The sequence below is a fragment of the Odontesthes bonariensis genome, chromosome 10 (assembly GCF_027942865.1).
Source record: "Odontesthes bonariensis isolate fOdoBon6 chromosome 10, fOdoBon6.hap1, whole genome shotgun sequence".
NCBI classification, from domain to species: Eukaryota; Metazoa; Chordata; class Actinopteri; order Atheriniformes; family Atherinopsidae; genus Odontesthes; species Odontesthes bonariensis.
In genome coordinates, this window is record NC_134515.1 from 12,295,480 (window position 1) to 12,367,568 (window position 72,089).

General features: G+C 40.9%; 2 protein-coding genes and 1 long non-coding RNA gene across 3 annotated transcripts in view; all 3 read right to left on the minus strand.

Annotated features, from left to right (window-relative positions):
- Positions 1–19,679: 19,679 nt before the first annotated feature.
- On the minus strand, positions 19,680–29,241 carry LOC142390097 (uncharacterized). Its single transcript, XM_075475465.1, has 3 exons — positions 25,959–29,241; positions 20,027–21,360; positions 19,680–19,694 (listed from the first exon to the last, which is right to left on the minus strand). The coding sequence occupies exons 1-3, from the start codon at positions 29,239–29,241 to the stop codon at positions 19,680–19,682; spliced, it is 4,632 nt and encodes a 1,543-aa protein (XP_075331580.1).
- Positions 29,242–31,432: 2,191 nt separating this feature from the next.
- On the minus strand, positions 31,433–33,457 carry LOC142390677 (uncharacterized). The gene is made up of 3 exons (XR_012770493.1): positions 33,285–33,457; positions 32,615–32,677; positions 31,433–32,196 (listed from the first exon to the last, which is right to left on the minus strand). It is a non-coding gene; the product is annotated as an uncharacterized LOC142390677 (long non-coding RNA).
- Positions 33,458–67,678: 34,221 nt separating this feature from the next.
- Positions 67,679–72,089, minus strand: part of LOC142390098 (uncharacterized) — a 4,964-nt gene continuing 553 nt past the window's right edge. Inside the window, exons 1-2 of the mRNA XM_075475466.1 lie at positions 68,026–72,089; positions 67,679–67,693 (exon numbers count right to left, since the gene is read on the minus strand). The exon at positions 68,026–72,089 is cut by the window's right edge and continues 553 nt beyond it. Coding sequence (XP_075331581.1) covers positions 67,679–67,693; positions 68,026–72,089 — 4,079 coding nt within the window. The remainder of the gene's footprint in view (positions 67,694–68,025) is intronic.

The window sequence follows — 72,089 nt, forward strand, 5'->3', positions numbered from 1 at the left end:
AAGTCCTCATAATAAGGCAAAAACAGCTGCAGCAATGAATGGAAGTACATTTCTGGATTTTTTGTGTGTGAAAACCTGGGATACCTCACAACAGCAGACTGTGTTCTGGTCCTTTTTCTGATAAAGCCACAGTTGTTGTTGAGTTGTATTATGTCCTGTGATTCTCTTTGTGGTGAAACCTCAGACTTTGAAAGAACTCTGTACTGAGAGCAAAAGCTGGCAAGGCATAACTCCTCCATTTCTGCTGATCTGGGTCTACTTTTGTATCTTTCCACCACATTAGTCATCCAAATGCTACTGTCATCAGACTGTTGGAGCTGAGCTCTAGCTTGGAGCACATGCAAAGGCAAACTCATTCTAACAGGATTTTCGCCAACAGGAATAAACTGTACATCACGAGAACATTCCTTCAAGTGCATACGTGTCAAACGATACACTGCCTCTTGAGCTGAAACTTCTCTGTTGTGCAGGTAGACGCTGCCGAGCTGTTTGAACGCAGCTTTTGCATCAAGATTGCCATTCATCGCCTCCTTCTGTGCACGCTGTAACAGCAAACCCATTTCTTGCTCTGCTTTTGTGATGTATGACAGTATATAGACCACAACAGAAAAGGCGTCGGTGATATACTGAATGTCCATGTTTCCTTGCCAAGCACGCAGTAAGTCTTTATTGTACTGGTTCACCCAAATATCAGACGGATTCCGCTTATGGACAATGCTTTTCTTTTTGGAACATATGCTGTATGCCCTCTCAAACAGGCCTTGATGTATCCCAAGAGACTCAAAAAAAGCATCACCTGTATCAAAACTCAGGTCAGGATTGGCCAGCGCTGTTTTCACCTTCTTTATGATTGCATTGGCATTGGTATTTTCATCTTTTCCATTCAGGTCCTCTGAGTTCCCAGCTCTTGTAATGAAAGTACGGCTTGATGGAGGTCGTGGGAAATTGAATCGGCACACTGTATTTTTCTTACGGCACGTTTTTGAGTGTTTTGTGCTATGTTTTTGTACGCTGCTCACAACCTCATGAAGCTCTGCATCAGACTCTGGTGGAATATCACAGGAAATGTATCTGTCTATGAAACTTACCACATCAGCATCACTGTCTTTATCAATCTTTGGTGCATCTTCCACCCAAAACAAACAGTGAACATGAGGAGAACCACGCTGTTGGAATTCAACTCGATAGAAGTAGTCCTTTATTTTGCCTATGGGTTCAGCTGGTGACAGGATTACGTCACGAAGAAAACAATGCCATCGATAGTCAAACATTCTTGCTGCAGTAACTGGATTTCTTCCAATCAGCCCACATTTTTGAGACCAGTCAAGATCCTCCACAGGTGTTTCTTTTCCTTCCAACCTCAAAAGAGAAGCAAGCATTTCAGGCCATCTCAGATCAGCACTTGACATGCTTATGAAAAACGTTGGAATTGACAGTTGTCGAATCATACTGAACAAATCTTTCTGTACTGCCATCCAGTAAGGTGGGGTTCCACGAATTCCTCGCAAAAACTTGTACCCTTCATCATTTCGGAATATTTTACTTAGTGAATCCGAGTTCAACAACATGTCTGATGCTTCTTTCAGAGATGATTTGCCACCACCTTTGCGCATTGCCACCGATACACCAGATATGACTTGATGCACTTCTGATATGTACTGTGCATAAAATATGTAGTCTGTGTTGCGACCAAAACGTCCATCAGCGTTGAGAATGCGACAGTTCAGGTAACGTGACAGAGTTATTTTTGATTCCCTTTCATCGTGGAATGTAGGTCCACCCAATGGAAACAGAGCAGGAAAGCATTTGGCCTCGTTGGTTTTATCAGATAGTAAACGAACTGGACTGTTGCCTTCAGCTGGTGCCACGCTCAGTACATCTTGGAAATTCTGATCAATGATCTCTGAACCCAGATTGACAGGTTGCAATGATGTGTCTGACAAGAGGCCACTCTGGTCTTTAATGTAGGTCAGTTCCTCCTCTGCTTGCTCTGGCTCATGTTTACTTTCATCATCACTGTTATTTTCATCATCACTGTTAGCTGGCAGCTGTTGGGTGTCCGCATTTTCCTCACATTGATCACTTCCATTCAGAGTGTTTACCCATTCATCATTAAAAATGACATCATCATACCACTTATTGTTTGCCATCAAATACCTCAGTGCATTCCTTACACGATCAGTGTGGACATACATGTACTCATAATGACCTTTGTATGTCAACTTGCGTTTGAGTTTGACTCTTATCATTTTGTCATCACACTCATTCCTTGGAAGAATGTTTGTCACGCTACTGTTATCAACAGGTACAGAGACACATGGACCATGGCAAGCTCTTTGGCGGCCTCGTGGCAAACACAGCAGCTTCATGAAGGGAATGTGACGAGCAATGAGATGTTGCTCCAAAGAATTCAGACATTTCAGCTCAGGTGGAATTTCATCCAAATGCATGTTGTTGGTGACACTCTCTTCTGGTAGTTTTCCTCCAAGCATTTTCCGATGACAGGAATGGCAAACCCATAATTTGCTACAAGGACTATCAGCCAAATGACATTCTTGCCCACATTCAGTATCACAAACATGTAAATATTGCAATGTTATACACCTCTTAGCCAGTGCAGCAACCTCTGGTCTTCTGTTTTCATAATGAGATCTTTTACACTCAATCACTTGTTTCCTGAAAAGTAAGCGATGACAAACAGAGCATACGTATTCAGGACCACGGCTTACGTCTTGACGAAACTGACTGATGACAAAATCAATGTTTTGTTGCTTCTTTTTCATATTTGCATAAGTATCACTGCTACTCTTCATTTTATTTTCACGAATTTCATCACATTGATGATATTTCTTCTTGCTATTCTCGTTGACCTTATTTTGAAACACGATGTTGCTCTTATACTTCTTATGACTATAATCACGGACTTTATTTTGAAACACGATGTTGCTCTTATACTTCTTATGACTATAATCACGGACTTTATTTTGAAACACGATGTTGCTCTTATACTTCTTATGACTATAATCACGGACTTTATTTTGAAACACGATGTTGCTCTTATACTTCTTATGACTATAATCACGGACTTTATGTTGAAACACAATGTTTGTCTTATAAGTGTTTTTTGAGGATTCACACATTGATTCTTTAAAATTTGGATCAGAATCATATTTATCTTTACGACGTGCAAGTTTCCGTGCCTTGAACTGCACATCGGTTCCATAGTTTGTCTTGAAATAATCACATTTCTTTTTCCGAAACTCAAAATTTTTGTTGTTCTTATGAAAATGTTTAAGAGAAGTCTCACGTTTGGCACTCCTAATGCACTCATATTCGTTATATTGTTTCTTTTCATTCTCAGTTTTTCGCTTCTTCACATTGATGTCACTGCATCTTAGACGTTCTTTTTCTGCTTTCGTTTCTGACTCTGTGAACTTTCTTTTCCGCTGGGGTCTTAACGTTCCCTCACCAATAGACTGGCATGTTCCGGCACAAGGACTCTGCGCATTTCGATTTTTGACACATGTTACAACCTCATAATGATTGGCGGTGTGATTTAAATATATACAGTTCTGAATACATGGACGTACAGTAGGTCTGTGCATGTTCCATCTCCCATCATTTAAGGTGAAGATAGTAGTTTGGAATAAATCGGCAGCAACAAATATGTCGATCTCTTTTGCCCAGGTACCACTGTAGTATATCCTTGATTTGGTTACATAGTCCTGTACAGATGTATATTCATCTCTCAAATAAGTCTCAAACTTATTGCTGTATTTCTGGAGGTGTTTCGTTATAGCCCGTCTAATTTTCAAGTGCTTCTCTTCATTATGACAAATGCTAAAGGCAAGACTACGGAAAAAGCAATTCCCATCTGGCTTAATGGTTTGTATCTTACAAGGACAGCCCATATCATCAACACTGGTTGCTGCTTTTAACTCAACATTTTCATTAGAAAGTCCAGTTTTGCAAAGTGTATCCTGATCACTGCGAGTTAAAGGTTTAAATGCCTGCTTTGGGACATGTGCGTCAGTGATAATTACGTCATCGCTGTGTGTTTTACAAGTCGTCTCGTGCAGTTCAAAATCGCCTTTTGTTTGAGCACGTTTAGTGTTTTTTGCAGAAGTGTCTTTTCGATTTACCTTGTTTTGTCCAGTACCATTACGTGCAGCCTCCGATCGATCGATTGTAGCCGTCAGCTTGGTGTCATCTTTACCCAACAGAGTTTCAGGAACACATTCAGGCTTTGCAGGCTTCTGTGAAACATTACTTACAACACGTCTCAAAACATCGCTGTACAAAGGTTTGGTATTCGGGTTCGATTCACTCTTTGTGGGCGCAGTTTGGTTGTTTACATTACCTGGAACAGTAGTTGACGTTACTGAGCAACTTGTAGCCGTCTGATGTTTGTGCAAACCTTTGGGGCCTGTTACCGCATCGCTGTACAGCTGACGTACCTTTGCATGTTTCAACGTAGTCGTGCTACTATGGGATGTGTCGTTCTGTGATCGCCGTTCATTGCCAGTTGTGGTTACCACAGCACTAATTCCTGTTACCTCAAACCGTGGGTTGCTTACTCCAAACGATTGTGCAAAATCATACACAAAGCTGACCAGTGACTGTGCAGAGCTAAAGTATGTAACGCAACTTACCCTCTGACCTTTGTGATTAACCCAGGTGTTTGCATGTGAATTAACAAAGGCAAATCTGGTCTCTCCATTCACGATGGCCCAAGTATTTCCACAAATAGTCAACAAGCAAGCATCATGAGTGAACAGTGCGCGCTGCAGTGCTTCATCAAAAGGCAAAGCCACATCACATAAAGCAGGATCGTAATTGTCAACACAAACAAACCCAGTGTAAGAATCCCCAAAGCTTAATGTAAAATTGCAATTCCACACACTGTGTTGCCGAGGCAATTCTGACACAGCGATGTAACCTCTTCCTTCAACATGGTCTCTGATTTGATCATGTGCACTCATGGACTTATACAAAAGAGTTCCCTTTATCAAAACATCATCCAGATCGCCAGTTTCCCAGGTCCAAATGTTCTTTACCTTGGATTTCAGAACAGCTGTCAGACTTATGGCACCGCACTGCTTGTTGCCCACGTTACCAAATCGCACATCACCTTGATGAAAGGAGCCCGTCAGGAAAGACCTCTCTGGAAAATTGTCAGGCTGGGTCAAAGTAACACACTCATTAGTAACATTGGGTTCATTCATGCAAGAAACATTATTTGAGGATAGCTTGATAGCACAGTCAAGAGAGAGAGAGCTTGGAGATTCAGTTTGGAAAGAAGTTTGAGAGTTTGAGATATTTTTGCCAAGTTTTGTCAAGCAAGGTATTTCAGCAAGTTTTGTAAAGCAAGGTATTTCAGCAAGTTTTGTAAAGTAAGGTATTTCAGCAAGTTTCTTGTGAGCCTTTGCAGGCACTTTTTGAGGTATATTTGGCACCTTTTCTCCAAAAGGTATATTGCAAGCCTTTTCAGTAATATTTGGCACCTTTTCTCCAAAAGGTATATTTTGCACCTTTTCAGGCATATTTGGCACCTTTTCTCCAAAAGGTTTATTAGGCACCTTTTCAGGTAGTATATTTGGCACCTTTTCTCCAAAAGGTATATTGCAAGCCTTTTCAGTGTATGTTTGGGCTTTATAGGTGCAAGGACGCCCAACCTTGCTTCCAGGAGACCCTAAGTCACCCTGGGTGCCTCTCGCTGCTCTTTTGGTGGAACACACCTGCAACACACAAATTCAATAATGTCATTTACACCTAATTCTTGCTCTTTTTTAAGCACATAATACATCACTTCCTCCGACATCTCATTCGCGTTTTCCTACAATCAATACACAACCTGACTTACTGTTTTTACACTGCGCTACATGTGCTGCTTTTTGTAGAAAAAAAAAATAGAAAAAAAAGTAAAAGATTGCATAGCACTGAGATTGGAATTCTTAGCGAATAATGCAATGTCACTTGTAAATTATTTTGCATATTTGCCTGTTTTCCTTAAGTTAGTGCTGTTAACACAACTATTCTCTGCACCAGACCCTGTCAATCAGTGATATATTTTAGACATGTGAAAAATCACCTCTGAGAGCCCGCGATCAGCCAGTCTCTTTTTTGCAGCTGCCGATTTCTTGGAACGTCCCATCTGCAGGGTGATAGTGTACAAATACGGTGAGGGCATAGAGGGAAGTACAAGGTCAGTGCTAGGACAGGAGATGCTCTCTGAAGAGCTGGGTCTTCAAGAGTTTCTTGAAGATATTCAGGGCCTGTTCTGGTAGTGCTCAGTAGGTCATTCCACTATTGTGGAACGACACGTGAAAAGAGTCTGGATCGTCTTAAGCGTGGTGTAGATTGCTTTTTACATACTGACTGCACATAACACTTCAGCAAAGCAAAGACATACTAGTAGCTGGCAATAGTACTCCAAGTTAGAATACTATTTTTCTATTTATTTTTCATAAACGACTTGAAAAGAAAAATTTAAGACAAACGCACTTTACCACATTAACATCGTAGTGCATAACCTTTACTCACCTTTACAAACAGTGGTTTGCTGTCTCTGTATCTAAAACATACAAAAGTAATTAGTACCAAGCTCTGTAACACATTCAAAAGGTTATATGTGAAATCGCAAACCTGGTGCACATTAGATGGCCACTGACTACAATTTACTCTACATTGCAATTACTCTCATTACCCATACTGATTATTTAAAAATGAAGAAAAACATTTGTCCTAACAGGCAACAAATATCCAAAAACCCCAAACATTTTTTTTTTTTTTATTAAAAAAAAAAAAAAAAAAAAAAAAAAAAAAATTGTGCTTCCATTATGATATTAAAACATGAGGTAGGCATAGGCTAACTGCCATATTTCCACATTGCTTTTTGTATACTCCAACTACAGATTACACTTCAGCAAAGCAAAGACACCCTAGTAGGTGGCAATATTGCTCAAAAGTAGAATACACAATTTACTCTACATTGGAATTACTCATTACACATACTGATAATGGTTATTAAAACAAAAAAAACATTTGGTCTAACATCAAACCTAAATATCCAAAAATGCCAAACATTTTCTAAAAGAATCTTGTGCTTTCCAGAGCCAAAATCTTATCAAAATTAAACTATTAAAAGTTTAAGACACCCAAAAAAATGCCCAGACTTTGAATCTCAGCCTTCGTCATGCTGGACATGCATATCTGAGACACCGAAGCATACAACCTCCACAGACCACCTGAAATGTCTCTGGATTCACAGTCTCAACTCTGATAATCTACCCGTGTGGGTCTTCTCATTTTTTATTTTATTTTCTTCTTTTCCCCATGTACGAGCTTCTAAATCCGAACACCTTCAATTATAAAGGAAATCAGGTTTAAATGTGTATATAGTAAAGAAACAAGATTCCATGTGAATGAACGAAGAAGCTCTTACTAGCATGTAAAGCTGAAAAGGGAATGTGTGCAGGGTAGTGCACTCTTTAAATAAGGAGTGAACAGGTGAACTCAATTGGGTAAATCAGGTAGCAATTAAGAATAGCTTATTAGTGGAATGAGAAAATCAATTGTGTTCAATATCGGAAGACATGTAGCCAAGGTGTTTTAAATGAAGAATTCCTTCAATTTCAATCAGCGCTGTTCTTAGAACCTCTTAAGTGACTATTTGCGCACCAAAGGTTGTCCTTATTTCTTAATTTAAAACACCTTGGCTACATGTCTTCCGATTGCTAATTGCTCCCTGACTTACCCAATTGAGTTCACCTGTTCACTCCTTATTTAAAGACTGCACTACCCTTTACATGTGGCTGCAGTGCAGGTAAGAGCTTCTTTGTTCATTCACATGTATGTACCTTTAAACCTGATTTCCTTTATAATTTAAGGTAAAGCGAAAAATGTTTTTTTTCACTCCAAATCTCAAAAAAAGAATACCCAGTATTTCACTGCCACAGTGGAATCTGGGCAGGTGTACCACCAGTTTGTATGCTTCAAGTTGGATAAACGGGAGACCTTCAGTCGAGCGTCGTTGGCTAAGACGTGTTTGAGGCTTACGTCTGTGCGTAAAAGCATAGGTAAGTGTTTTGGCAAGGTTTTTTTTTAAATTTTTATTGTTTTTAGCAACATGAATGTTAATCTAATTGTTTCTCTACATAGGCCAATCTGACCCCAATGGATTCGACATCATTTATTCTGAGAGCAGCAGTCGCACAGTGGTTGAAGCTGCATTTCCCTGGAGGCAGCGTCACAGCAAGGTGTCCACACTTGCTGAGGTGTTGGCTTGCGGGAAAAACCAGAAAGTAAGTGCAGCAGTCAAGCAAAAGCAACACTTACTGGCTCACACTAAGAGGTTTAGGCCAAAGTTGTGCTTATTTGGTTTTTTTTTTTTGTTTTTTTTAACAGGTGGATGTTGTAGAGGTAAAAATCCTTCCTGACGTTGGCACATCCAAAATAAAAGGTGTAGTGCTGCGGGAGCTGGAGGTGTGCGACCCAACGGGCCAAACCACACTGACGGTGTGGGAAGGACTAATTGAGTTGGTACATTTGGGTAAGAGTTACCAGGTGACGAACCTGGCGACTCGCTGCTTCAGCAGCTGTCACACTGACCACCCCTCCGTCCTCCATCATAAAGGAAATCCAGAACGTGAAGGAGCCGCAGAATCTGCAGCAGCTGCTGACACCCGACGATGTGAACTTCGAAGGGGAAGTTTTTTTTTTTTTTTTTTTTTTTTTTTTTTTTTTTTTTTTAAATAGCTTGAAATACAACTGCTGTTAAAAGCAAACACTTAAACAAAACTTTTACTCACGTCACTAAATTCTTCCAAACCAACACTCTGCTAACATTTCTTGTTCAATTTCTGAGTGCACAAGTGATGTGCCCTCAGATGGCTCGGTGTCAGAGGTAACCTCCAGATTTGCAACATCTGCTTTCGCCAGGGACAGTGAAAGCGCCATGCCATTAGAATTGGCCTGGACATGGACTTCTTCTGCACACAAGAGCCTCTTCTACGTCCTCCATTTGCAGGCCTGTCACAGACCCAAAGCGTGCAGCAACAAGTCCACCAACGCATGCATTTGTAAGTAAGGTGCAGTCTTCCCCCTGCTTTGTGTGCATTTCAAGTGTTCCACTATAGATGACAGGGTATGCCGACACCTTTTTGAATCATTTTGCAACAATTACACCTGTAAGTAACATCCCTTGAGGGGAAATCGTCCTGTGTTGCATGGCACCGACAACATCGGTGCTTTGCTCGGATCTGAACAGCGACGACTAAAGGTGTTTGTGGTTATGAGTTGTTTTTTTTTTAAAATACTATTTTGTGTTGACTGTTTGAAGACAGCGTGTGCTTTGCAAGTTTGTATAAATAAATTATTTCAACTGAAAACTATCATCTTGTATGTGATTAGTGTTCTACTTTCCGCTGCAATCTATGGCATCCCCATTAATACAATGCGGGAAAGTTGTGAAATTTGCCACACATAATCAGCAGTGCCAAAGCCAAGAAATTTCATGCCCCAAGAGTGTACTCTAGCGCCACCAAAATGTCAAAGTTCAAAATACATTAAGCTTAATAACTTTGGACTACTTAGTCCAAATTTCACAAATGATGTGCCACTGGAATCCCTGGATGCAGTCGAGGTCAACGCACCTCATGACGTCATCTGCGCCATATTGGATAATCCACCATTTTGAATTTAATTGAAAACCTAGAAAAAGCATTTCAGGCCACGCAGATTGTCCAGTCTCGACGGGACTTGAGACAATCTTCAGACCAAGCCACACAAAAGTTATCATGTGGATTTTTTCATTTCATTTGCATGTGGCAGCCAATCAAACTCCACGCCCACGCGCAAACAAGACGTTAGGCCATATCTTTGCCATTTATTGATGTATCGATGCCAAACTTGGCGCATGAACTCACAAAGCCTTCCTGAGCAGCCCAAGCCAAGTCCTGCTAGGACCCCCACATCGCTGCTTGCAGCTATATTTGGGGGTCCTAGCAGCGAAGCTGCAGGAACCCATTGAGTTAGTAGCTTTTCCTATTATTATTATTATTATTATTATTCCTCTACTTTCTGCTGCAATTGAAGTCTATGGCAGCCCCATGAACGCTATGGTAAAAAGTTGTGAAATATGGCACACGTAATTAGCCAAGTGTCAATCACAAACTCAAGAATTTTCATGGCCCAATGGCTTACTCTCTAGCGCCACCAACACGCCAAAGTTCAAAGTGCATTCAGCCTAATAACTTTTGAATACTTGGCCTAAATTTCACAAACAAGACATCATTGGAATCCTTGGATCATGACGAGTCCAACGCACCCTATGACGTCAATTTGCGTATGCTTAGATTTTCCGCCATTTTGAATTTTATCAAAAAGCTTAAAAAAGCATTTCAGGTCACACAGATTGTCCAATTTTCACGAAACTTGGCACATAGACTCTTAAGACCAAGCCCCACAAATGTTATCGTGTGGAATTTTTAATTAGGCTTCCATTTTTCCATAAAAGCCAATCAAACTCGAGGTTGACGCCCCCAAACCGGAAGTGAGGTCATATCTTGGCAACCATTTGATGTTATGACGTCAAACTTATAACACAGACTCAAGACTGCAAAGGTAAGAGGACCAAGAAGTTTGGTGACGTTCGGCCTATAGGTGGCGCTATATGTAGCCAAAATGCATTTTTGCCCATATCTTTAGACCACTTGGTCTAAATGTCACAAATGAGGTACCAATGGAATCCCTGGATGAAGCCGAGGTCAATGCATGTGATGACGTCATCAGCGCCATCTTGGAATGTCCGCCATTTTGAATTTAATCGAAAACCTTCAAAAAGCATTTCAGGCCTCTGAGAGTGTCCAATCTCGACGGAACTTGGCAAATTGAATCTTCAGACCAAGCCGCACATAAGTTATTATGTGGATCTTTTTATTTAACTTCCGTGTAACCGCGGCAGCCAATCAAACTCCACGCCGATGCGCAAATGGGACATTTGGCCGTATCTCTGCGATGCATTGATGTATCGATGCCAAACTTGGTGCATGAACTCACGACGCCTTCCTGAGCAGCCCAAGCCTTGCCTATTGTGCCATTCTGCTAGGACCCCCACATCGCTGCTTGCAGCTATATTTGGGGGTCCTAGCAGCGAAGCTGCAGGAACCCATTGAGTTAGTAGCTTTTCCTATTATTGGGGGTCCTAGCAGCGAAGCTGCAGGAACCCATTGAGTTAGTAGCTTTTCCTATTATTATTGGGGGTCCTAGCAGCGAAGCTGCAGGAACCCATTGGATTAGTAGCTTTTCCTATTATTATTATTTTTCCGTTTCCGCTGCAATTGAAGTCTATGGCAGCCCCATGAACGCTATGGTAAAAAGTTGTGAAATTTGGCACACGCAATCAGCCAAGTGCCAAATTAAAACTCAAGAAATTTCATGGCCCAAGAGCTTACTCTCTAGCGCCACCAACACGCCAAAGTTCAAAGTGCATTCAGCCTAATAACTTTGGACTACTTGGTCCAAATTTCACAAATGAGGCATCGTTGGAATCCTTGGATCATGACGAGTCCAACGCACCCTATGACGTCAATTTGCGTATACCTAGATTTTCCGCCATTTTGAATTTTATCAAAAAGCTTAAAAAAGCATTTCAGGTCACAGAGATTGTCCAATTTTCACGAAACTTGGCACATAGACTCTTAAGACCAAGCCGCACAAAAGTTATCCAAGGGAATTTTTAATTAGGCTTCCATTTTTCCATAAAAGCCAATCAAACTCGAGGTTGACGCCCCCAAACCGGAAGTGAGGTCATATCTTGGCAACCATTTGATATCATGACGTCAAACTTATAACACAGACTCAAGACTGCTAAGGTAAGAGGCCCAAGAAGTTTGGTGACGTTCGGCCTATAGGTGGCGCTATATGTATCAAAAATGCATTTTTGCTCATAACTTTGGACCCCTTGGTCCACATTTCACAAATGAGGTACCAGTAGAATCCCTGGATAAAGACGAGGTCAACACACTTAATGACGTCATTTGCGCTATCTTGGATTGTCCGCCATTTTGAATTTAATCAAAAACCTTCAAAACGCATTTCAGGCCACTAAGATTGTCCAATCTCCACGAGACTTGGCAAATAGAATCTTCAGACCAAGCCGCACATAAGTTATTATGTGGATTTTTTTATTTCACTTCCGTGTAACCGCGGCAGCCAATCAAACTCCATGCCGACGCGCAAATGGGACATTTGGCCGTATCTCTGCGATGCATTGATGTATCGATGCCAAAGTTGGTGCATGGACTCACAACGCCTTCCTGAGCGGCCCAAGCCTTCCCTATTGTGCCATTCTGCTAGGACCCCCACATCGCTGCTTGCAGCTATATTTATTATTATTATTGGGGGTCCTAGCAGCGAAGCTGCAGGAACCCATTGAGTTAGTAGCTTTTCCTATTATTATTATTATTATTATTATTCCTCTACTTTCTGCTGCAATTGAAGTCTATGGCAGCCCCATGAACGCTATGGTAAAAAGTTGTGAAATTTGGCACACGTAATTAGCCAAGTGCCAATCACAAACTCAAGAATTTTCATGGCCCAAGACCTTACTCTCTAGCGCCACCAACACGTCAAAGTTCAAAGTGCATTCAGCCTAATAACTTTTGAATACTTGGCCCAAATTTCACAAACAAGACATCATTGGAATCCTTGGATCATGACGAGTCCAACGCACCCTATGACGTCAATTTGCGTATAGTTAGATTTTCCGCCATTTTGAATTTTATCAAAAAGCTTAAAAAAGCATTTCAGGTCACAGAGATTATCCAATGATCACGAAACAAGGCACATAGACTCTTAAGACCAAGCCGCACAAAAGTTATCCAAGGGAAGTTTTAATTAGGCTTCCATTTTTCCATAAAAGCCAATCAAACTCGAGGTTGACGCCCCCAAACCGGAAGTGAGGTCATATCTTGGCAACCATTTGATAACATGACGTCAAACTAATAACACAGACTCAAGACTGCTAAGGTAAGAGGCCCAAGAAGTTTGGTGACGTTCGGCCTGTAGGTGGCGCTATATGTAGCAAAAATGCATTTTTGCTCATATCTTTGGACCCCTTGGTCCAAATGTCACAAATGAGGTATCAGTAGAATCCCTGGATAAGGACGAGGTCAACACACTTAATGACGTCATCTGCGCCATCTTGGATTGTCCGCCATTTTGCATTTAATCAAAAACCTTCAAAACGCATTTCAGGCCACTAAGATTGTCCAATCTCCACGAGACTTGGCACATAGAATCTTCAGACCAAGCCGCACATAAGTTATTATGTGGATTTTTTTATTTCACTTCCGTGTAACCGCGGCAGCCAATCAAACTCCACGCCGACGCGCAAATGGGACATTTGGCCGTATCTCTGCTATGCATTGATGTATCGATGCCAAACTTGGTGCATGGACTCACGACGCCTTCCTGAGCGGCCCAAGCCTTCCCTATTGTGCCATTCTGCTAGGACCCCCACATCGCTGCTTGCAGCTATATTTATTCCTCTACTTTCTGCTGCAATTGAAGTCTATGGCAGCCCCATGAACGCTATGGTAAAAAGTTGTGAAATTTGGCACACGTAATTAGCCAAGTGCCAATCACAAACTCAAGAATTTTCATGCCCCAAGAGCTTACTCTCTAGCGCCACCAACACGTCAAAGTTCAAAGTGCATTCAGCCTAATAACTTTTGAATACTTGGCCCACATTTCACAAACAAGACATCATTGGAATCCTTGGATCATGACGAGTCCAACGCACCCTATGACGTCAATTTGCGTATACCTAGATTTTCCGCCATTTTGAATTTTATCAAAAAGCTTAAAAAAGCATTTCAGGTCACAGAGATTGTCCAATTTTCACGAAACTTGGCACATAGACTCTTAAGACCAAGCCGCACCAAAGTTATCGTGTGGAATTTTTAATCAGGCTTCCAATTTTCCATAAAAGCCAATCAAACTCGAGGTTGACGCCCCCAAACCGGAAGTGAGGCCATATCTTGGCAACCATTTGATACCATGACGTCAAACTTATGACACAGACTCAAGACTGCTAAGGTAAGAGGCCCAAGAAGTTTGGTGACGTTCGGCCTATAGGTGGCGCTATATGTAGCAAAAATGCATTTTTGCCTATATCTTTGGACCACTTGGTCCAAATGTCACAAATGAGGTACCAATAGAATCCCTGGATGCAGCCGAGGTCAATGCACATTATGACGTCATGAGCGCCATCTTGAATTGTCCGCCATTTTGAATTTAATCAAAAACCTCCAAAAAGCATTTCAGGCCACTGAGATTGTCCAATCTCAACGGAACTTGGCACATAGAATCTTCAGACCAAGCCGCAAATAAGTTATCATGTGGATTTTTTTTATTTCACTTCCGCGTAACCGCGGCAGCCAATCAAACTCCACGCCGACGCGCAAATTGGACATTTGGCCGTATCTCTGCGATGCATTGATGTATCGATGCCAAACTTGGTGCATGGACTCACGACGCCTTCCTGAGCAGCCCAAGCCTTGCCTATTGTGCCATTCTGCTAGGACCCCCACATCGCTGCTTGCAGCTATATTTATTATTATTATTATTCCTCTACTTTCTGCTGCAATTGAAGTCTATGGCAGCCCCATGAATGCTATGGTAAAAAGTTGTGAAATTTGGCACACATAATTAGCCAAGTGCCAATCACAAACTCAAGAATTTTCATTGCCCAAGAGCTTACTCTCTAGCGCCACCAACACGTCAAAGTTCAAAGTGCATTCAGCCTAATAACTTTTGACTACTTGGTCCGAATTTCAGAAATGAGGCATCGTTGGAATCCTTGGATCATGACGAGTCCAACGCACCCTATGACGTCAATTTGCGTATGCTTAGATTTTCCGCCATTTTGAATTTTATCAAAAAGCTTAAAAAAGCATTTCAGGTCACACAAATTGTCAAATCGTCACGAAACTTGGCACATAGACTCTTAAGACCAAGCCGCACAAAAGTTATCATGTGGAATTTTTAATTAGGCTTCCGATTTTCCATAAAAGCCAATCAAACTTGAGGTTGACGCCGCCAAACCGGAAGTGAGGTCATATCTTGGCAACCATTTGATGTTATGACGTCAAACTTCTAACACAGTCTCAAGACCGCTAAAGTAATAGGCCCAAGAAGTTTGGTGACATTTGGCCAATAGGTGGCGCTATATGTAGCCAAAATGTCTTTTTGCTTATATCTTTGGACTCTTTGGTCCAAATGTCACAAATGAGATACCAATGGAATCACTGGATAGAGACGGGGATAATCCACCTCATGTCGTCATGTGCGCCATCTTGGATTTTCCGCCATTTTTAATTTAATCGAAAACATTCAAAACACATTTAAGGCCACGCCTATTGTCCAATCTCGACGGGACTTGGCACATAGAATCGTCAGACCAAGCCGCACATAAGTTATCAGGTGGATTTTCTCATTTCACTTCCGTTTGCCCGTGACAGCCAATCAAACTCTACGCCGACGCGCAAACGTGACATTTGGCCAAATCTCTGCGATCCATTGATGTATCGAGGCCAAACTTGCTGCATGGACTCAAGACGCATTCCTGAGCAGCCCAAGCCTTCCTTATTGTGCCAATCTGCTAGGCCCCCACATCGCGGCTTGTTATTCCTCCACTTTCTGCTGCAACGCTATGGTAAAAAGTTGTGAAATTTGGCACACGTAATCAGCCAAGTGCCAATGCCAAAGTCAGGAATTTTCATGGCCCAAGAGCTTACTCTCTAGCGCCACCAACACGCCAAAATTCAAAGTGCATTCAGCCTAATAACTTTGGACTACTTGGTCCAAATTTCACAAATGAAGCATTGCTGGAATCCTTGGATCATGACGAGTCTAACGCACCCCATGACGTCAATTTGCGTATACTTAGATTTTCCGCCATTTTGAATTTAATCAAAAAGCTTAAAAAAGCATTTCAGGCCACAGAGATTGTTCGATTTTCACGAAACTTGGCACATAGACTCTTAAGACCAAGCCGCACAAAAGTTATCATGTGGAATTTTTAATTACGCTTCCGATTTTCCATAAAAGCCCATCAAACTTGAGGTTGACGCCGCCAAACCGGAAGTGAGGTCATATCTTGGCAACCATTAGATGTTATCACGTCAAACTTATAACACAGACTCAAGACTGCTAAGGTAAGAGGCCCAAGAAGTTTGGTGACGTTTGGCCAATAGGTGGCGCTATATGTATCAAAAATGCATTTTTGCTCATATCTTTGGATCCCTTGGTCCAAATTTCATAAATGAGGTACCGTTGGAATCCCTGGATATAGACGAGGTCAACGCACCTCATACCCCATGACGTCATCAGCGCCATCTTGGATGTTCCGCCATTTTGAATTTAATAGAAATCCTTCAAAAAGCATTTCAGGCCACTGGGATTCTCAAATCTCCACGGGACTTGGCACATAGAAACCTCAGACCAAGCCGCACATAAGCAGGAAAAACCATGAATTGTTTGGTAGTTCAATCATTGCCAATAGTTTGACACAGCATGAGTTGGCATTGTCCCTATTTCCCCACACCAAGCTATAACATTTGGTGATCTTTGACCTTTGGAAGATGTCAGTATTTTACGTAGGCATGTACTGTGTCTCAGCAATTATAATAATAATGATAGAAGACCAAATATAAATGATCAAGAGTATTTAAAAAAAAAATTTAATAACAAAAGAAACATACAAACAAAGATTATAAAAACAGAGTAAGATTGGAAGGAGAAAATTAAATTAATCGGAATTATGGACCAAAGGGAAAATGTGTTTTCAGGTTTGTCTCAAAACTATCTATAGTTGTACAACATTTGATATGAATGACGTAATCCCAGATCATGGGCATAACCACAGAGAAAGTTCCCCCGTTGTTTTAAGTGATGAGGGAATTAAGAGCAATGAAACACTCATTTAAAACAAACATCTTATTACATAGAGACTGTGCAGTATGTACAGCCAATTTGACTGCAGGAGCAGTCAGCACTTTCACCATTTATGAAAGTCACAAAAGCAGGCATGGAGGAGTTGATGTCCTGAACATTAGTAGCTGCAGAAGTAGTAGAGGAGATAGGAGACTGCTCCAGACAGTCTCGGTAAGTCTCTGCAGCAGACGTTAAAGCAGCCACATCAACCTGTAGAGCTTTGCTGATACGTCCACAGATCACATCAATCAGCTTCGGGCAGTCAAATTGAGTTGAGATGATATTCCATGCTGGTACTGATAACACAGTGTTGTCCTGTTGTTCGATGGATGTTGTTGCGACATGACCCTCGGTGCACGTACAATGCCTGGCAATGAACAATTTGTTGTGAGGAACAATTTACAAAACATGCATACTAGATAGATAGATACATGTTCCTCAGCAGGCTATTTAAAATAATAAAGCACTTCATTCATAGTGTTGCACAACATAGAACAATAACAATTAAAATGTCTCTTGGAACAGTGTGTATACTTACATGTTATGTCACAGGAAAATTTCTGGGAATCAGACTTTTGTCGTTCGGAAGGGGTACAGTGAAACAGCAGTCTTCAGGTAGGACCATGGATAGTAAAGGTTGATGACCATCAAAAGGTTCTGTGGCTGGTAAAATCCCTCGGTGGGCTGCAGATGTAAGACATCCATCTAGTAATGAATAAAACAAAGGACTTTACAGCATGAACATGTTACAGCATGGGCAGAATACAAAGGTTATACATTTATGTAAAGCAAAAGCATGAATTGATACTCACATAATAAAATTAAATCAAGGAACATTGAGTCAGACTTCTGTCATTTTTTTTCTTCAAATGGGTCTTGGACGGACAGGGCATAGTTTGAAATACAGAAATCAGGCAAGAACCACAGGTGGAACCCTACTGTGAGCAACAAACAGAGAATAATGTCTGTTCAATAAATGTTGTAAAAGACACATGAATTTCAAATTGTGAAAGTAGAGATACTCACCAAATTTTCATGACTGGTTCCAACAATCATATTCCCAAGAGTTGTAGTTTTTTCTTAAGTTCCAGAGCACAGATGGAGACACTTGAGCTTTGCTAAACACCAAGGATGCCAAAGCCAGAAGAGTCACAGCTGCTTTTGCAGCTTGTTTTGCTGATGTCCAAAAGTCTTTGCTTGTCTCATCATCAGTACATGCCATGGAATTGGAGCAGGTAGATAGGCAAGGTGTTGTGTCCACACAGCTTTTTAGGTTTTGGGAAAACATGATTTGTACAGTCCTTTGACATTAGGAAGCTTACAAACATACTTTTGTTGTGCACCTTAAAGAGGGCAAAATTCCTTAGTTGGCATTTGCAAAACAACTGTCCATTTTCTGATTTGAAATGCTTCCCTTCAGAAAAACAAATCCAATAAAAATTTTGTTTACATTGCATAGCATCTTTTGTTCAGAAAGTGATTGACTTTGTTGCCATTTCATGATGCAAATAGCAAAACACATCCTGCTCCACACACACAGAGTAATCCTTAAGTCATACTTAAGTCCATTACATATGCACAGTGATGAAATAAAAAACAACAAATGAACCAAAACAAGCCTAACAAGAATTAATGTTGAATGGAACACAGATAAAGAAAGTGAAAGTAAATGTGTAGCCTTGTATTACTCACTCAGGCACAGAAACAATGCAGTGAATGGTCCCATAACTGTCACATCAAATGGCAAATGGTCCCCGGGACTGAGGTTCCACACACTTGTAAAGCATGCCAACTAGCTGTAGGCATGGGCCGGTTACTGGTTTCAAGGTATGAAAAAGTCAAGGTTTCAAAACCTTTTCAAAACCCAAAGGTTTTTCACTTACTCAAAGCGGGCTCTTTCTTCTGGTGTCAAGGGGCGTGAACCGCTCCGCGGACAGTGGCAGGTGGGGAGTTTAACTGGGGCGGTACACCTGTCAAACGGTAACGCAGGTGTCCTGAGGCGAGCTCAGGGAGGACAGAAACCTCCCATGGAGCAGAAGGGCAAAAGCTCGCTCGATCTTGATTTTCAGTATGAATACAGACGATGGCTGAAGGAGGCGAGCCCCCTGAACTTTTTTCCCTGCCTGTTTTTTGGTTGCCGCATAGTCGTGCATCAGTCAAAATTTGAAACTTTGCCTAAGGTTATCATACCGACAGAATCTCATACCGGCCCATGCCTACAGCTGTGGTCTCAAAACATAAAACTTATATTGGAAAATGGCTTACATACCCTCCCACGCCCTGCAAGGAGCCGTCCTCAATTTTAGCTCTCTCCTTGCGACCCACCCAAGCCCCAAGTAGCGGACGGTACATGTGTAGAACATCTAATGGTGAATAACTCACGGAGCAAACACAAATATTACAACAATGAGATAAGAATTGCATCATGAAAGCTGTAGTATGTTTGTACAACATCGACAACAATATCTCCTACATCTTTACAGTAAACATGATCTATTAACGTACCTCTTTCTGTTGTAGCTGCTTGGACATGTTGGGTGTATCCATGTTGTTCCAGGAATTTTGCCACAGTAGAAGATACAAAGACATCCTCATTGAAGTCTCCCATGATCATCTTCCTCCCTGCATGTTTCTCAAGTTCAAAGACAACCTGTGATAACTGCTTTCGAAACATGTCAATCTTATAGGAAGATGGCCTGTACAAAACAACAGCAGTCAAATTGACATGAGACATATGGAAATACAAACATTCCAAGTTGCATCTCTTTGGAATTGACACCTGCACATCAATGTTGTCTGAATAATACAAACCAACTCCTCCTCTTTGCTGTTGTTTCAATGCTGCAAAAACTGTGTCAGAGTCATCGTAACAGTTACCTCTTGGATTGTGATTAAAGACATACCCCGGTAGTTGTGGCTGGTCTTCGGTGTCTGCATTGAGCCATGTCTCTGTTAAACAAATACAGTCAGCTTTCATTAGGGTTTTGTGGGATTGCATGTCGTCAAAGTGAGCATTCAAACTCTGTACATTGTGAAGTGCAATCGTGCAGACCGGATCAACGTCAGGTGAACCAATACTTTTGAAGTTGAACTTTGGCAAGCTCTTCATGGCTGTGTCTACTTTGTCATCACAAAATATAGCTGTCTCTTTGAAGTCCTTAATAATCAGTCCATCAAGAGTTCTCACACGACTCAATGCAACATATGCTTGCCCTGCAGCAAAGATTTTGTTGAGTGATACAACAGCTCTGTCAACAGTAACACCTTGGCACTTATGTACCGTCATTGCCCAAGCCAGGGTGAGAGGAAATTGCCTTCGTATTCCACCAGCATTTGATACTTGATCCTCTTGTACCTCCACAATTGTAGAGCGTTCAGAGTTTCTTTTGGATTTTGACCTCTGCATCTTTCCAACATTAGGGTTTTCAAACTCAACATGGATAGCAATAGGAATGTCATCCTTATCTTCACCATTAATAATTTCCACAACCGTACCACACACACCATTGACGAGGCCGTCAGACACGTCTATATTTTTCTTCAACATCACCTTTGCTCCAATGCCCAAAGACACACACCTTGGCAAGCACGAGTTGAAAACCTTTGTATGGAAGCCTAATTTTGGTTCCATTCTTCCAGTTTTGGGACTCCGTGTAAAATCTTGGGCATCTATGCTGATTGCATCTGGGCAATGCTTTTGCAGTCTAGTGATATTGTATTTATCAACCTCTGCATTTGTAGCATATATGTGAATGTCTGTGGAGTCTTCACCAGTTTCACGTTGTTTTAATGCAAACACATCATGCCCACTGAGATGTTCATTCTTTTTACGAACTCTGAGACGATTCAGCATCTCCGCAAATTCTGCATTTTCTTGCCTCAAAACTTTGGTAAGCTCAGCCACTTCAAAGTTGTTGTCCCACATGTTGGCTTCTGTGTTGTCAGAAAAAAGAGGTGTGCCTTTGACAGGTCTCAACTGAAAGAAGTCACCCACGCAGATCAGGGAAACATTTGCAAACAAAGAATAATCACCAGTCTGTTTTATTTGACGTAGTCTGCCATGAACGTAGGACAAAAGACGGTGGTCAACCATGGACACTTCATCAATGATCAAAATCTGCAAGTTTCGCATTTTCATCCTTAAAGTATTTACCTTCTCATCACCAAGAGGTTGATATGGCAGCTTAACATTTGCACCAATGGAGAATGTACTGTGAATAGTTGCAGCACCAATGTTATATGCAGCCACACCAGTGGGCGCTGTAAGGAGCACAGTCAGATCATCTGGATTGTCAGAAATCTGTGACAGCAGTCGTGTAGATTCGTACTGGATGGCTTTGATCAAATGGGATTTGCCTGTTCCTGTGTTATGGTAAATTCGATGTCTGCTAACCATTTGTCTTTGAAATGACACCTTGTTGTAAAATCCACTGTCTGCAGACATGTGTCTGTTGATTAACACATTGACAATAATCATTCAAATGACCATTGTCTCCGGATTCTGCATCTCCCCAAAGTGCGAGACTTTCCCCCTGGGGGTGTGGCAAGGAGACAGTTGGAGAATACACACGGTGTGTTCTTTCAGGTGTCACCTGAAAGTCCAAACCCTCCTCTTTCTGTATAAATGCTTCTGATTTCCTTTGTTCTGGGTCTCTTCTCACCACGAACGCTGACTGGTGAGGTTTGGCCTCTTTTGCAGAAGAAATAAACACGTGGCCGGCCGGCACAAACATTGAAAGTCTCTATTTCACTTCTCATCAGATGTAATAGGAAGGTAAGCAAAAACTTAATAGGGAATTAAGACAATAATTCCATAACAATTTGGCGTTGTCTCGGCAGGATTCACGCGCAATCGTCCGGGGCAAAACACGGGAAGCGATTGGCCGTCCTGAATTATATAATTCAGCCTCTGAACGTCTGTTTAGTTTTTAAGACGGGAGGGCTTAACCGTGTATTTGTCCTGAATCGTTGCCGCTGAAGTCCAACGAACATAGATCAGCGAAAAACCATCTGGTGAGTACTGAAATATTGACTTCTAAATTATTATTTCAAATTTGGGTTTTAGCATTTCCATTTCTCATGATCTTAGCAGGTGGCAAAGTTTTTTGCTGCTTGTAAACTTAAGAAAGACGAAGCAGAGGATGTTAAATGTTCGTAAAACGTTTGTCTAATGTAGTTTTTTGCTGCTTGTAAACTTAAGAAGACGAAGCCGGAGTGAATGTGTTTGTACGTTAAATGTTGTAAATGTTTGTCTAACGTAGTTTTTTGCTGCTTGTGAACTTAAGAAAAACGAAGCAGAAGAGTGAATGTGTAATGGTGAATGTGTTTGTTTGTAGTTTTTTGCTGCTTGTAAACTTTAAGAAAAACGAAGCAGAGAAAAGTTAAATAAATGTAGTTTTGTTACTACTTGAAGAATAGTGAGTCGTACGACGCTTCCTAGTTGGGGTGGGAAGCAGGGTCCCCGTTGAGGAGCGCGGCCTCCGGGGAGGGCCACTTGTTGACGTTATGAGAAAAGAAATGTGGGGGGAAAAAGGTTAAAATATCTAAATGTTTGGGTTCCCAATAGGGGGTCCCTTAGTTTAAAAGACATATCAAAGTTAGAAGAAAAACTGAAGAATAGAGAACAGGAAATAATAAGACAGAACAAAATTCAAAGAGAGTTTACTAGAAAAAAAAAAAAAAAAAAAAAAAAGGAAAAGTGACATCTGTGTGGAAAATCCAGCTGGTAACTAAAAGCACTTCTAAAAAACTTTAGTTGTTTGTCCAAAGAAAACACTGTACTAAAACAGCCTTACAGGAGATCTCCAAGTCACTGTGGGCTGTCGGTAAGTATGATGTTTTTCAAAGTTTGTGAAAATGTTATCATCACTCCAAAATCAGACTTTAAACTTTGTAATTCAGTTAAACAAGAAGCCATCGATGGAAAACCACCATTCTTTGAGTCTCTTAAGACAGCAGGAGTCATTGTCTCAGATGATGATTCTCCAAAACACACACCTTTATTTCCTGATAAGAAGATAGAAGAGATAAAAAATCAGCCAACACAGTGTCAGCCAACACAGTGGTGTGTTTTTCAGGGTCTGCAAGCAGGTAATGCAGCCAATTAATACAATATTTGTATCAATGGTCAACTTTTTCATACATCTAATTTGAGGCTCCAGGTTTACACAGGAAGCTAATTCTGGTTTGCTTTCAACTTCAGCACACGAGGCCATAAATTCACACGTCTGTTTCAAGAATACTGTGAAAGCCAATGAAGCGCTCAGACAGTCTTGAATCCTTTGTTTTCTCTCCAGACACTACTTCGTTACAATATGCTGATGACCTAAAGATTTGCATCCCACTTTGCAGGTCTATTCTGATGTTGATATTCTATTCTCACACTAACAACTCAGATCCTGTCTCTTTCAGGAAATGCAGGCGAGGATGCCGCTGGCTGCAAACAGAGCGACATTCCAACACACTGATTTTGTATCAATTCCTGTTACCATTTCCAACTTTCTTACAGCAACACAGCCCTTCGCCACACCACAGGAAAAGACGCTCCAGTGCCACACAGAAAAGGAAGCTGTGTGATGTGGACCTGACGATAAATCTTTCCTGCCTAAACATTTCTTTCCTCACTTGGCATAAGTGACACATGGGTTGAACCATGTGTCAAAAGGGGGGAAGAATAATGCTATAACCCAACACTGTTTTCACTAAAGGATTTTCAGATTTTCTTCAAGTTTCATCAATCATGAACGGTTTGTGCAACGCATAACAGGTAAACAAAACGATCACACCCACTCACCCACCACAGACAGACCATTTGAACACCTGACGATAGATTTAATAATTGCTTAGTAATAGATCGACATGTGGTCGAACTGAATTGAAGTATTCCCAGCAAAATACCAAAGAGGCTCTGCTAACAGAGATTATTCCCAGCTCACTTTATCAATTCTGCAATAACCCAAATTAATACATTTCTTGCTATTAACCTCAAACAACATTGTTTATAACACCCTGCCAGAAAATGACACTCTAAAATCAAATTAGCGTAGTGTTGTGAGGAAACAGGACTGCCAGGGACAAAAGCCTATTGTCCTTATGCATATTAGAATAAGGAAAACATTTAACATACACATAGACCTTTTGCAATTCTTTTTGTAACCAGGCCACTCCATTCCACTCACACAAGGAAATATGTTAAAATATTGCAAAACTTATTCTGTCTATCTGTGTCAGCAGGTAAAATCACCACCAGCTTCCACTTCACGCCATGATTGCCAGCCTGACGACTGAGTGGGGGTGGAGGGCCTGAGAAGGAAGCACCGGCCTTCCAAATGATGACAGAGAACGACGCGGGTCCACGCCAACCACGGAAGGAAGATCCCCGAGGCAACGGAGGAGCCAAGCTGCCAACCGGAACGACAGAGGAGGAGCAGATGACACATGGACGAACGGCACAAGGAGGAACACACGCCGAGGAGGAACAACACGAGGACGAATGGTGCAAGGACGCACAGACGCCAAGGAAGATGGATGACATCAGGAACGAATGGTGCAAGGACGCACAGACGCCAGAGAGGACGACGCAAGGAATCAACTCAATAAACGCCAACTAGACGTGTTTCAACAAACTACACCATGGCACGTATTGGTGTGGAATTAAATATCCAAGCTCGGGTATACACAAACAACTCAGTTTTAGTCAATGGGTCACTCGACCCACATGGCTCCCAATTTAACATGCTGGTAGATTTTAAGACGGTCAAGCGGACCTCTGGAACTGAAGACAACCATTCTGATGAATATGAGAACATTACCAGCATCATCAAAAATATGCAAGATGCCATTCAACCCCCACTAGCAGTGAATGACTTTCTAGGCTAAAATCTTAGAGCCAAGGATGGCCATCACGGTTTTTAATAATTGTTTTCTTTTTGCTCTGCATCTTAATTCCATGCGTGTTAAAATGGCTGTTTGATGTGCTCATAACAAAGATGATTTACTCCTCCACGTATGTTCATGTGTATGCCAATAAGGCCGACCAAAATTCAACCTCTGTTCACATTCCTGAAACCAAATCAGACTTTGATGATAACATTTTGTAAATGTTTATTTTTATTTTCTTTGTTTTGCTTTGTTGGTTTGGTTTTGTTTGTTTGTTTTTATATTCCCATTATTTTCTCTCTTGTAGACAACCACCAGGATGATATATTTTTCAATCTGTGTGAATTAGTGATAATAGTTATGACTATTTTTAATTTTGTTCCCTTTCATTTTTTTAATTCCTTTTTATTTTTCTTTAAGGTTGTTTTGTTTTCTGTTAGTGATTAGTTCTACTCAATTGAAAGAAAGTGGTTGGTGATTTCTAATTTTTATCTTTTTAAAATTCAATTTCAATATTGTTTTCCTTTAGTTTTTACATTATTTCATTTTATTCTTCTTAGTTTATTCTTTTTATTTTTTCTTAAGTTTTTCTCCTATCAGTGATTAATTGAATCAAAAAGGGGGGAATGTTATGGTAAATTCGATGTCTGCTAACCATTTGTCTTTGAAATGACACCTTGTTGTAAAATCCACTGTCTGCAGACATGTGTCTGTTGATTAACACATTGACAATAATCATTCAAATGACCATTGTCTCCGGATTCTGCATCTCCCCAAAGTGCGAGACTTTCCCCCTGGGGGTGTGGCAAGGAGACAGTTGGAGAATACACACGGTGTGTTCTTTCAGGTGTCACCTGAAAGTCCAAACCCTCCTCTTTCTGTATAAATGCTTCTGATTTCCTTTGTTCTGGGTCTCTTCTCACCACGAACGCTGACTGGTGAGGTTTGGCCTCTTTTGCAGAAGAAATAAACACGTGGCCGGCCGGCACAAACATTGAAAGTCTCTATTTCACTTCTCATCAGATGTAATAGGAAGGTAAGCAAAAACTTAATAGGGAATTAAGACAATAATTCCATAACACCTGCTCCACCAGTAATGAACAATCGCAACGGTTCAGGATTCTGTCCAAAGAGTATCTGCAGACACCACCGACGTACAGCATAAAATATTGCTGCCTGCTCTTCATTCAGTGTTCGCAATAAACCTAGTGCAGCATCTCGGGGCATTGTCATGTGATTAGTTTCCAGAGTGCACGTTGTCTGTGGATTTGCTGTCAGGTCAGGAATAAGATCACCAACATCATCACTGCCTTCTTCATCATCTACAGCTTTGGGTTTCATATCCAAACAACTGAGACGTTCGCTTTCTGTTTCTGGACATATCTGAGCCCAAGCGTCTTCTAAATCAATGTCGTTATCCAGCAACTGTTTGGCTTTGTCAATCTCATCGCTTTCTTTTTCAAATAAAGCTTTGTTGGAGTCCACAATTGACTGCACTTTTTGGATGTCAGAGCCACATTTCACTGCACCAGTTGTGTAGAACTGTTCGTATGTTTCAAACTGAGGCGGTCTGAGGTGGAAGTCCTCATAATAAGGCAAAAACAGCTGCAGCAATGAATGAAAGTACTTTTCTGGATTTTTTGTGTGTGAAAACCTGGGATATCTCACAACAGCAGGCTGTGTTCTGGTCCTTTTTCTGATGAAGCCACGGTTGTTGTTCAGTTGTATTATGTCCTGTGATTCTCTTTGTGGTGAAACCTCAGACTTTGAAAGAACTCTGTACTGAGAGCAAAAGCTGGCAAGGCATAACTCCTCCATTTCTGCTGATCTGGGTCTACTTTTGTATCTTTCCACCACATTAGTCATCCAAATGCTACTGTCATCATCAGGCTGTTGGAGCTGAGCTCTAGCTTGGAGCACATGCAAAGGCAAACTCATTCTAACAGGATTTTCACCAACAGGAATAAACTGTACATCACGAGAACATTCCTTCAAACGCATACGAGTCAAACGATACACTGCCTCTTGAGCTGAAACTTCTCTGTTGTGCAGGTAGACGCTGCCGAGCTGTTTGAATGCAGCTTTTGCATCAAGATTGCCATTCATCGCCTCCTTCTGTGCACGCTGTAACAGCAAACCCATTTCTTGCTCTGCTTTTGTGATGTATGACAGTATATAGACCACAACAGAATAGGCGTCGGTGATATACTGAATGTCCATGTTTCCTTGCCAAGCACGCAGTAAGTCTTTATTGTACTGGTTCACCCAAATATCAGACGGATTTCGCTTATGGACAATGCTTTTCTTTTTGGAACATATGGTGTATGCTCTCTCAAACAGGCCTTGATGTATCCCAAGAGACTCAAAAAAAGCATCAGCTGTATCAAAACTCAGGTCAGGATTGGCCAGCGCTGTTTTCACCTTCTTTATGATTGCATTGGCATTGGTATTTTCATCTTTTCCATTCAGGTCCTCTGAGTTCCCAGCTCTTGTAATGAAAGTACGGCTTGATGGAGGTCGTGGGAAATTGAATCGGCACACTGTATTTTTCTTACGGCATGTTTTTGAGTGTTTTGTGCTGTGTCTTTGTACGCTGCTCACAACCTCATGAAGCTCTGCATCAGACTCTGGTGGAATATCACAGGAAATGTATCTGTCTATGAAACGTACCACATCAGCATCACTGTCTTTATCAATCTTTGGTGCATCTTCCACCCAAAACAAACAGTGAACATGAGGAGAACCACGCTGTTGGAATTCAACTCGATAGAAGTAGTCCTTTATTTTGCCTATGGGTTCAGCTGGTGACAGGATTACATCACGAAGAAAACAATGCCATCGATAGTCAAACATTCTTGCTGCAGTAACTGGATTTCTTCCAATCAACGCACATTTTTGAGACCAGTCAAGTTCCTCCACAGGTGTTTCTTTTCCTTCTAACCTCAAAAGAGAAGCAAGCATTTCAGGCCATCTCAGATCAGCACTTGACATGCTTATGAAAAACGTTGGAATTGACAGTTGTCGAATCATACTGAACAAATCTTTCTGTACTGCCATCCAGTAAGGTGGGGTTCCACGAATTCCTCGCAAGAACTTGTACCCTTCATCATTTCGTAATATTTTACTGAGTGAATCTGAGTTCAACAACATGTTTGATGCTTCTTTCAGAGATGATTTGCCGCCACCTTTGCGCATTGCCACTGATACACCAGATATGACTTGATGCACTTCTGATATGTACTGTGCATAAAATATGTAGTCTGTGTTGCGACCAAAACGTCCATCAGCGTTGAGAATGCGACAGTTCAGGTAACGTGACAGAGTTATTTTTGATTCCCTTTCATCGTGGAATGTAGGTCCACCCAATGGAAACAGAGCAGGAAAGCATTTGGCCTCGTTGGTTTTATCAGATAGTAAACGAACTGGACTGTTGCCTTCAGCTGGTGCCACGCTCAGTATATCCTGAAAATTCTGATCAATGATCTCTGAACCCAGATTGACAGGTTGCAATGATGTGTCTGACAAGAGGCCACTCTGGTCTTTAATGTAGGTCAGTTCCTCCTCTGCTTGCTCTTCCTCAAGATTATTTTCATCATCACTGTTATTTTCATTATCACTGTTAGCTGGCAGCTCTTGGTTGTCCTCATTTGCCTCACATTGATCACTTCCATTCAGAGTGTTTACCCATTCATCATTTAAAATGACATCATCATACCACTTATTGTTTGCCATCAAATACCTCAGTGCATTCCTTACACGATCAGTGTGGACATACATGTACTCATAATGACCTTTGTATGTCAACTTGCGTTTGAGTTTGACTCTTATCATTTTATCATCACACTCGTTCCTTGGCAGAATGTTTGTCACGCTACTGTTATCAACAGGTACAGAGACACATGGACCATGGCAAGCTCTTTGGCGGCCTCGGGGCAAACACAGCAGCTTCATGAAGGGAATGTGACGAGCAATGAGATGTTCCTCCAAAGAATTCAGACATTTCAGTTCAGGTGGAATTTCATCCAAATGCATGTTGTTGGTGACACTCTCTTCTGGTAGTTTTCCTCCAAGCATTTTCCGATGACAGGAATGGCAAACCCATAATTTGCTGCAAGGACTATCAGACAAATGACATTCCTGCCCACATTCAATATCACAAACGTGTAAATATTGCAATGTTATACACCTCTTAGCCAGTGCAGCAACCTCTGGTCTTTTGCTTTCATAATGAGATCTTTTACACTCAATCACTTGTTTCCTGAAAAGTAAGCGATGACAAACAGAGCATACGTATTCAGGACCACAGCTTACGTCTTGACGAAACTGACTGATGACAAAGTCAATGTCTTGTTGCTTCTTTCTCATATTTGCATGAGTGTCACTGCTACTCTTAATTTTGTTTTGGCGAATTTCGTCATATTCATGATATTTCATCTTGCTTTTCTCGTTGATCTTCTTTTGAAACACGATGTTGCTCTTGTACTTCTTATGACTATAATCACGGACTTTATGTTGAAACACAACGTTGCTCTTGTACTTCTTATGACTATAATCACGGACTTTATGTTGAAACCCAATGTTGCTTTTGTACTTCTTATGACTATAATCACGGACTTTATGTTGAAACCCAATGTTGCTTTTGTACTTCTTATGACTATAATCACGGACTTTATGTTGAAACCCAATGTTGCTCTTGTACTTTGTATGACTGTAATCACGGACTTTATGTTGAAACCCAATGTTGCTCTTGTACTTTGTATGACTGTAATCACGGACTTTATTTTGAAATATGATGTTTGTCTGATAAGTGTTTTTTGAGGATTCACACTTTGATTTTTTTAAATTTGAATCAGTACCATATTTATTATTATACTGTGCAAGTTTACGTGCCTTGAACTGCACATCGGTTCCATAGTTTGTGTTGAAATAATCACATTTCCTTTTCCGAAACTCAGAATTCATGCTGTTCTTGTGAAAATGTTCAAGAGAAGTCTCACGTTTGGCACTCCTAATGTACTCACATTCATTATATTGCTTCTTTTGATTCTCAGTTTTTCGCTTCTTCACATTGATATCACTGCACCGTTGACGTTCTTTTTCTGCTTTCGTGTCTGACTCGGTGAACTTTCTTTTCCGCTGGGGTCTTAACGTTCCCTCACCAATAGACTGGCATGTTCCGGCACAAGGACTCTGCGTATTTCGGTTTTTAACGCATGTTACAACCTCATAATGATTGGCGGTGTGATTTAAATATATACAGTTCTGAATGCATGGGCGTACAGTAGGTCTGTGCATGTTCCATCTCCCATCATTTAAGGTGAAGATAGTAGTTTGGAATAAATCGGCAGCAGCAAATATGTCGATCTCCTTTGCCCAGGTCCCACAGTAGTGTATCCTTGATTTTGTTACATAGTCCTGTACAGATGTATATTCATCTCTCAAGTAAGTCTCAAACTTATTGCTGTATTTCTGGAGGTGTTTCGTTACAGCCCGTCTAATTTTCAAGTGCTTCTCTTCATTGCTACAAATGCTAAAGGCAAGGCTGCGGTAAAAGCAATTCCCATCTGGCTTAATGCTTTGTATCTTACAAGGACAGCCCATATCATCAACACTGGTTGTTGCCTTCAACGCTTCAACATTTTCATTTGAAAGTCCAACAGCTTTGCACAGTGTATCCTGATCACTGCGAGTTAAAGGTTTAAATGCCTGCTTTGGGACATTTGTGTCAGTGATAATTACGTCATCACTGTGTGTTTTGCAAGTTGTCTCGTGCAGTTCAAAATCCCCTTTTATTTGAGCACGTTTAGCCTTTTCTGCAGAAGTCTCTTTTCGATTTACCTTTTGTCCAGCACCATTACGTGCAGCCTCTGATCGATCGATTGTAGCCGTCAGCTTGGTGTCATCTTTACCCAACATAGTTTCAGGAACACATTCAGGCTTCTGTGAAACATTACTCACGACACGTCTCAAAACATCGCTGTACAAAGGTTTGGTATTTGGGTTCGATTCACTCTTTGTGGACGCAGTTTGGTTGTTTGCATTACCTGGAACAGCAGTTGACGTTACTGAGCAACTTGTAGCCGTCTGACGTTTGTGCAAACCTTTTGATCCTGTTACCACATCGCTGTACAGCTGACGTACCTTTGCATGTGTCAACGTAGCTGTGTTACCTCGGGATGTGACGTTCTGTGATCGTCGTTCATTGCCAGTTCTGGTTACCGCAGCACTCACTCCTGTTACCTCAAACCGTGGTGTACTTACGCCAAACGATTGTGCATAATCATACACAAAGCTGACCAGTGACTGTGCGGAGCTAAAGTATGAAACACAACTTACCCTCTGACCTTTGTGATTAACCCAGGTGTTTGCATGAGAATTAACAAAGGCAAATCTGGTCTCTCCATTCACGATGGCACAAGTATTTCCACAAATAGTCAACAAGCAAGCATCATGACTGAACAGTGCGCGCTGCAGTGCTTCATCAAAAGGCAAAGCCACATCACATAAAGCAGGATCATAATTGTCAACACAAACAAACCCAGTGTAAGAATCTCCAAAGTTTAATGCAAAATCACAATTCCACACCCTGTGTTGTCTAGGCAATTCTGACACAGCAATGTAACCCCTTCCTTCAACATGGTCTCTGATTTGTTCATGTGCACTCATAGACTTGTACAACAGAGTTCCTTTTATTAAAACATCATCCAGATCTCCAGTTTCCCAGGTCCAAACGTTCTTCATCTTGGATTTCAGAACAGCTGTCAGACTGATGGCACCGCACTGCTTGTTGCCCACGTTACCAAAACGCACATCACCTTGATGAAAGGAGCCCGTCAGGAAAGACCTCTCTGGAAAATCAGGCTGAGTCAAAGTAACACACTCATTAGTAACATTGGGTTCATTCATGCAAGATGCATTATTTGAAGATAGCTTGATAGCACAGTCAAGAGAGAGAGAGCTTGGAGATTCAGTTTGGAAAGAAGTTTTTTGCAAGTTGGTAGAGAACTTTTCAGCACTTGTTTGAGACTTGTTAGAGAACTTTTCAGCACTTGTTTGAGACTTGTTAGAGAACTTTTCAGCACTTGTTTGAGAGTTTGAGAGTGGGGAGTCTGCAACGTTTCTGTATTGAACATTTCTGTATTGAACATTTCTGTATTGAACATTTCTGTATTGAACATCAAAGTCATGAACATCAAAGTCATACGCCTTTTCAGGCCAGCTTGATGTTTGGGCTTTCCAGGTGCAAGGACGCCCAACCTTGCTTCCAGGAGACCATAAGTCATCCTGGGTGCCAGTCGCTGCTCTTTTGGTGGAACACACCTGCAACACACAAATTGAACAGCGTTATTTACACATAACACACCTCATTCTTGCTGTTTTTAAGCACATAATACATCACGCCCTCCGACATCTCATTTGAATTTTCCTACAGTCAATACACAACCTCACGTACTGTTTTTACTCCTCACTACATCAACTGGCATGTGCTGCTTTTTGTAGGAGAAAAAAAAAAAAAGTAAAAGATTGCATAGCACTGAGATTGCATTATTCCCTAAGAAGGGGAAAATTACAATGTCACTTGTAAATTTATTTAATGTAATTAAATAAATAAATTTACAAGTGACATCACTTATTTTGCATAGCTGCCTGTTTTCCTTGAGTTAGTGCTATTAACACAACTATTCCTTGCACCAGACCCTGTCAATCAGTGGTAAATTGTAGACGTGTGAAAAACCACCTCTGAGAGCTCACGATCAGCCAGTCTCTTCTTTGCAGCCGCAGATTTTTTGGAACGTCCCATCTGCAATACACGCGTGGAAATGTACACTTTGACCCTTTTCCCAAAAAAACAACACGCATCTCAAAAATGACATTTCTTAAATATCAACCACAAATTATTTGACTATGTATATATCATGTACTGGTCTATAACTTTATTCAGTGTGACCATGCCATTTCACTTATTCATGGTGAAGACATGAAATATTTTTGCTTACACTATACTTTTTTGCTAAACATCAATACTTATAATGAATTCTAAGTACTTTGTGTAACAATCCTACCATTAGTACTTCATACATTCAAACTCCACCATCACACCTATGCACAACAAACCGCTTTTGACACTTCCTTCCATTAGTCGGTCACAGAGTACTACCAATTCAATATATAACATATATACATATACACACTGTGTTGTCACTTAGGCTAACTGCCATATTTCCACATTGCTCTTTACATACTGACTGCACATAACACTTCAGCAAAGCAAAGACAAGCTAGTAGCTAGCAATACTACTCCAAGTTAGAATACTATTTTTCTATATTTTTCATAAAAGACTTGAAAAGAAAAATCTAAGACAAACGCATTTTACCACATCAACATCTTAGTGTATACCTTTACTCACCTTTACAAACAGTAGTATCCTGTATCAGTACCTAAAACATACAAAAGTAATTAGTACCAAGCTCTGCAACACATTCAAAAGGTTATTATATGTGAAATTGCAAACCTGGTGCACATTAGACGGCCACTAGCTACAATTTACTCTACATTGTAATTACTCTCATTACACATAATGATAATGGTTATTTAAAAATAAAGAAAAACATTTGTCCTAACATGCAACATAAATATCCAAAAACCCAAACATTTTTTTTTTTTTAAATTCATTAAATCTAGTGTTTTCCTTATGATATTAAAACATGAGGTGGGCATAGGCTAACTGCCATATTTCCACATTGTTTATGCTATGTTTCTGCATTAAGCAGACGCTTTTATCCAAAGCGACTCAGAAATGAGGATATAACATTACAGCTAACATCAAAGCTAATAAGCTACATAGAAGGAAAACACTTTTCAAAGGGGACAGGGTGATAGTGTACAAATACGGTGCAGGCATAGAGGGAAGTACAGGGTCAGTGCTAGGACATGAGATTATCTCTGAGGGTCTTCCAGAGTTTCTTGAAGATATTCAGGGACGCCCCTGTTCTGGTAGCGCTCGGTAGGTCATTCCACCATCGCGGAACAAGACGTGAAAAGAGTCTGGATCGTCTTAAGTGTGTACATTGCTCTTTACATACTGACTGCACATAACACTTCAGCAAAGCAAAGACATGCTAGTAGCTGGCAATACGACTCCAAGTTAGAATACTATTTTTTCTATATATTTTTCATAAAAGACTTGAAAAGAAAAATCTAAGACAAACGCATTTTACCACATCAACATCTTAGTGCATAACCTTTACAAACAGTGGTATGCTGTATCAGTATCTAAAACATAAAAAAGTAATTAGTACCAAGCTCTGCAACACATTCAAAAGGTTATTATAGGCAAGGCAATTTCATTTATAGAGCACAATTCATACACAAGGCAATTCAAAGTACTTCACAGCTACACAAGAAGGCAATAAAATCATTAAAAAGAAATAAAAAATAATAAAAATAAAAAATAATAATAAAAATTAAACCCATTCAAAATAATCATTAATTAATTTATAAGTGAAGAGTGCAGATAAAATACTTTCAGGTGTCATATGCACAGCTAAATAGAACTGTTTTCAGCCTGGATTTAAACATTGTCAGAGTTATATGTGAAATCGCAAACCTGGTGCACATTAGACGGCCACTAGCTACAATTTACTCTACATTGTAATTACTCTCATTACACATACTGATAATGGTTTTTATAAAGAAAAACATTTGTCCTAACATGCAACATAAATATCCAAAAACCCAAACATTTTTTTTTTTTTAAATTCATTAAATCTAGTGCTTTCCTTATGATACTAAAACATGAGGTAGGCATAGGCTAACTGCCATATTTCCACATTGTTTATGCTATGTTTCTGCATTAAGCAGACGCTTTTATCCAAAGCGACTCAGAAATGAGGATATAACATTACAGCTAACATCAAAGCTAATAAGCTACATAGAAGGAAACCACTTTTCAAAGGGGACAGGGTGATAGTGTACAAATACAGTGCAGGCATAGAGGGAAGTACAGGGTCAGTGCTAGGACATGAGATTATCTCTGAGGGTCTTCCAGAGTTTCTTGAAGATATTCAGCGACGCCCCTGTTCTGGTAGCGCTCGGTAGGTCATTCCACCATCGCGGAACAAGACGTGAAAAGAGTCTGGATCGTCTTAAGTGCGTACATTGCTCTTTACATACTGACTGCACATAACACTTCAGCAAAGCAAAGACATGCTAGTAGCTGGCAATACTACTCCAAGTTAGAATACTATTTTTTCTATATATTTTTCATAAAAGACTTGAAAAGAAAAATCTAAGACAAACGCATTTTACCACATCAACATCTTAGTGCATAACCTTTACAAACAGTGGTATGCTGTATCAGTATCTAAAACATAAAAAAGTAATTAGTACCAAGCTCTGCAACACATTCAAAAGGTTATTATAGGCAAGGCAATTTCATTTATAGAGCACAATTCATACACAAGGCAATTCAAAGTACTTCACAGCTACACAAGAAGGCAATAAAATCATTAAAAAGAAATAAAAAATAATAAAAATAAAAAATAATAATAAAAATTAAACCCATTCAAAATAATCATTAATTAATTTAAAAGTGAAGAGTGCAGATAAAATACTTTCAGGTGTCATATGCACAGCTAAATAGAACTATTTTCAGCCTGGATTTAAACATTGTCAGAGTTATATGTGAAATTGCAAACCTGGTGCACATTAGATGGCCACTAGCTACAATTTACTCTACATTGTAATTACTCTCATTACACATACTGATAATGGTTATTTAAAAATAAAGAAAAACATTTGTCCTAACATGCAATATAAATATCCAAAAACCCAAACATTTTTTTTTTTAAATTCATTAAATCTAGTGCTTTCCTTATGATACTAAAAGATGAGGTAGGCATAGGCTAACTGCCATATTTCCACATTGTTTATGCTATGTTTCTGCATTAAGCAGACACTTTTATCCAAAGCGACTCAGAAATGAGGATATAACATTACAGCTAACATCAAAGCTAATAAGCTACATAGAAGGAAACCACTTTTCAAAGGGGACAGGGTGATAGTGTACAAATACAGTGCAGGCATAGAGGGAAGTACAGGGTCAGTGCTAGGACATGAGATTATCTCTGAGGGTCTTCCAGAGTTTCTTGAAGATATTCAGGGACGCCCCTGTTCTGGTAGCGCTCGGCAGGTCATTCCACCATCGCGGAACGACACGTGAAAAGAGTCTGGATCGTCTTAAGTGTGTACATTGCTCTTTACATACTGACTGCACATAACACTTCAGCAAAGCAAAGACATGCTAGTAGCTAGCAATACTACTCCAAGTTAGAATACTATTTTTCTATATATTTTTCATAAAAGACTTGAAAAGAAAAATCTAAGACAAACGCATTTTACCACATCAACATCTTAGTGCATAACCTTTACAAACAGTGGTATGCTGTATCAGTATCTAAAACATAAAAAAGTAATTAGTACCAAGCTCTGCAACACATTCAAAAGTGAAATTGCAAACCTGGTGCACATTACATGGCCACTGGCAACAATTTACTCTACATTGTAATTACTCTCATTACACATACTGATAATGGTTATTTAAAAATAAAGAAAAACATTTGTCCTAACATGCAACATAAATATCCAAAAACCCAAACATTTTTTTAATTCACAAAATCTTGTGCTTTCCTTATGATATTAAAACATGAGGTAGGCATAGGCTAACTGCCATATTTCCACATTGTTTATGCTATGTTTCTGCATTAAGCAGACGCTTTTATCCAAAGCGACTCAGAAATGAGGATATAACATTACAGCTAACATCAAAGCTAATAAGCTACATAGAAGGAAACCACTTTTCAAAGGGGACAGGGTGATAGTGTACAAATACAGTGCAGGCGTATAGGGAAGTACAGGGTCAGTGCTAGGACATGAGATTATCTCTGAGGGTCTTCCAGAGTTTCTTGAAGATATTCAGGGACGCCCCTGTTCTGGTAGCGCTCGGTAGGTCATTCCACCATCGCGGAACAACACGTGAAAAGAGTCTGGATCGTCTTAAGTGTGTACATTGCTCTTTACATACTGACTGCACATAACACTTCAGCAAAGCAAAGACATGCTAGTACCTGGCAATACGACTCCAAGTTAGAATACTATTTTCTATATATTTTTCATAAAAGACTTGAAAAGAAAAATCTAAGACAAACGCATTTTACCACATCAACATCTTAGTGCATAACCTTTACAAACAGTGGTATGCTGTATCAGTATCTAAAACAAAAAAGTTATTAGGACCAAGCTCTGCAACACATTCAAAAGTGAAATTGCAAACCTGGTGCACATTAGATGGCCACTGGCAACAATTTACTCTACATTGTAATTACTCTCATTACACATACTGATAATGGTTATTTAAAAATAAAGAAAAACATTTGTCCTAACATGCAACATAAATATCCAAAAACCCAAACATTTTTTTAATTCACAAAATCTTGTGCTTTCCTTATGATACTAAAACATGAGGTGGGCATAGGCTAACTGCCATATTTCCACATTGTTTATGCTATGTTTCTGCATTAAGCAGACGCTTTTATCCAAAGCGACTCAGAAATGAGGATATAACATTACAGCTAACATCAAAGCTAATAAGCTACATAGAAGGAAACCACTTTTCAAAGGGGACAGGGTGATAGTGTACAAATACGGTGCAGGCATAGAGGGAAGTACAGGGTCAGTGCTAGGACATGAGATTATCTCTGAGGGTCTTCCAGAGTTTCTTGAAGATATTCAGGGACGCCCCTGTTCTGGTAGCGCTCGGTAGGTCATTCCACCATCGCGGAACAAGACGTGAAAAGAGTCTGGATCGTCTTAAGTGTGTACATTGCTCTTTACATACTGACTGCACATAACACTTCAGCAAAGCAAAGACATGCTAGTAGCTGGCAATACGACTCCAAGTTAGAATACTATTTTTTCTATATATTTTTCATAAAAGACTTGAAAAGAAAAATCTAAGACAAACGCATTTTACCACATCAACATCTTAGTGCATAACCTTTACTCACCTTTACAAACAGTAGTATGCTGTATCAGTATCTAAAACATAAAAAAGTAATTAGTACCAAGCTCTGCAACATATTCAAAAGTGAAATTGCAAACCTGGTGCACATTAGATGGCCACTGGCAACAATTTACTCTACATTGTAATTACGCTCATTACACATACTGATAATGGTTATTTAAAAATAAAGAAAACATTTGTCCTAACATGCAACATAAATATCCAAAAACCCAAACATTTTTTTAATTCACAAAATCTTGTGCTTTCCTTATGATACTAAAAGATGAGGTAGGCATAGGCTAACTGCCATATTTCCACATTGTTTATGCTATGTTTCTGCATTAAGCAGACGCTTTTATCCAAAGCGACTCAGAAATGAGGATATAACATTACAGCTAACATCAAAGTACAGGGTCAATGCTATAGGACAGTGTTTCCCAACCCTGGTCCTCAAGGCACACTGCCCTGCATGTTTTCCACGTTTCCCTGCTCCAGCATTCAAATAATTGGGTCAGGTCTTAAAGCTCTCCAGAAGGCTGAGGACGACCCATTCATTTGAATCAGGTGTGCTGGAGCAGGGAAACATGGAAAACATGCAGGGCAGTGTGCCTTGAGGACCAGGGTTGGGAAACACTGCAAGTATAGGACAGGAGATGCTCTCTAAAGAGCTGGGTCTTTCCTGTTTCCACCATCACACCTGTGCAGGAACAAACCGCTTTTTGACACACTTCATTCCACTGGTCATAAAGATAGGTCTGATTCTAAATGCAACTGCAGAGCTTAAAGTGTAATAAAAATCCTGAGCATCACAATTCAATATATAACATATATATTATTATACACACTGTATTGTCACTTAGGCCAACTGCCATATATTGCTTTTTGCATACTCTGACTACAGTTACACTTCAGCAAAGCAAAGACACACTAGCAGGTGGCAATAGTGCTCAAAAGTAGAATACAGCGAACCCACGTTTTTCGCGGGGGTTACGTTCCAAAAAGAACCCGTGATAGGCGAAATCCGTGAAGTAGAAACCTTTTTTTTTTTTTTTTACAATTATTATACAATGAAATACTGCATAATGCATTGAAACCAAAGAACAAAACCTTTTTACAGGCCCAAGAATTTGTTTAACAAATAAAAGTACTGTATAAACGTTGTTGTTTTTTTTACAAATAACTACTGTAGCCTACTGTAAAATAATCATTTTAATCATCAATACGAATATCTGAGACACCGAAGCATACAACCTCCACAGACCACCTGAAATGTCTCAAATCTGATAATCTACCCGTGTGGGTCTTCTAATTTTTTTTAATTCCCCCCCCCCAATGTACGAGCTTCTAAAACCTAGTCTGACTCGCAATTTACTCCAAAAAATGGTGCAACAAAGTACTTTATTTTGATTCATGTCGGATGATTACAGAGAGACCAACACAGCGACAGAGAAACAGACAGAGCGCACATGACACAGACACACAGACAAATACACTCAGCGTAACAATAATAAAAGAACCAGCGCAAGCATCGACAATGCTGTTATTACTCAGACAAAAAAGTTATTCCCCGATTATTTCTCAGCGGTTGATACAACTTTCCACTATTGTTTCATTTTTGAAGCGGACATTACAAGCTACGCATTCACGCCACACCTTCATCGTGAGTCGCTCGCCACTCGTGCAGGGGACTGTTACATATCCCAATAATTCACCAAGATGACATTAGGTTAAACAGTCACGATCATTTTTATCGCGTTAAATTTCACCAAGATTTATAGTTATGCCGGAAACAGTTATTACATACTAAAACAAACTACAAATTTCGCCTGATGTTATACTTAAGCCAAGGCACACTAAATCATCAACAATTATGACATATTCACAACAAGTTATTTTTCTTACACAACTACAACATTTTAAAATAGATTGGGTTGCAATTAAATATCACATTCACGAAAACAACAAAGCCTGCGGGATTTCATGCCACTCAAGTCCCACCGACCTGAAATCATGCAAAAACCATTTTCCAGCTACATAATTCTTACCTGGCGTCGGCCATTTTACCATTCACTAAGCTACATGATTGCCACGTGCTGGAACGCAATTCCTAAATTCAGCCGTCCCGCACAGGTGACAAAGAGTAGCCTAACGGAGAAACTCTGCCTAGTTTTATATCATCACATTATTTTTGGCTTTCTCAATAACATTATCGCTGACACCACAAGATAAAATAAAACGTTATTACAGCTCAGCACATAAGCAGCACCTCACCTGTGACAAGCTCCTGCCGTAATGAATCAAGGCACACTAAATCATCAACAATTACGACATATTCACAACAAGTTATTTTTCTTACACAACTACAACTTTTTATTAAAATAGATTGGGTTGCAATTAAATATCACGAAAACAACAAAGCCTCGCGGGATTTCATGCCACTCAAGTCCCACCGACCTGAAATCATGCTATTAGCAAGTAGCTAACTGAACAATTACTTCAAGTAGAAAATGCTTCAACTTTCAGTCAACATACCACAGCTACCTACCATGTAATTATGCACGCTTACTACCAGCCCTCGGATGCTCTTCACTAACGCTATGGAACAACGCAAAAACCATTTTCCAGCTACATAATTCTTACCTGGCGTCGGCCATTTTACCATTCACTAAGCTACATGATTGCCACGTGCTGGAACGCAATTCTAAATTCAGTCGTCCTGCACTGGTGACAAAGAGTAACGGAGAAACTCTGCTTGGTTTTATATCATCACATTATTTTTGGCTTTCTCAATAACATTATCGCTGACACCACAAGATAAAATAAAACAACGTTATTACAGCTCAGCAAATAAGCAGCACCTCACCTGTGACAAGCTCCTGCCGTAATGAATCAAGGCGAAGAAGATTCTCCAAAGTGAGCCATCCGCAACCTTATCAAAATAAAGGTATTTACCTGTGATAACCCTTCACAATAATTACGTTAAAATCCCTGCATGAATGTGCACATAAAAACATCAAATTATACAAAACTTAGTATAAAAAAGAAGTATATCAGTCTTGCTAAAATAATTGCTAAAATCCTTTTAAAAATATATATATTTTTAACCCTTAATCCCAATTTATGTCATGATGCAACTTCCTGTCATGGTATAAAAAAACACAATGAATTATTTAGTTTCAATATACAGAATGCAAACTGGATTATTGATGGTTTGCTTATTGGCATTTTTAATTACAATTCCGTTTGCCAATGAAACTCCGAGATGGCGCCAAACCGGAAGTGAGGCCTTTTTTTAATTTATTTTTTTTATCATTTTTTTTTATTGCAATTAAAGAACAATGACAGAGACATGGTATGACAATAAGGCAAAACAAGGATATAACAATGTAAAGGACCATTTAGATTAGGTTAGGCTACATTAAACAACTAAAAGAAAAACCAACAATAAACAAAACTAGAGGAATACATTAAAGGATAAGACCGTTTTTTTGACATTGGGCCCTTGATTTCACATTATAACATGATGTTCTACTCACCCCTGCTTGTTGTTGGTCATTTGGAGCTGTTCCGAAGATATTCGCGAGGCGTCTGGCTGCTCTCTTGAGATATTCGGCCATGAAACGGTTTCCTATGGGCAAGCTTATACAGGCACAAACTATGCTGTTTATAATTTATTAATTACTGTACATTAGCACTGGTAACGTGGAGGTGCGTCGCTTACTTAAAAAGGTTACTAATTTTGTATTTTAGCCGAATGAATAAATAGGCAGCAGGTCTGTGGGCTGTCTGTGGCAGTAGCACGAGGAGGACGTCAGTAACACCCACTTTACGACAAAAAAAAAATCAAAATTACAGTAACCCGGATTTTTTTAAGTAAGCGACGCACCTCCACGTTATCAGTGCTAATGTACAGTAATTAATAAATTATAAACAGCATAGTTTGTGCCTGTATAAGCTTGCCCATAGGAAACCGTTTCATGGCCGAATATCTCAAGAGAGCAGCCAGACGCCTCGCGAATATCTTCGGAACAGCTCCAAATTACCAACACAAGCAGGGGTGAGTAGAACATCATGTTATAATGTGAAATCAAGGGCCCAATGTCAAAAAAACGGTCTTATCCTTTAAAGAACATTCAAAAGTCTTTCATTTTTCTTATTATTTACAAACTTAAGAGACTTGAAAAGAAAGGACATTTCTAACATAAAAACATTAAAGAAAGGCTGATTTTTCTGCCATTTTTGTTTATGAATAAAAAACTTAGCTTGCAAAATATAAAAGTTAACTAAAATTTCAAACGATGGATCTATTGAGTTTTCATAGTAAAATAAAATATCTTTAAGAGAGAAAACATAATGGCCATGCTGTGCAAAAAGATAAGAACTGAGGTTTGCTAGAAATTGTTTCACTATATTACAGTCAAAAAATAAATGTACAAGAGTTTCACCTTCTTCATCACAAAAAGAACAATTAAAACTTAAGTCTGTGTGTTTGGATATATATACATTTGTAGGGTAAATCTTGTGGAGAATTTTAAAATGACTTTCTGTTATTTTATTTGTTATACAATATTTATGAGGTAGCACCAGGTGACTTTTAATTACAAGAGCTAATCCTTGAGGGATTGCTTTGATTACTGTGTTAAATTGACCGAAGGGTATAGGAAAGTAGTACCGTGACAAAAACTGCTCATATGTCAACAAAGTGCCAGAATTATCAAACAATGAAAAAATATTACATATACAATGTTCAAACCACTAAGGGTAAAATAAAGTTTTGTTTCTTACAGTGATGTCAGAATTGTTCCATATAAACACTTTATGGGGGGAGAAGTTATGAACAAAGCACATTCTCCAAGCAAGTAGGCATTGCCTATGGAAATTAAAAAGGTTAATAGGCAATTTAGATGGGACAAAGTTGCACTTAAGAATAAAAGAAAGCACCTAATTTATTGAATATGTGATTAGGGATAAAAAAAAAACACAGTGAGTTAGGTTGTAAAAGGCATCTTCGAATCCATCCAGTCCTGAAGGAATCAATTGTGTTAGAGAAGTCTAAAAAGTCTAGACCTCCATTACCTTTACAATCAGTCAGCACTTCCTTCTTTAATTTATGAGGTTTATTTCTCCATATGAAATCCAGAAATATTTTGCTGATCTGTTTTATTGTTTGATCCTTCAGAAATAGGGAGAGAGGGGGATAAACAAAATGAGAAAGACCATCTGCTTTAGATAGCAAAGTTCTTCCATATATACTTAGATCTCGTTGTAACCAAGAATTAAAGATGTTCTTGGCTTTTATTATTTTTCCTGCCAAATTCAGTTCCTCTCTAATCTTGGGATCCTTAGTTAATTGTATTCCTAAATATTTAACTGTTTGCTTTACTGGGATGTTATCCAATACTGTGTCATTGCATTCCTGTAGGGGTAATATTTCACATTTTGAAATGTTCAACTTGAGACCTGATGCATTAGAAAATTGCTCTACAAGAGCCAGCACATGAGGAAGTTGTACTTTATCTTGTAAAAACAAAATCATGTCATCAGCCAGTTGCGATATTTTGATTACCCTCTCAAAAATGGTTAGGCCCTTTAAATCAGGATCATTAAAGGATAAGACCGTTTTTTTTACATTGGGCCCTTGATTTCACATTATAACATGATGTTCTACTCACCCCTGCTTGTTGTTGGTCATTTGGAGCTGTTCCAAAGATATTCGAGAGGCGTCTGGCTGCTCTCTTGAGATATTTGGCCATGAAACGGTTTCCTATGGGCAACGTTATACAGGCACAAACTATGCTGTTTATAATTTATTAATTACTCTACACTAGCACTGATAACGTGGAGGTGCGTCGCTTACTTAAAAAAATCCTGGTTACTGTAATTTTGAATTTTTGATGTAAAGTGGGTGTTACTGACGTCATCGTCGTGCTTCTACCACAGACAGCCCACAGACCTGCTGCCTATTTATTAATTCGGCTAAAATTCAAAATTACATTAACCCGGTCTTATCCTTTAAGTATACTTAAAGCAAGAAGCTCTGTCACTCATAAAAATAAAAAGGGAGAGAGAGGACACCCTTGCCTTATTCCACACTCAACATTAAATCTTTGGGTAGTGTTATGGTTAACTATTACAGAGCTGTTTATGTCATTATAAAGTGTCTGAATTACATTAATAAAGGGTTGACAAAGGCTTTGTAAAAGTCTAGCAGTAGCATGAGAGCTTCAGAGTGTGGAAGTGAGGCCATATCTTGGCAACCGTTTGATTTTATGACGTCAAACCTCTATCACAGACTCATGACCAGTAAGGTAAGAAGCCCAAGAAGTTTGGTGACGTTTGGCCTATAGGTGGTGCTATATGTAGCAAAAATGCAGTTTTGCTCATATCTTCACAAATGAGGTACCAATGGAATCCCTGGATGCAGACGAGGTCAATGCAACCAATAACGTCATCTGCGCCATGTTGGATTTTCCGCCATTTTCAATTTGATCAAAAACCTTCAAAATGGTTTAACCGCAACAGCCAATCAAACTCTACGCCGACACGCAAACGGGACATTTGGCCGTATCTCTGCGATACATTGATGTATCGATACCAAACTTGGTGCATGGACTCATGACGCCTTCCCGAGCGGCCCAAGCCTTGCCTATTGTGCCATGCTGCTAGGACCCCCACATCGCTGCTTGCAGCTATATTTGGGGGTCCTAGCAGCGAAGCTGCAGGAACCCATTGGATTAGTAGCTTTTCTTATTATTATTATTATTCCTCTACTTTCTTCTGCAATTGAAGTCTATGGCAGCCCCATGAACGCTATGGTAAAAAGTTGTGAAATTTGGCACACGTAATCAGCCAAGTGCCAAAGCCAAAGTCAAGAATTTTCATGCCCCAAGAGCTTACTCTCTAGCGCCACCAACACGCCAAAGTTCAAAGTGCATTCAGCCTAATAACTTTTGAATACTTGGCCCAAATTTCACAAACAAGACATCATTGGAATCCTTGGATCATGACGAGTCCAACGCACCCTATGACGTCAATTTGCGTATACTTAGATTTTCCGCCATTTTGAATTTTATCAAAAAGCTTAAAAAAGCATTTCAGGTCACACAGATTGTCCAATTTTCACGAAACTTGGCACATAGACTCTTAAGACCAAGCCCCACAAAAGTTATCGTGTGGAAGTTTTAATTAGGCTTCCATTTTTCCATAAAAGCCAATCAAACTCGAGGTTGACGCCCCCAAACCGGAAGTGAGGTCATATCATGGCAACCATTTGATATCATGACGTCAAACTTATGACACAGACTCAAGACTGCTAAGGTAAGAGGCCCAAGAAGTTTGGTTACGTTCGGCCTATAGGTGGCGCTATATGTAGCAAAAATGCATTTTTGCCCATATCTTTGGACCACTTGGTCCAAATGTCACAAATGAGGTACCAATGGAATCCCTCGATGAAGTCAAGGTCAGTGCACATCATGACGTCATGAGCGCCATCTTGAATTGTCCGCCATTTTGAATTTAATCAAAAACCTCCAAAAAGCATTTCAGGCCACTGAGATTGTCCAATCTCAACGGAACTTGGCACATAGAATCTTCAGATCAAGCCGCACATAAGTTATTATGTGGATTTTTTTTATTTAACTTCCGCGTAACCGCGTCAGCCAATCAAACTCCACGCCGACGCGCAAATGGGACATTTGGCCGTATCTCTGCGATGCATTGATGTATCGATGCCAAACTTGGTGCATGGACTCACGACGCCTTCCTGAGCAGCCAAAGCCTTCCCTATTGTGCCATTCTGCTAGGACCCCCACATCGCTGCTTGCAGCTATATTTGATCTACTTTCTTCTGCAATTGAAGTCTATGGCAGCCCCATGAACGCTATGGTAAAAAGTTGTGAAATTTGGCACACTTAATCAGCCAAGTGCCAAAAGCAAACTCAAGAATTTTCATGGCCCAAGACCTTACTCTCTAGCGCCACCAACACGTCAAAGTTCAAAGTGCATTCAGCCTAATAACTTTTGAATACTTGGCCCAAATTTCACAACCAAGACATCATTGGAATCCTTGGATCATGACGAGTCCAACGCACCCTATGACGTCAATTTGCGTATACTTAGATTTTCCGCCATTTTGAATTTTATCAAAAAGCTTAAAAAAGCATTTCAGGTCACAGAGATTGTCCAATTTTCACGAAACTTGGCACATAGACTCTTAAGACCAAGCCGCACAAAACTTATCGTGTGGAATTTTTAATTAGGCTTCCATTTTTCCATAAAAGCCAATCAAACTTGAGGTTGACGCCCCCAAACCGGAAGTGAGGTCATATCTTGGCAACCATTTGATATCATGACGTCAAACTTATAACACAGACTCAAGACTGGTAAGGTAAGAGGCCCAAGAAGTTTGGTGACGTTCGGCCTATAGGTGGCGCTATATGTAGCAAAAATGCATTTTTGCTCATATCTTTGGACCCCTTTGTCCAAATGTCACAAATGAGGTACCAATGGAATCCCTGGATGCAGCCTAGGTCAATGCACATCATGACGTCATCAGCGCCATCTTGGATTGTCCGCCATTTTGAATTTAATCAAAAACCTTCAAAACGCATTTCAGGCCACTAAGAATGTCCAATCTCCACGAGACTTGGCACATAGAATCTTCAGACCAAGCCGCACATAAGTTATTGTGTGGATTTTTTTATTTCACTTCCGTGTAACCGCGGCAGCCAATCAAACTCCATGCCGACGCGCAAATGGGACATTTGGCCGTATCTCTGCGATGCATTGATGTATCGATGCCAAACTTGGTGCATGGACTCACGACGCCTTCCTGAGCGGCCCAAGCCTTCCCTATTGTGTCATTCTGCTAGGACCCCCACATCGCTGCTTGTCTTATTATTGGGGGTCCTAGCAGCGAAGCTGCAGGAACCCATTGAGTTAGTAGCTTTTCCTATTATTATTATTATTGATCCGATTCCGCTGCAATTGAAGTCTATGGCAGCCCCATTAACGCTATGGTAAAAAGTTGTGAAATTTGGCACACGTAATCAGCCAAGTGCCAAAGCCAATATCAAGAATTTTCATGCCCCAAGAGCTTACTCTCTAGCGCCACCAACACGCCAAAGTTCAAAGTGCATTCAGCCTAATAACTTTTGACTACTTGGTCCAAATTTCACAAATGAGGCATCGTTGGAATCCTTGGATCATGACGAGTCCAACGCACCCTATGACGTCAATTTGCGTATACATAGATTTTCCGCCATTTTGAATTTTATCAAAAAGCTTAAAAAAGCATTTCAGGTCACAGAAATTGTCAAATTTTCACGAAACTTGGCACATAGACTCTTAAGACCAAGCCGCACAAAAGTTATCCAAGGGAATTTTTAATTAGGCTTCCATATTTCCATAAAAGCCAATCAAACTCGAGGTTGACGCCCCCAAACCGGAAGTGAGGTCATATCTTGGCAACCATTTGATATCATGACGTCAAACTTATAACACAGACTCATGACTGCTAAGGTAAGAGGCCCAACAAGTTTGGTGACGTTCGGCCTATAGGTGGCGCTATATGTAGCAAAAATGCATTTTTGCTCATATATTTGGACCCCTTGGTCCAAATGTCACAAATGAGGTACCAGTAGAATCCCTGGATAAGGACGAGGTCAACACACTTAATGACGTCATTTGCGCCATCTTGGATTGTCCGCCATTTTGAATTTAATCAAAAACCTTCAAAACGCATTTCAGGCCACTAAGATTGTCCAATCTCCACGAGACTTGGCACATAGAATCTTCAGACCAAGCCGCACATAAGTTATTATGTGGATTTTTTTATTTCACTTCCGTGTAACCGCGGCAGCCAATCAAACTCCATGCCGACGCGCAAATGGGACATTTGGCCGTATCTCTGCGATGCATTGATGTATCGATGCCAAACTTGGTGCATGGACTCACGACGCCTTCCTGAGCGGCCCAAGCCTTGCCTATTGTGCCATTCTGCTAGGACCCCCACATCGCTGCTTGCAGCTATATTTATTGATCTACTTTCTGCTGCAATTGAAGTCTATGGCAGCCCCATGAACGCTATGGTAAAAAGTTGTGAAATTTGGCACACGTAATTAGACAAGTGCCAATCACAAACTCAAGAATTTTCATGGCCCAAGAGCTTACTCTCTAGCGCCACCAACACGCCAAAGTTCAAAGTGCATTCAACCTAATAACTTTTGAATACTTGGCTCAAATTTCACAAACAAGACATCATTGGAATCCTTGGATCATGACGAGTCCAACGCACCCTATGACGTCAATTTGCGTATACTTAGATTTTCCGCCATTTTGAATTTTATCAAAAAGCTTAAAAAAGCATTTCAGGTCACAGAGATTGTCCAATTTTCACGAAACTTGGCACATAGACTCTTAAGACCAAGCCGCACAAAAGTTATTCAAGGGAATTTTTAATTAGGCTTCCATTTTTCCATAAAAGCCAATCAAACTCGAGGTTGACGCCCCCAAACCGGAAGTGAGGTCATATCTTGGCAACCATTTGATATCATGACGTCAAACTTATAACACAGACTCAAGACTGCTAAGGGAAGAGGCCCAAGAAGTTTGATGACGTTCGGCCTATAGGTGGCGCTATATGTAGCCAAAATGCATTTTTGCTCATATCTTTGGACCACTTGGTCCAAATGTCACAAATGAGGTACCAATGGATTCCCTGGATGAAGGCGAGGTCAATGCACATCATGACGTCATCGGCGCCATCTTGGATTGTCCGCCATTTTGAATTTAATCAAAAACCTTCAAAAAGCATTTCAGGCCTCTGAGATTGTCCAATCTCGACGGAACTTGGCAAATAGAATCTTCAGACCAAGCCGCACATAAGTTATCATGTGGATTTTTTTATTTCACTTCCGTGTAACCGCGGCAGCCAATCAAACTCCATGCCGACGCGCAAATGGGACATTTGGCCGTATCTCTGCGATGCATTGATGTATCGATGCCAAACTTGGTGCATGGACTCACGACACCTACCTGAGCAGCCCAAGCCTTCCCTATTGTGCCATTCTGCTAGGACCCCCACATCGCTGCTTGCAGCTATATTTATTGGGGGTCCTAGCAGCGAAGCTGCAGGAACCCATTGAGTTAGTAGCTTTTCCTATTATTATTGGGGGTCCTAGCAGCGAAGCTGCAGGAACCCATTGAGTTAGTAGCTTTTCTTATTATTATTATTATTATTCATCCGTTTCCGCTGCAATTGAAGTCTATGGCAGCCCCATTAACGCTATGGTAAAAAGTTGTGAAATTTGGCACACGTAATTAGCCAAGTGCCAAAGCCAAAATCAAGAATTTTCATGCCCCAAGAGCTTACTCTCTAGCGCCACCAACACGCCAAAGTTCAAAGTGCATTCAGCCTAATAACTTTTGAGTACTTGGCCCAAATTTCACAAACAAGACATCATTGGAATCCTTGGATCGTGACGAGTCCAACGCACCCTATGACGTCAATTTGCGTATACCTAGATTTTCCGCCATTTTGAATTTTATCAAAAAGCTTAAAAAAGCATTTCAGGTCACAGAGATTGTCCAATTTTCACGAAACTTGGCACATAGACTCTTAAGACCAAGCCGCACAAAAGTTATTGTGTGGAATTTTTAATTAGGCTTCCAATTTTCCATAAAACCCAATCAAACTCGAGGTTGACACCCCCAAACCGGAAGTGAGGTCATATCTTGGCAACCATTTGATGTTATGACGTCAAACTTATAACACAGACTCAAGACTGCAAAGGTAAGAGGCCCAAGAAGTTTGGTGACGTTCGGCCTATAGGTGGCGCCATATGTAGCCAAAATGCATTTTTGCCCATATCTTTGGACCACTTGGTCTAAATGTCACAAATGAGGTACCAATGGAATCCCTGGATGAAGCCGAGGTCAATGCATATCATGACGTCATCAGCGCCATCTTGGAATGTCCGCCATTTTGAATTTAATCGAAAACCTTCAAAAAGCATTTCAGGCCTCTGAGAGTGTCCAATCTCGACGGAACTTGGCAAATAGAATCTTCAGACCAAGCCGCACATAAGTTATCATGTGGATTTTTTTATTTAACTTCCGTGTAACCGCGGCAGCCAATCAAACTCCACGCCGACGCGCAAATGGGACATTTGGCCGTATCTCTGCGATGCATTGATGTATCGATGCCAAACTTGGTGCATGAACTCACGACGCCTTCCTGAGCGGCCCAAGCCTTGCCTATTGGGCCATTCTGCTAGGACCCCCACATCGCTGCTTGCAGCTATATTTAATCCGTTTCTGCTGCAATTGAAGTCTATGGCAGCCCCATGAACGCTATGGTAAAAAGTTGTGAAATTTGGCACACGTAATCAGCTAAGTGCCAAAGCCAATATCAAGAATTTTCATGCCCCAAAAGCTTACTCTCTAGCGCCACCAACACGCCAAAGTTCAAAGTGCATTCAGCCTAATAACTTTGGACTACTTGGTCCAAATTTCACAAATGAGACATCGTTGGAATCCTTGGATCATGACGAGTCCAACGCACCCTATGACGTCAATTTGCGTATACTTAGATTTTCCGCCATTTTGAATTTTATCAAAAAGCTTAAAAAAGCATTTCAGGTCACAGAGATTGTCCAAGTATCACGAAACTTGGCACATAGACTCTTAAGACCAAGCCGCACAAAAGTTATCGTGTGGAATTTTTAATTAGGCTTCCATTTTTCCTTAAAAGCCAATCAAACTTGAGGTTGACGCCCCCAAACCGGAAATGAGGTCATATCTTGGCAACCATTTGATATCATGACGTCAAACTTATCACACAGACTCAAGACTGCTAAGGTAAGAGGCCCAAGAAGTTTGGTGACGTTCGGCCTATAGGTGGCGCTATATGTAGCAGAAATGCATTTTTGCTCATATCTTTGGACCCCTTGGTCCAAATTTCACAAATGAGGTATCAATAGAATCCCTGGATAAGGTCGAGGTCAACACACTTAATGACGTCATTTGCGCCATCTTGGATTGTCCGCCATTTTGAATTCAATCAAAAACCTTCAAAACGCATTTCAGGCCACTAAGATTGTCCAATCTCCACGAGACTTGGCACATAGAATCTTCAGACCAAGCCGCACATAAGTAATTATGTGGATTTTTTTATTTAACTTCCGTGTAACCGCGGCAGCCAATCAAACTCCATGCCGACGCGCAAATGGGACATTTGGCCGTATCTCTGCGATGCATTGATGTATCGATGCCAAACTTGGTGCATGGACTCACGACGCCTTCCTGAGCAGCCCAAGCCTTGCCTATTGGGCCATTCTGCTAGGACCCCCACATTGCTGCTTGTTATTATTGGGGGTCCTAGCAGCGAAGCTGCAGGAACCCATTGAGTTAGTAGCTTTTCTTATTATTATTATTCATCCGTATCCGCTGCAATGTAAGTCTATGGCAGCCCCATGAACGCTATGGTAAAAAGTTGTGAAATTTGGCACACGTAATCAGCCAAGTGCCAAAGCCAAAGTCAAGAATTTTCATGCCCCAAGAGCTTACTCTCTAGCGCCACCAACACGCCAAAGTTCAAAGTGCATTCAGCCTAATAACTTTGGACTACTTGGTCCAAATTTCACAAATGAGGCATCGTTGGAATCCTTGGATCATGACGAGTCCAACGCACCCTATGACGTCAATTTGCGTATACTTAGATTTTCCGCCATTTTGAATTTTATCAAAAAGCTTAAAAAAGCATTTCAGGTCACACAGATTGTCCAATTATCACGAAACTTGGCACATAGACTCTTAAGACCAAGCCGCACAAAAGTTATCGTGTGGAATTTTTAATTAGGCTTCAATTTTTCCATAAAAGCCAATCAAACTCGAGGTTGACGCCCCCAAACCGGAAGTGAGGTCATATCTTGGCAACCATTTGATATCATGACGTCAAACTTATAACACAGACTCAAGACTGCTAAGTTAAGAGGCCCAAGAAGTTTGGTGACGTTCGGCCTATAGGTGGCGCTATATGTAGCAAAAATGCATATTTGCTCATATCTTTGGACCCCTTGGGCCAAATTTCACAAATGAGGTACCGTTGGAATCCCTGAATGCAGACGAGGTCAACGCATCAAATAATGTCATATGCGCCATCTTGGATTGTCCGCCATTTTGAATTTAATCGAAAACCTTCAAAAAGCATTTCAAGCCACTTTTATTGTCCAATCTCCACGGAACTTGGCACATAGAATATTCAGACCAAGCCGCACATAAGTTATTATGTGGATTTTTTTATTTCACTTCCGTTTAACCGTGGCAGCCAATCAAATTCAACGCCGACACGCAAATGAGACATTTGGCCGTATCTCTGCGATGCATTGATGTATCAATGCCAAACGTGGTGCATGGACTCATGACACCTTCCTGAGCAGCCCAAGCCTTCCCTATTGTGCCATTCTGCTAGGACCCCCACATCGCTGCTTGCAGCTATATTTGGGGGTCCTAGCAGCGAAGCTGCAGGAACCCATTGTGTTAGTAGCTTTTCTTATTATTATTATTATTCTTCTACTTTCCGCTGCAATTGAAGTCTATGGCAGCCCCATGAACGCTATGGTAAAAAGTTGTGAAATTTGGCACACGTAATCAGCCAAGTGCCACTTTAAAACTCAAGAATTTTCATGCCCCAAGAGCTTACTCTCTAGCGCCACCAACACGTCAAAGTTCAAAGTGCATTCAGCCTAATAACTTTGGACTACTTGGTCCAAATTTAAAAAATGAGGCATCGTTGGAATCCTTGGATCATGACGAGTCCAACGCACCCTATGACGTCAATTTGCGTATACTTAGATTTTCCGCCATTTTGAATTTTATCAAAAAGCTTAGAAAAGCATTTCAGGCCACGCAAATTGTTCAATCTTCACGAAACTTGGCACATAGATTCTTAAGACCAAGTCGCACAAAAGTTATCCAAGGGAATTTTTAATTAGGCTTCCATTTTTCCATAAAAGTCAATCAAACTCGAGGTTGACGCCCCCAAACCGGAAGTGAGGTCATATCTTGGCAACCATTTGATATCATGACGTCAAACTTATAACACAGACTCACGACAGGTAAGGTAAGAGGCCCAAGAAGTTTGGTGACGTTCGGCCTATAGGTGGCGCTATATGTATCAAAAATGCATTTTTGCTCATATCTTTGGACCCCTTGGTCCAAATGTCACAAATGAGGTACCAATGGAATCCCTGGATGCAGCCTAGGTCAATGCACATCATGACGTCATCTGCGCCATCTTGGATTGTCCGCCATTTTGAATTTAATCAAAAACCTTCAAAACGCATTTCAGGCCACTAAGATTGTCCAATCTCCACGAGACTTGGCACATAGAATCTTCAGACCAAGCCGCACATAAGTTAACATGTGGATTTTTTTTATTTCACTTCCGTGTAACCGCGGCAGCCAATCAAACTCCATGCCGACGAGCAAATGGGACATTTGGCCGTATCTCTGCGATGCATTGATGTATCGATGCCAAACTTGGTGCATGGACTCACGAAGCCTTCCTAAGCGGCCCAAGCCTTGCCTATTGTGCCATTCTGCTAGGACCCCCACATCGCTGCTTGCAGCTATATTTATTCTTCTACTTTCTGCTGCAATTGAAGTCTATGGCAGCCCCATGAACGCTATGATAAAAAGTTGTGAAATTTGGCACACGTAATCAGCCAAGTGCCAAAGCCAAAGTCAAGAAATTTCATGCCCCAAGAGCTTACTCTCTAGCGCCACCAACACGTCAAAGTTCAAAGTGCATTCAGCCTAATAACTTTGGACTACTTGGTCCAAATTTCACAAACAAGGCATCGTTGGAATCCTTGGATCATGACGAGTCCAACGCACCCTATGACGTCACTTTGCGTATACTTAGATTTTCCGCCATTTTGAATTTTATCAAAAAGCTTAAAAAAGCATTTCAGGTCACAGAGATTGTCCAATTTTCACGAAACTTGGCACATATACTCTTAAGACCAAGCCGCACAAAAGTTATCGGGTGGATTTTTTAATTAAGCTTCCGTGTAACCATTAAAGCCAATCAAACTCGAGGTTAACGCCCCCAAACCGGAAGTGAGGTCATATCTTGGCAACCATTTGATGTTATGACATCAAACTTATAACACAGACTCAAGACTATGACTGTAAGAGGCTAAACAAGTTTGGTGACGTTCGGCCTATAGGTGGCGCTATATGTAGCAAAAATGCATTTTTGCTCTTATCTTTGGACCCCTTGGTCGAAAATTCATAAATGAGGTACCAATGGAATCACTGGATAGAGACAAGGATAAGATACCTCATGAGGTCATCTTCGCCATCTTGGATTTTCCGCCATTTTGAATTTAATCGAAAACCTTCAAAACACATTTAAGGCCACGCCTATTGTCCAATCTCGACGGGACTTGGCACATAGAATCTTCAGAACAAGCCACACATAAGTTATTAGGTGGATTTTCTCATTTCGCTTCCGTTTGCCTGTGACAGCCAATCAAACTCTACGCCGACGCGCAAACGTGACATTTGGCCAAATCTCTACGATCCATTGATGTATCGAGGCCAAACTTGCTGCATGGACTCAAGACGCATTCCTGAGCAGCCCAAGCCTTCCCTATTGTGCCATTCTGCTAGGCCCCCACATTGCTGCTTGCAGCTATATTTGGGGGTCCTAGCAGCGAAGCTGCAGGAACCCATTGTGTTACTAGCTTTTCTTATTGGGGGTCCTAGCAGCGAAGCTGCAGGAACCCATTGAGTTAGTAGCTTTTCCTATTATTATTGGGGGTCCTAGCAGCGAAGCTGCAGGAACCCATTGTGTTAGTAGCTTTTCCTATTATTATTATTATTATTATTATTCCTCTACTTTCTGCTGCAATTGAAGTCTATGGCAGCCCCATGAACGCTATGGTAAAAAGTTGTGAAATTTGGCACACGTAATTAGCCAAGTGCCAATCACAAACTCAAGAATTTTCATGGCCCAAGAGCTTACTCTCTAGCGCCACCAACACGCCAAAGTTCAAAGTGCATTCAGCCTAATAACTTTTGAATACTTGGCCCAAATTTCACAAACAAGACATCAATGGAATCCTTGGATCATGACGAGTCCAACGCACCCTATGACGTCAATTTGCGTATACTTACATTTTCCGCCATTTTGAATTTTATCAAAAAGCTTAAAAAAGCATTTCAGGTCACAGAGATTGTCCAATTATCACGACACTTGGCACATAGACTCTTAAGACCAAGCCGCACAAAAGTTATCATGTGGAATTTTTAATTAGGCTTCCATTTTTCCCTAAAAGCCAATCAAACTCGAGGTTGACGCCCCCAAACCGGAAGTGAGGTCATATCTTGGCAACCATTTGATGTTATGACGTCAAACTTATAACACAGACTCAAGACTGCAAAGGTAAGAGGCCCAAGAAGTTTGGTGACGTTCGGCCTATAGGTGGCGCTATATGTAACCAAAATGCATTTTTGCCCATATCTTTGGACCACTTGGTCCAAATGTCACAAATGAGGTACCAATGGAATCCCTCGATGAAGTCAAGGTCAGTGCACATCATGACGTCATGAGCGCCATCTTGAATTGTCCGCCATTTTGAATTTAATCAAAAACCTCCAAAAAGCATTTCAGGCCACTGAGATTGTCCAATCTCAACGGAACTTGGCACATAGAATCTTCAGACCAAGCCGCACATAAGTTATCATGTGGATTTTTTTTATTTCACTTCCGCATAACCGCGGCAGCCAATGAAACTCCACGCCGACGCGCAAATGGGACATTTGGCCGTATCTCTGCGATGCATTGATGTATCGATGCCAAACTTGGTGCATGGACTCACGACGCCTTCCTGAGCAGCCCAAGCCTTCCCTATTGTGCCATTCTGCTAGGACCCCCACATCGCTGCTTGCAGCTATATTTATTATTATTATTATTCCTCTACTTTCTGCTGCAATTGAAGTCTATGGCAGCCCCATGAACGCAATGGTAAAAAGTTGTGAAATTTGGCGCACTTAATCAGCCAAGTTCCAACATCAAACTCAAGAATTTTCATGGTCCAACACCTTACTCTCTAGCGCCACCAACACGTCAAATTTCAAAGTGCATTCAGCCTAATAACTTTTGAATACTTGGCCCAAATTTCACAAACAAGACATCATTGGAATCCTTGGATCATGACGAGTCCAACGCACCCTATGACGTCAATTTGCGTATACTTAGATTTTCCGCCATTTTGAATTTTATCAAAAAGCTTAAAAAACCATTTTAGGCCACAGAGATTGTCCAATTTTCACGAAACAAGGCACATAGACTCTTAAGACCAAGCCGAACAAAAGTTATCATGTGGAATTTTTAATTAGGCTTCCATTTTTCCATAAAAGCCAATCAAACTCGAGGTTGACGCCCCCAAACCGGAAGTGAGGTCATATCTTGGCAACCATTTGATATCATGACGTCAAACTAATAACACAGACTCAAGGCTGCTAAGGTAAGAGGCCCAAGAAGTTTGGTGACGTTCGGCCTATAGGTGGCGCTATATGTAGCAAAAATGCATTTTTGCTCATATCTTTGGACCCCTTGGTCCACATCTCACAAATGAGGTACCAGTGGAATCCCTGGATAAGGACGAGGTCAACACACTTAATGACGTCATCTGCGCCATCTTGGATTGTCCGCCATTTTTAATTTAATCAAAAACCTTCAAAACGCATTTCAGGCCACTAAGATCGTCCAATCTCCACGGGACTTGGCACATAGAATCTTCAGACCAAGCCGCACATAAGTTATTATGTGGATTTTTTTATTTCACTTCCGTGTAACCGCGGCAACCAATCAAACTCCATGCCGACGCACAAATGGGACATTTGGCCGTATCTCTGCGATGCATTGATGTATCGATGCCAAACTTGGTGCATGGACTCACGACGCCTTCCTGAGCAGCCCAAGCCTTCCCTATTGTGCCATTCTGCTAGGACCCCCACATTGCTGCTTGCAGCTATATTTGGGGGTCCTAGCAGCGAAGCTGCAGGAACCCATTGAGTTAGTAGCTTTTCCTATTATTATTATTATTATTATTATTGGGGGTCCTAGCAGCGAAGCTGCAGGAACCCATTGAGTTAGTAGCTTTTCCTATTATTATTATTATTATTATTATTCCTCTACTTTCTGCTGCAATTGAAGTCTATGGCAGCCCCATGAACGCTATGGTAAAAAGTTGTGAAATTTGGCACACGTAATTAGCCAAGTGCCAATCACAAACTCAAGAATTTTCATGCCCCAAGAGCTTACTCTCTAGCGCCACCAACACGTCAAAGTTCAAAGTGCATTCAGCCTAATAACTTTTGAATACTTGGCCCACATTTCACAAACAAGACATCATTGGAATCCTTGGATCATGACGAGTCCAACGCACCCTATGACGTCAATTTGCGTATACTTAGATTTTCCGCCATTTTGAATTTTATCAAAAAGCTTAAAAAAGCATTTCAGGTCACAGAGATTGTCCAATTTTCACGAAACTTGGCACATAGACTCTTAAGACCAAGCCGCACAAAAGTTATCCAAGGGAATTTTTAATTAGGCTTCCATTTTTCCATAAAAGCCAATCAAACTCGAGGTTGACGCCCCCAAACCGGAAGTGAGGTCATATCTTGGCAACCATTTGATATCATGACGTCAAACTTATAACACAGACTCAAGACTGCTAAGGGAAGAGGCCCAAGAAGTTTGATGACGTTCGGCCTATAGGTGGCGCTATATGTAGCAAAAATGCATTTTTGCTCATATCTTTGGACCCCTTGGTCCACATTTCACAAATGAGGTACCAGTAGAATCCCTGGATAAGGACGAGGTCAACACACTTAATGACGTCATTTGCGCCATCTTGGATTGTCCGCCATTTTGAATTTAATCAAAAACCTTCAAAACGCATTTCAGGCCACTAAGATTGTCCAATCTCCACGAGACTTTGCACATAGAATCTTCAGACCAAGCCGCACATAAGTTATTATGTGGATTTTTTTATTTCACTTCCGTGTAACCGCGGCAGCCAATCAAACTCCATGCCGACGCGCAAATGGGACATTTGGCCGTATCTCTGCGATGCATTGATGAATCAATGCCAAACTTGGTGCATGGACTCACGACGCCTTCCTGAGCAGCCCAAGCCTTCCCTATTGTGCCATTCTGCTAGGACCCCCACATCGCTGCTTGCAGCTATATTTCCTCTACTTTCTGCTGCAATTGAAGTCTATGGCAGCCCCATGAACGCTATGGTAAAAAGTTGTGAAATTTGGCACACGTAATTAGCCAAGTGCCAATCACAAACTCAAGAATTTTCATGCCCCAAGAGCTTACTCTCTAGCGCCACCAACACGTCAAAGTTCAAAGTGCATTCAGCCTAATAACTTTTGAATACTTGGCCCACATTTCACAAACAAGACATCATTGGAATCCTTGGATCATGACGAGTCCAACGCACCCTATGACGTCAATTTGCGTATACCTAGATTTTCCGCCATTTTGAATTTTATCAAAAAGCTTAAAAAAGCATTTCAGGTCACAGAGATTGTCCAATTTTCACGAAACTTGGCACATAGACTCTTAAGACCAAGCCGCACCAAAGTTATCGTGTGGAATTTTTAATCAGGCTTCCAATTTTCCATAAAAGCCAATCAAACTCGAGGTTGACGCCCCCAAACCGGAAGTGAGGCCATATCTTGGCAACCATTTGATACCATGACGTCAAACTTATGACACAGACTCAAGACTGCTAAGGTAAGAGGCCCAAGAAGTTTGGTGACGTTCGGCCTATAGGTGGCGCTATATGTAGCAAAAATGCATTTTTGCCTATATCTTTGGACCACTTGGTCCAAATGTCACAAATGAGGTACCAATAGAATCCCTGGATGCAGCCGAGGTCAATGCACATTATGACGTCATGAGCGCCATCTTGAATTGTCCGCCATTTTGAATTTAATCAAAAACCTCCAAAAAGCATTTCAGGCCACTGAGATTGTCCAATCTCAACGGAACTTGGCACATAGAATCTTCAGACCAAGCCGCACATAAGTTATCATGTGGATTTTTTTTATTTCACTTCCGCGTAACCGCGGCAGCCAATCAAACTCCACGCCGACGCGCAAATTGGACATTTGGCCGTATCTCTGCGATGCATTGATGTATCGATGCCAAACTTGGTGCATGGACTCACGACGCCTTCCTGAGCAGCCCAAGCCTTGCCTATTGTGCCATTCTGCTAGGACCCCCACATCGCTGCTTGCAGCTATATTTCCTCTACTTTCTGCTGCAATTGAAGTCTATGGCAGCCCCATGAACGCTATGGTAAAAAGTTGTGAAATTTGGCACACGTAATCAGCCAAGTGCCAAAGCCAAAGTCAAGAATTTTCATGCCCCAAGAGCTTACTCTCTAGCGCCACCAACACGTCAAAGTTCAAAGTACATTAAGCCTAATAACTTTGGACTACTTGGTCCAAATTTCACAAATGAGGCATCGTTGGAATCCTTGGATCATGACGAGTCCAACGCACCCTATGACGTCAATTTGCGTATACTTAGATTTTCCGCCATTTTGAATTTTATCAAAAAGCTTAAAAAAGCATTTCAGGTCACAGAAATTGTCAAATTTTCACGAAACTTGGCACATAGACTCTTAAGACCAAGCCGCACAAAAGTTATCCAAGGGAATTTTTAATTAGGCTTCCATTTTTCCATAAAAGCCAATCAAACTCGAGGTTGACGCCCCCAAACCGGAAGTGAGGTCATATCTTGGCAACCATTTGATGTTATGACGTCAAACTTATAACACAGACTCAAGACTGCAAAGGTAAGAGGACCAAGAAGTTTGGTGACGTTCGGCCTATAGGTGGCGCTATATGTAGCCAAAATGCATTTTTGCCCATATCTTTAGACCACTTGGTCTAAATGTCACAAATGAGGTACCAATGGAATCCCTGGATGAAGCCGAGGTCAATGCATGTGATGACGTCATCAGCGCCATCTTGGAATGTCCGCCATTTTGAATTTAATCGAAAACCTTCAAAAAGCATTTCAGGCCTCTGAGAGTGTCCAATCTCGACGGAACTTGGCAAATTGAATCTTCAGACCAAGCCGCACATAAGTTATTATGTGGATTTTTTTATTTAACTTCCGTGTAACCGCGGCAGCCAATCAAACTCCACGCCGATGCGCAAATGGGACATTTGGCCGTATCTCTGCGATGCATTGATGTATCGATGCCAAACTTGGTGCATGAACTCACGACGCCTTCCTGAGCAGCCCAAGCCTTGCCTATTGTGCCATTCTGCTAGGACCCCCACATCGCTGCTTGCAGCTATATTTATTATTGATCTACTTTCTGCTGCAATTGAAGTCTATGGCAGCCCCATGAACGCTATGGTAAACAGTTGTGAAATTTGGCACACGTAATTAGCCAAGTGCCAACCACAAACTCAAGAATTTTCATGGCCCAAGAGCTTACTCTCTAGCGCCACCAACACGCCAAAGTTCAAAGTGCATTCAGCCTAATAACTTTTGAATACTTGGCCCAAATTTCACAAACAAGACATCATTGGAATCCTTGGATCATGACGAGTCCAACGGACCCTATGACGTCAATTTGCGTATACTTAGATTTTCCGCCATTTTGAATTTTATCAAAAAGCTTAAAAAAGCATTTCAGGTCACAGAGATTGTCCAATTATCACGAAACTTGGCACATAGACTCTTAAGACCAAGCCGCACCAAAGTTATCGTGTGGAATTTTTAATTAGGCTTCCATTTTTCCATAAAAGCCAATCAAACTCAAGGTTGACGCCCCCAAACCGGAAGTGAGGTCATATCTTGGCAACCATTTGATGTTATGACGTCAAACTTATAACACAGACTCAAGACTGCAAAGGTAAGAGGCCCAAGAAGTTTGGTGACGTTCGGCCTATAGGTGGCGCTATATGTAGCCAAAATGCATTTTTGCCAATATCTTTGGACCCCTTGGTCCACATTTCACAAATGAGGTAACACTAGAATCCCTGGATAAGGACGAGGTCAACACACTTAATGACGTCATTTGTGCAATCTTGGATTGTCCGCCATTTTGAATTTAATCAAAAACCTTCAAAATGCATTTCAGGCCACTAAGATTGTCCAATCTCCACGAGACTTGGCACATAGAATCTTCAGACCAAGCCGCACATAAGTTATTATGTGGATATTTTTAATTAACTTCCGTGTAACCGCGGCAGCCATTCAAACTCCATGCCGATGTGCAAATGGGACATTTGGCCGTATCTCTGCGATGCATTGATGTATCGATGCCAAACTTGGTGTATGGACTCACGACGCCTTCCTGAGCAGCCCAAGCCTTCCCTATTGTGCCATTCTGCTAGGACCCCCACATTGCTGCTTGCAGCTATATTTATTCCTCTACTTTCCGCTGCAATTGAAGTCTATGGCAGCCCCATGAACGCTATGGTAAAAAGTTGTGAAATTTGGCACACGTAATTAGCCAAGTGCCAAAGCCAAAGTCAAGAATTTTCATGCCCCAAGAGCTTACTCTCTAGCGCCACCAACACGCCAAAGTTCAAAGTGCATTCAGCCTAATAACTTTGGACTACTTGGTCCAAATTTCACAAATGAGGCATCATTGGAATCCTTGGATCATGACGAGTCCAACGCACCCTATGACGTCAATTTGCGTATACTCAGATTTTCCGCCATTTTGAATTTTATCAAAAAGCTTAAAAAAGCATTTCAGGTCACAGAGATTGTCCAATTATCACGAAACTTGGCACATAGACTCTTAAGACCAAGCCGCACAAAAGTTATCGTGTGGACTTTTTAATTAGGCTTCAATTTTTCCATAAAAGCCAATAAAACTCGAGGTTGACGCCCCCAAACCGGAAGTGAGGTCATATCTTGGCAACCATTTGATATCATGACGTCAAACTTATAACACAGACTCAAGACTGCTAAGGTAAGATGCCCAAGAAGTTTGGTGACGTTCGGCCTATAGGTGGCGCTATATGTAGCAAAAATGCATTTTTAATCATATCTTTTGACACGTTGGTCCACATTTCACAAATGAGGTACCAGTAGAATCCCTGGATAAAGACGAGGTCAACACACCTAATGACGTCATTTGCGCCATCTTGGATTGTCCGCCATTTTGAATTTAATCAAAAACCTTCAAAACGCATTTCAGGCCACTAAGATTGTCCAATCTCCACGAGACTTGGCACATAGAATCTTCAGACCAAGCCGCACATAAGTTATTATGTGGATTTTTTTATTTAACTTCCGTGTAACCGCGGCAGCCAATCAAACTCCACGCCGATGCGCAAATGGGACATTTGGCCGTATCTCTGCGATGCATTGATGTATCGATGCCAAACTTGGTGCATGAACTCACGACGCCATCCTGAGCAGCCCAAGCCTTGCCTATTGTGCCATTCTGCTAGGACCCCCACATCGCTGCTTGCAGCTATATTTATTGGGGGTCCTAGCAGCGAAGCTGCAGGAACCCATTGAGTTAGTAGCTTTTCCTATTATTATTGGGGGTCCTAGCAGCGAAGCTGCAGGAACCCATTGAGTTAGTAGCTTTTCCTATTATTATTATTATTATTATTATTCCTCTACTTTCTGCTGCAATTGAAGTCTATGGCAGCCCCATGAATGCTATGGTAAAAAGTTGTGAAATTTGGCACACATAATTAGCCAAGTGCCAATCACAAACTCAAGAATTTTCATTGCCCAAGAGCTTACTCTCTAGCGCCACCAACACGTCAAAGTTCAAAGTGCATTCAGCCTAATAACTTTTGACTACTTGGTCCGAATTTCAGAAATGAGGCATCGTTGGAATCCTTGGATCATGACGAGTCCAACGCACCCTATGACGTCAATTTGCGTATGCTTAGATTTTCCGCCATTTTGAATTTTATCAAAAAGCTTAAAAAAGCATTTCAGGTCACACAAATTGTCAAATCGTCACGAAACTTGGCACATAGACTCTTAAGACCAAGCCGCACAAAAGTTATCATGTGGAATTTTTAATTAGGCTTCCGATTTTCCATAAAAGCCAATCAAACTTGAGGTTGACGCCGCCAAACCGGAAGTGAGGTCATATCTTGGCAACCATTTGATGTTATGACGTCAAACTTCTAACACAGTCTCAAGACCGCTAAAGTAATAGGCCCAAGAAGTTTGGTGACATTTGGCCAATAGGTGGCGCTATATGTAGCCAAAATGTCTTTTTGCTTATATCTTTGGACTCTTTGGTCCAAATGTCACAAATGAGATACCAATGGAATCACTGGATAGAGACGGGGATAATCCACCTCATGTCGTCATGTGCGCCATCTTGGATTTTCCGCCATTTTTAATTTAATCGAAAACATTCAAAACACATTTAAGGCCACGCCTATTGTCCAATCTCGACGGGACTTGGCACATAGAATCGTCAGACCAAGCCGCACATAAGTTATCAGGTGGATTTTCTCATTTCACTTCCGTTTGCCCGTGACAGCCAATCAAACTCTACGCCGACGCGCAAACGTGACATTTGGCCAAATCTCTGCGATCCATTGATGTATCGAGGCCAAACTTGCTGCATGGACTCAAGACGCATTCCTGAGCAGCCCAAGCCTTCCTTATTGTGCCAATCTGCTAGGCCCCCACATCGCGGCTTGTTATTCCTCCACTTTCTGCTGCAACGCTATGGTAAAAAGTTGTGAAATTTGGCACACGTAATCAGCCAAGTGCCAATGCCAAAGTCAGGAATTTTCATGGCCCAAGAGCTTACTCTCTAGCGCCACCAACACGCCAAAATTCAAAGTGCATTCAGCCTAATAACTTTGGACTACTTGGTCCAAATTTCACAAATGAAGCATTGCTGGAATCCTTGGATCATGACGAGTCTAACGCACCCCATGACGTCAATTTGCGTATACTTAGATTTTCCGCCATTTTGAATTTAATCAAAAAGCTTAAAAAAGCATTTCAGGCCACAGAGATTGTTCGATTTTCACGAAACTTGGCACATAGACTCTTAAGACCAAGCCGCACAAAAGTTATCATGTGGAATTTTTAATTACGCTTCCGATTTTCCATAAAAGCCCATCAAACTTGAGGTTGACGCCGCCAAACCGGAAGTGAGGTCATATCTTGGCAACCATTAGATGTTATCACGTCAAACTTATAACACAGACTCAAGACTGCTAAGGTAAGAGGCCCAAGAAGTTTGGTGACGTTTGGCCAATAGGTGGCGCTATATGTATCAAAAATGCATTTTTGCTCATATCTTTGGATCCCTTGGTCCAAATTTCATAAATGAGGTACCGTTGGAATCCCTGGATATAGACGAGGTCAACGCACCTCATACCCCATGACGTCATCAGCGCCATCTTGGATGTTCCGCCATTTTGAATTTAATAGAAATCCTTCAAAAAGCATTTCAGGCCACTGGGATTCTCAAATCTCCACGGGACTTGGCACATAGAAACCTCAGACCAAGCCGCACATAAGCAGGAAAAACCATGAATTGTTTGGTAGTTCAATCATTGCCAATAGTTTGACACAGCATGAGTTGGCATTGTCCCTATTTCCCCACACCAAGCTATAACATTTGGTGATCTTTGACCTTTGGAAGATGTCAGTATTTTACGTAGGCATGTACTGTGTCTCAGCAATTATAATAATAATGATAGAAGACCAAATATAAATGATCAAGAGTATTTAAAAAAAAAATTTAATAACAAAAGAAACATACAAACAAAGATTATAAAAACAGAGTAAGATTGGAAGGAGAAAATTAAATTAATCGGAATTATGGACCAAAGGGAAAATGTGTTTTCAGGTTTGTCTCAAAACTATCTATAGTTGTACAACATTTGATATGAATGACGTAATCCCAGATCATGGGCATAACCACAGAGAAAGTTCCCCCGTTGTTTTAAGTGATGAGGGAATTAAGAGCAATGAAACACTCATTTAAAACAAACATCTTATTACATAGAGACTGTGCAGTATGTACAGCCAATTTGACTGCAGGAGCAGTCAGCACTTTCACCATTTATGAAAGTCACAAAAGCAGGCATGGAGGAGTTGATGTCCTGAACATTAGTAGCTGCAGAAGTAGTAGAGGAGATAGGAGACTGCTCCAGACAGTCTCGGTAAGTCTCTGCAGCAGACGTTAAAGCAGCCACATCAACCTGTAGAGCTTTGCTGATACGTCCACAGATCACATCAATCAGCTTCGGGCAGTCAAATTGAGTTGAGATGATATTCCATGCTGGTACTGATAACACAGTGTTGTCCTGTTGTTCGATGGATGTTGTTGCGACATGACCCTCGGTGCACGTACAATGCCTGGCAATGAACAATTTGTTGTGAGGAACAATTTACAAAACATGCATACTAGATAGATAGATACATGTTCCTCAGCAGGCTATTTAAAATAATAAAGCACTTCATTCATAGTGTTGCACAACATAGAACAATAACAATTAAAATGTCTCTTGGAACAGTGTGTATACTTACATGTTATGTCACAGGAAAATTTCTGGGAATCAGACTTTTGTCGTTCGGAAGGGGTACAGTGAAACAGCAGTCTTCAGGTAGGACCATGGATAGTAAAGGTTGATGACCATCAAAAGGTTCTGTGGCTGGTAAAATCCCTCGGTGGGCTGCAGATGTAAGACATCCATCTAGTAATGAATAAAACAAAGGACTTTACAGCATGAACATGTTACAGCATGGGCAGAATACAAAGGTTATACATTTATGTAAAGCAAAAGCATGAATTGATACTCACATAATAAAATTAAATCAAGGAACATTGAGTCAGACTTCTGTCATTTTTTTTCTTCAAATGGGTCTTGGACGGACAGGGCATAGTTTGAAATACAGAAATCAGGCAAGAACCACAGGTGGAACCCTACTGTGAGCAACAAACAGAGAATAATGTCTGTTCAATAAATGTTGTAAAAGACACATGAATTTCAAATTGTGAAAGTAGAGATACTCACCAAATTTTCATGACTGGTTCCAACAATCATATTCCCAAGAGTTGTAGTTTTTTCTTAAGTTCCAGAGCACAGATGGAGACACTTGAGCTTTGCTAAACACCAAGGATGCCAAAGCCAGAAGAGTCACAGCTGCTTTTGCAGCTTGTTTTGCTGATGTCCAAAAGTCTTTGCTTGTCTCATCATCAGTACATGCCATGGAATTGGAGCAGGTAGATAGGCAAGGTGTTGTGTCCACACAGCTTTTTAGGTTTTGGGAAAACATGATTTGTACAGTCCTTTGACATTAGGAAGCTTACAAACATACTTTTGTTGTGCACCTTAAAGAGGGCAAAATTCCTTAGTTGGCATTTGCAAAACAACTGTCCATTTTCTGATTTGAAATGCTTCCCTTCAGAAAAACAAATCCAATAAAAATTTTGTTTACATTGCATAGCATCTTTTGTTCAGAAAGTGATTGACTTTGTTGCCATTTCATGATGCAAATAGCAAAACACATCCTGCTCCACACACACAGAGTAATCCTTAAGTCATACTTAAGTCCATTACATATGCACAGTGATGAAATAAAAAACAACAAATGAACCAAAACAAGCCTAACAAGAATTAATGTTGAATGGAACACAGATAAAGAAAGTGAAAGTAAATGTGTAGCCTTGTATTACTCACTCAGGCACAGAAACAATGCAGTGAATGGTCCCATAACTGTCACATCAAATGGCAAATGGTCCCCGGGACTGAGGTTCCACACACTTGTAAAGCATGCCAACTAGCTGTAGGCATGGGCCGGTTACTGGTTTCAAGGTATGAAAAAGTCAAGGTTTCAAAACCTTTTCAAAACCCAAAGGTTTTTCACTTACTCAAAGCGGGCTCTTTCTTCTGGTGTCAAGGGGCGTGAACCGCTCCGCGGACAGTGGCAGGTGGGGAGTTTAACTGGGGCGGTACACCTGTCAAACGGTAACGCAGGTGTCCTGAGGCGAGCTCAGGGAGGACAGAAACCTCCCATGGAGCAGAAGGGCAAAAGCTCGCTCGATCTTGATTTTCAGTATGAATACAGACGATGGCTGAAGGAGGCGAGCCCCCTGAACTTTTTTCCCTGCCTGTTTTTTGGTTGCCGCATAGTCGTGCATCAGTCAAAATTTGAAACTTTGCCTAAGGTTATCATACCGACAGAATCTCATACCGGCCCATGCCTACAGCTGTGGTCTCAAAACATAAAACTTATATTGGAAAATGGCTTACATACCCTCCCACGCCCTGCAAGGAGCCGTCCTCAATTTTAGCTCTCTCCTTGCGACCCACCCAAGCCCCAAGTAGCGGACGGTACATGTGTAGAACATCTAATGGTGAATAACTCACGGAGCAAACACAAATATTACAACAATGAGATAAGAATTGCATCATGAAAGCTGTAGTATGTTTGTACAACATCGACAACAATATCTCCTACATCTTTACAGTAAACATGATCTATTAACGTACCTCTTTCTGTTGTAGCTGCTTGGACATGTTGGGTGTATCCATGTTGTTCCAGGAATTTTGCCACAGTAGAAGATACAAAGACATCCTCATTGAAGTCTCCCATGATCATCTTCCTCCCTGCATGTTTCTCAAGTTCAAAGACAACCTGTGATAACTGCTTTCGAAACATGTCAATCTTATAGGAAGATGGCCTGTACAAAACAACAGCAGTCAAATTGACATGAGACATATGGAAATACAAACATTCCAAGTTGCATCTCTTTGGAATTGACACCTGCACATCAATGTTGTCTGAATAATACAAACCAACTCCTCCTCTTTGCTGTTGTTTCAATGCTGCAAAAACTGTGTCAGAGTCATCGTAACAGTTACCTCTTGGATTGTGATTAAAGACATACCCCGGTAGTTGTGGCTGGTCTTCGGTGTCTGCATTGAGCCATGTCTCTGTTAAACAAATACAGTCAGCTTTCATTAGGGTTTTGTGGGATTGCATGTCGTCAAAGTGAGCATTCAAACTCTGTACATTGTGAAGTGCAATCGTGCAGACCGGATCAACGTCAGGTGAACCAATACTTTTGAAGTTGAACTTTGGCAAGCTCTTCATGGCTGTGTCTACTTTGTCATCACAAAATATAGCTGTCTCTTTGAAGTCCTTAATAATCAGTCCATCAAGAGTTCTCACACGACTCAATGCAACATATGCTTGCCCTGCAGCAAAGATTTTGTTGAGTGATACAACAGCTCTGTCAACAGTAACACCTTGGCACTTATGTACCGTCATTGCCCAAGCCAGGGTGAGAGGAAATTGCCTTCGTATTCCACCAGCATTTGATACTTGATCCTCTTGTACCTCCACAATTGTAGAGCGTTCAGAGTTTCTTTTGGATTTTGACCTCTGCATCTTTCCAACATTAGGGTTTTCAAACTCAACATGGATAGCAATAGGAATGTCATCCTTATCTTCACCATTAATAATTTCCACAACCGTACCACACACACCATTGACGAGGCCGTCAGACACGTCTATATTTTTCTTCAACATCACCTTTGCTCCAATGCCCAAAGACACACACCTTGGCAAGCACGAGTTGAAAACCTTTGTATGGAAGCCTAATTTTGGTTCCATTCTTCCAGTTTTGGGACTCCGTGTAAAATCTTGGGCATCTATGCTGATTGCATCTGGGCAATGCTTTTGCAGTCTAGTGATATTGTATTTATCAACCTCTGCATTTGTAGCATATATGTGAATGTCTGTGGAGTCTTCACCAGTTTCACGTTGTTTTAATGCAAACACATCATGCCCACTGAGATGTTCATTCTTTTTACGAACTCTGAGACGATTCAGCATCTCCGCAAATTCTGCATTTTCTTGCCTCAAAACTTTGGTAAGCTCAGCCACTTCAAAGTTGTTGTCCCACATGTTGGCTTCTGTGTTGTCAGAAAAAAGAGGTGTGCCTTTGACAGGTCTCAACTGAAAGAAGTCACCCACGCAGATCAGGGAAACATTTGCAAACAAAGAATAATCACCAGTCTGTTTTATTTGACGTAGTCTGCCATGAACGTAGGACAAAAGACGGTGGTCAACCATGGACACTTCATCAATGATCAAAATCTGCAAGTTTCGCATTTTCATCCTTAAAGTATTTACCTTCTCATCACCAAGAGGTTGATATGGCAGCTTAACATTTGCACCAATGGAGAATGTACTGTGAATAGTTGCAGCACCAATGTTATATGCAGCCACACCAGTGGGCGCTGTAAGGAGCACAGTCAGATCATCTGGATTGTCAGAAATCTGTGACAGCAGTCGTGTAGATTCGTACTGGATGGCTTTGATCAAATGGGATTTGCCTGTTCCTGCTCCACCAGTAATGAACAATCGCAACGGTTCAGGATTCTGTCCAAAGAGTATCTGCAGACACCACCGACGTACAGCATAAAATATTGCTGCCTGCTCTTCATTCAGTGTTCGCAATAAACCTAGTGCAGCATCTCGGGGCATTGTCATGTGATTAGTTTCCAGAGTGCACGTTGTCTGTGGATTTGCTGTCAGGTCAGGAATAAGATCACCAACATCATCACTGCCTTCTTCATCATCTACAGCTTTGGGTTTCATATCCAAACAACTGAGACGTTCGCTTTCTGTTTCTGGACATATCTGAGCCCAAGCGTCTTCTAAATCAATGTCGTTATCCAGCAACTGTTTGGCTTTGTCAATCTCATCGCTTTCTTTTTCAAATAAAGCTTTGTTGGAGTCCACAATTGACTGCACTTTTTGGATGTCAGAGCCACATTTCACTGCACCAGTTGTGTAGAACTGTTCGTATGTTTCAAACTGAGGCGGTCTGAGGTGGAAGTCCTCATAATAAGGCAAAAACAGCTGCAGCAATGAATGAAAGTACTTTTCTGGATTTTTTGTGTGTGAAAACCTGGGATATCTCACAACAGCAGGCTGTGTTCTGGTCCTTTTTCTGATGAAGCCACGGTTGTTGTTCAGTTGTATTATGTCCTGTGATTCTCTTTGTGGTGAAACCTCAGACTTTGAAAGAACTCTGTACTGAGAGCAAAAGCTGGCAAGGCATAACTCCTCCATTTCTGCTGATCTGGGTCTACTTTTGTATCTTTCCACCACATTAGTCATCCAAATGCTACTGTCATCATCAGGCTGTTGGAGCTGAGCTCTAGCTTGGAGCACATGCAAAGGCAAACTCATTCTAACAGGATTTTCACCAACAGGAATAAACTGTACATCACGAGAACATTCCTTCAAACGCATACGAGTCAAACGATACACTGCCTCTTGAGCTGAAACTTCTCTGTTGTGCAGGTAGACGCTGCCGAGCTGTTTGAATGCAGCTTTTGCATCAAGATTGCCATTCATCGCCTCCTTCTGTGCACGCTGTAACAGCAAACCCATTTCTTGCTCTGCTTTTGTGATGTATGACAGTATATAGACCACAACAGAATAGGCGTCGGTGATATACTGAATGTCCATGTTTCCTTGCCAAGCACGCAGTAAGTCTTTATTGTACTGGTTCACCCAAATATCAGACGGATTTCGCTTATGGACAATGCTTTTCTTTTTGGAACATATGGTGTATGCTCTCTCAAACAGGCCTTGATGTATCCCAAGAGACTCAAAAAAAGCATCAGCTGTATCAAAACTCAGGTCAGGATTGGCCAGCGCTGTTTTCACCTTCTTTATGATTGCATTGGCATTGGTATTTTCATCTTTTCCATTCAGGTCCTCTGAGTTCCCAGCTCTTGTAATGAAAGTACGGCTTGATGGAGGTCGTGGGAAATTGAATCGGCACACTGTATTTTTCTTACGGCATGTTTTTGAGTGTTTTGTGCTGTGTCTTTGTACGCTGCTCACAACCTCATGAAGCTCTGCATCAGACTCTGGTGGAATATCACAGGAAATGTATCTGTCTATGAAACGTACCACATCAGCATCACTGTCTTTATCAATCTTTGGTGCATCTTCCACCCAAAACAAACAGTGAACATGAGGAGAACCACGCTGTTGGAATTCAACTCGATAGAAGTAGTCCTTTATTTTGCCTATGGGTTCAGCTGGTGACAGGATTACATCACGAAGAAAACAATGCCATCGATAGTCAAACATTCTTGCTGCAGTAACTGGATTTCTTCCAATCAACGCACATTTTTGAGACCAGTCAAGTTCCTCCACAGGTGTTTCTTTTCCTTCTAACCTCAAAAGAGAAGCAAGCATTTCAGGCCATCTCAGATCAGCACTTGACATGCTTATGAAAAACGTTGGAATTGACAGTTGTCGAATCATACTGAACAAATCTTTCTGTACTGCCATCCAGTAAGGTGGGGTTCCACGAATTCCTCGCAAGAACTTGTACCCTTCATCATTTCGTAATATTTTACTGAGTGAATCTGAGTTCAACAACATGTTTGATGCTTCTTTCAGAGATGATTTGCCGCCACCTTTGCGCATTGCCACTGATACACCAGATATGACTTGATGCACTTCTGATATGTACTGTGCATAAAATATGTAGTCTGTGTTGCGACCAAAACGTCCATCAGCGTTGAGAATGCGACAGTTCAGGTAACGTGACAGAGTTATTTTTGATTCCCTTTCATCGTGGAATGTAGGTCCACCCAATGGAAACAGAGCAGGAAAGCATTTGGCCTCGTTGGTTTTATCAGATAGTAAACGAACTGGACTGTTGCCTTCAGCTGGTGCCACGCTCAGTATATCCTGAAAATTCTGATCAATGATCTCTGAACCCAGATTGACAGGTTGCAATGATGTGTCTGACAAGAGGCCACTCTGGTCTTTAATGTAGGTCAGTTCCTCCTCTGCTTGCTCTTCCTCAAGATTATTTTCATCATCACTGTTATTTTCATTATCACTGTTAGCTGGCAGCTCTTGGTTGTCCTCATTTGCCTCACATTGATCACTTCCATTCAGAGTGTTTACCCATTCATCATTTAAAATGACATCATCATACCACTTATTGTTTGCCATCAAATACCTCAGTGCATTCCTTACACGATCAGTGTGGACATACATGTACTCATAATGACCTTTGTATGTCAACTTGCGTT

Coding starts and splice junctions, on each gene's coding strand:
- LOC142390097 (XM_075475465.1), bottom strand. CDS start 29,241: ATGAGAAAGAAGCAACAAGACATTGACTTTGTCATCAGTCAGTTTCGT. Junction 21,361..25,958: donor GTTCATTACTGGTGGAGCAG/GTGTTATGGAAT, acceptor ACCATAACACAG/GAACAGGCAAATCCCATTTG.